At 35.7% G+C, this 72,089-nt stretch overlaps 4 protein-coding genes across 13 annotated transcripts; 1 reads left to right on the forward strand and 3 right to left on the reverse strand.

Annotated features, from left to right (window-relative positions):
• Nucleotides 1-9,036: 9,036 nt before the first annotated feature.
• LOC141695279 (secreted RxLR effector protein 161-like) lies at nucleotides 9,037-9,312 on the reverse strand. Its single transcript, XM_074499538.1, has one exon. It carries the CDS (start codon nucleotides 9,310-9,312, stop codon nucleotides 9,037-9,039), a length of 276 nt encoding a protein of 91 aa, XP_074355639.1.
• Nucleotides 9,313-11,534: 2,222 nt separating this feature from the next.
• LOC141698213 (vacuolar protein sorting-associated protein 35A-like) lies at nucleotides 11,535-26,571 on the reverse strand. Of its 10 annotated transcripts, none has more exons than XR_012564994.1 (12): nucleotides 26,220-26,571; nucleotides 25,781-25,891; nucleotides 24,931-24,979; nucleotides 24,266-24,322; nucleotides 22,837-22,902; nucleotides 22,686-22,742; nucleotides 22,207-22,281; nucleotides 22,072-22,131; nucleotides 21,798-21,992; nucleotides 12,993-13,109; nucleotides 11,949-12,027; nucleotides 11,535-11,870 (listed from the first exon to the last, which is right to left on the reverse strand). XR_012564994.1 is itself a non-coding variant. In XM_074502869.1 (10 exons), exons 4-9 carry the CDS (start codon nucleotides 24,266-24,268, stop codon nucleotides 12,022-12,024), a joined length of 318 nt encoding a protein of 105 aa, XP_074358970.1. In that variant the 5' UTR covers nucleotides 24,269-24,322; nucleotides 24,931-24,979; nucleotides 25,781-25,891; nucleotides 26,220-26,571; the 3' UTR covers nucleotides 11,535-11,870; nucleotides 11,949-12,021. The 10 variants fall into 10 exon arrangements, 2 of the variants coding, with proteins under 2 accessions (XP_074358970.1, XP_074358971.1); XR_012564995.1 differs by having other exon boundaries at nucleotides 22,072-22,134; XR_012564993.1 differs by having other exon boundaries at nucleotides 22,207-22,504.
• Nucleotides 26,572-37,564: 10,993 nt separating this feature from the next.
• On the forward strand, nucleotides 37,565-38,237 carry LOC141695281 (secreted RxLR effector protein 161-like). Its single transcript, XM_074499539.1, has 2 exons — nucleotides 37,565-37,785; nucleotides 37,868-38,237. The coding sequence occupies exons 1-2, from the start codon at nucleotides 37,565-37,567 to the stop codon at nucleotides 38,235-38,237; spliced, it is 591 nt and encodes a 196-aa protein (XP_074355640.1).
• Nucleotides 38,238-39,730: 1,493 nt separating this feature from the next.
• LOC141697320 (E3 ubiquitin-protein ligase DA2L-like) lies at nucleotides 39,731-46,433 on the reverse strand. The gene is made up of 8 exons (XM_074501620.1): nucleotides 45,962-46,433; nucleotides 45,745-45,796; nucleotides 45,602-45,647; nucleotides 45,396-45,477; nucleotides 45,141-45,285; nucleotides 44,838-44,946; nucleotides 42,157-42,223; nucleotides 39,731-40,467 (listed from the first exon to the last, which is right to left on the reverse strand). The coding sequence occupies exons 1-8, from the start codon at nucleotides 46,166-46,168 to the stop codon at nucleotides 39,883-39,885; spliced, it is 1,293 nt and encodes a 430-aa protein (XP_074357721.1). The 5' UTR covers nucleotides 46,169-46,433; the 3' UTR covers nucleotides 39,731-39,882.
• Between the last annotated feature and the right edge of the window lie 25,656 nt (nucleotides 46,434-72,089).

Genomic DNA, 72,089 nt, shown 5'->3' on the forward strand with positions numbered 1-72,089 from the left:
CCTTATAGAAAGGAAGAAAATAGCGAAGCCAAGGACAAATAAAAAGAATATTAAGGGACGCATGTTATGAATGCCACAAATCAGCAAAACACATAATTTATAAAGATCATAAGATCAAAAGACTTACTGTTTGAAGATTGAGATGAACTTGAAGATTGCGAGGACTGAATCTGGTAAACTGTTCTTGATGTTCTTTGAATATTAACTGTTTTGATCCTTCAGCAAATGGACAGTAGTTTGTGAGAATATTCTTGAGAATGTAAGAAAATGATTGGAGATCCCACATATTTATAAGCAGAACAGGAAAGAGAAAAAATTTGACAGGTGGCACAATCTTAACCCTTGGGCTCTAATCTCGATGAATGACACCTGGAGAAAGACGTTTCACTCTTAACGGATAGTAAGGATAATGATGCGGCCACCTACGAGAGGTCGCAGTTGCGACCCTGACCACACCTCGTTGTATTAAATGTGAACTCTGATTCCACATCGTATTTATAACAGCGACTTAGAATCAGGGGTAGTTGTTATGGCCGCTTTTGGCATTGGTCCTAAATAGGATCAATGGGCTTTACATTATAAGACACGTAGAAATGAGCCTAATATGATGGCAGATATGAGCCCAATTAAGAATCATACAAAGCCTCGTGAAAAGGATTCATGTGGATAAAGAGGCGCATATGCGACCCCAGGGACAACATAATCACTAAAATGATCGTTATTGTTATTAATAGCGAGCTTATTTAGGGACGTTCTGTTCCTCTAACAACAACTTGAAGACTCGAATGTAAAACTCTTATGAGGGCGTCTTGCATACATTGAAGCTCAGGAAGACAAAATCTTAAGGGGGCGCGTCACTATTTAATAAATATGAAGGCACCTAGAAGAAGATCTTCTAAGAGGGGTCGTATGAGTGTATTCATGAAGCCACGATGCAGGAAAAGATCCATAGGGATCGCATGCGAGGCCAAAGGTGCCTTCGCATCTATCCATAAGAAGGTATCACCTCGCGTCATGACAGTTTTGAAGCCAATTGAGTTCAAACTATGGTTACCGGGCCTGGACTTTGATGGGCCGAACGAAACCCTAACCCATCTAGAGGTAACTTGTTCTCCAAAAATTACGTGTGGTTTGAACCCTTATAAATATGGTACGTAGGCCTCTTGATTTAGGTTGAGAAACAGTTTGACATTAGAGAGAATGTCGTATTTTCTCTAGTATTCAAGTAATCAATCATCAAGATCAGTCACAACATTCATTCCGTGTTATTCGTGTGCTTAGCAAAATATCCGTATTTTGCTCCATGATTCCAGCAAACCCCAAAATATTGTTATACCAAATTTTCCCTATAACACGTATTATTGGCATACCAATTTTCAAATCAATTTGCAACTGTCCTCTTTTAATACAAAATTATTTCTGCAAAATTACAACAGCTATGATAAGATTGAATTTAAATTTATTAGGGGTATAATCGAGTCGAGCTGAATCGAGCACTGTCAGGCTCGACTCGAGCTCAATTAAACTTATTTGGCATGGAGCTCGAGCTCAAATTTGGCCGAGTTTTAACTTTCAAACTCCAAACTCGTGTCGCAAAAAATTTGATAGGCTTAAGTTCGACTTGAAAGGTCAATTAAATTTTATCAAATATTAACAAAAACTGGAAATATGAGCGGTTTAGCTCGAGTAAGATTCGATTAAATCTATAAAATATAACTAAAAAAAATAAAAAATATATATATATTTATATTAAAAAAATTAAAGATACTAAAAGTTTGATAAGGATCGCGAATTTTACGAGCCGAATAATTTAAAACTCGAGATCGGCTTGGTAAAAATTTTGAATATCAAATTCAAATTTTGAGTAACAAATAATTTGGCTCATATATGTCCTTCCGCGAGAGTCGTCCTTCCGACAACGTAGCTTCTTTTATGCACGTGGTGGAATGCAAATATAATATAGCTACGTTATAAAGTCTCACCTAATATAAAATACATGCATTCATACAAGTTCAAGTATTTAACATCCAACTTACTTTCTGGATACACCTTCCCTGAAGTTTCTGCCTAAACCGAATTTTTTTATAATTTCTTTTTATAAAATCACAAACTTTGAATAAAATTTGGTAAAAGAATTTACTTTAAGCCATGAATAGTGAAAAACTGAAAGTTTTAATAATTATTTTAAAAAATCACAAACTTCGAATAAAAATTTGCAAAAAGAATTACTTTAAGCCATGAATAGTTAAAAACTGAGAATTTTAATAATTTTTTTTATAAAATCACAAACTTAAAATAAAAATTTGTAAAAAATTTACTTCAAGCCATGAAAATTCTGACAAAATTAACCATACATTTATTTAAGGCTCTGTTTTATAAATTATTTAAGAAGCATATAATTTTGGTTCAACCTAAATAATTCAATCATAAATAGATTATTTAAGTAGCAAATCAGACTAGAGAATAAGGAGCCAGGTCTCATTTATTTTCTTGTCAATAGTAGAAAAGGTAAAGCATATATACAGTAAAGTTGATAAAATTTACTGATGTATCTCTACAAAAGGTAAAGCTATCTACCATTCCACTTTCACAATATATTGAAATACTTCTAACTTCTAAGATTTCTTTATAGTTCTATTGGTAACAAAAATTGAGGTAAAATACCAAATTGTTTACGGTATTAATAATAAACATTTCCTGAAAAGATGGAAGTAATAATAATTTGATAATTTCACATTTTATTATTCTGAAAATAAAAAAACATTCTGAAAATAACATTTATCTTCATTTAATTGTCTTTATATCGATCAACTTACCAAAAATATATCTTTATTCGTTGTTCCCTCTTTTATAAAAATCGGCCGATTTTTCAAAAATCGCCGATAAATCGGTTAAAAATATTTGTCCGATTTGGCCGATTTCCGATAAATCGCCGATAAATTATCCGATTTTTTAAAAATCGTCCGATAAATCATAAATCGGTAGCTCAACCGAATAGTTCCGATTTCCGAAATCTGTAACACTGGTTGTTCCATATCTAAATATTGATCCATTTAATATCTCGGTGCTATATAATTAATATATATATTAAAGTCTCACCAAATATCTTCGCATGCAAGATAGACCTGTTTAATGTGGTTAGACTGACATGAATTATTTAGGTCAAGATTGGTGCTACAATATCGGATTAAAATGACAATTTAAAATTAATAAAATTAATACATATATATACATTCATTTTAAACAAAAAATAAATCCGTAATGCAAGTTTAAATCTAATTATTATTCGAATACAAATTTATAATTATAGATTTGATAATGCATATATAATTTTAAACCCCAGTTGATCTGTCCATGCATAAGCCATCATGCATGAATACCAGATCCAACATTTAACTTGAGCTTATCCATAAACAGCTATGAGCTAGCTCTGGACCAGAGGGCCAGCACAATAACTTCAAAATTTATAACTATACAGACACTTGCAAGTTGCAAATAAGGAACCCTAACTCAGAGGTCATACTGAGTAAATGAATATCCAATTATCTGATATGGGATATGGCCGGGTGAGTAAGTGTATTTTTATTGCAAAATTTAAGTATAACATAACATTGATAATAGGATAAGATTTTCATTGTGGCCCATAAAAGAAGCACATACGCAAGGACCGGCACTCTGATCGGTTCGATTTTATCATTTTATTGATTGTATTTGAATATTAGGCTGTTATCAACAAACTTTTTTTCTTAACATGCGCACTTTTTCTAAAATAAACAAGTAAAATGGGACAAATGTGACGGACAAAGGGTTAAACAGGAGTATTTCACTGCTACTTTTTTATAAATTCCCATGGCTAATTGATCCGATGATACAGACATACGTTTAGGTTATGCTGATACAGATTATGTTTAGGTAATACTTTAAAGAGTTTATATAGTACTCTCTGTTGAGAATTGTTTGTATAATTGTAATATAATTCTAGTATATCAGGCACATGAATTGTGTATCTGTATATTAATCATAATATTATCATACAGACTTCTCCATTTATAATAGGAGAATAAGAATATAAGCCATCATACATGTATTTGAAACAGATACATCTCTTAAGTTCTATTAATCTGACCTAATACATTCTCTTATAATAAATATCACCTTCTGGAATATATTCCAATAAACAAAAGAGTTTAGTTTATCCAACATATTCCTCCCTTACACTAACTCTTTTCGATCTTTCATCCCCATCAACCTTTTGTAAGTATCAAGCAAATTTTTGGAAAGTGGTTTGGTGAGCACATCTGCTATCTGATCATGAGTAACAACGTGTCGTAAGTGCACATTCTTTTCCTTTATATGTTCCTGAATAAAATGAAATCGAACATCAATGTGTTTGCTCCTTTCGTGGTGTCCTGGGTTTTTAGCAAGCTCAATTACAGATTTGTTGTCAACTCGAATTTCAGTTGATGCTTGCTGTGGTATTCTTAATTCACTAAACAACCTTCTTAACCATATAGCACGACAAACACAATAGGATGCTGCCACATATTCTGCCTCATAAGTTGACAATGAAACTATAGGTTGCTTCTTAGAATACCAAGTAAAAGTTGTTTCTCCCATAAAAAACAGGTATCCAGACGTGCTTTTACGACCATCAACGTTTCCACACCAGTCATTATCAGAGTATCCCTTTAATTTGTAGTCAGCTGTTCTTGAATAAAACAATCCCAATGATTTTGTTCCTTGAATATATCGCAAAATTCTTTTAATTGCATTCCAATGTGACTGTTTTAGATTTTCCATAAATCTGTTTGCTACTCCAACAATGTATGCAATATCAGGTCCGGTGCATGTAAGATATCTCAAGCTTCCAACCATGCTTTGATATAAATTTGCTTCCACCGAATTTCCTCCCTCAAATTTAGAAAGTTATATTCCCTGTTCCATAGGTGTTGCTACTGGATTGCAATGCTCCATTCTGAATTTCTTCAAAATATTGTTAGCATATGCTTCTTGGGAGATAAAAATGCCTGACTTATCTTGCTTCACTTCAATAGCAAGAAAATATCTCATCAAGCCTAAGTCTGTCATCTCAAATTCTCGTGTCATCTCCTTTTTAAAATCTTTAATCATGTCCTCATTGTTCCCCAAGAAAATAAGATCATTAACATAAAGTGTCACAAGTAAAATATTACCTTGCCTTTCCTTCACATACAAAGCTGATTCATAAGGGCATTGTATAAACCCATTCTTCTTGAAATAGGTGTCTATACGGGTGTTCCATGCTCGAGGTGCCTGTTTTAAACCGTATAATGCCTTATACAATTTTAACACCATTCCTTCTTTTCCAGCTTTTATATATCCAGGAGGTTGACTCACGTATACTTCTTCTTCCAGCATGCCATTCAAAAATGCTGATTTCACGTCCATCTAGTAAATAGGCCACTTGAATTGAGCAGCTTGTGAGATCAGGAGCCTTATTGTCTCCATTCTAGAAACAGGTGCAAAAACTTCATCGTAGTCTATTCCAGCCTTTTGTCTGTAGTCCTTTGCAACTAACCGAACCTTAAATCTTTCTATTCCTCCTTCAGCATTCATTTTCTTCTTATAAACCCATTTAAGATCGATGGGTTTACAACCTTCTGGAGCTTCCACAAGTTCCCATGTCTTGTTCTTTTCTATTGCTTTGATTTCTTCATCCATTGCAGCCTTCCACTTCTTGTCTTTCTCAGCTTGTTCAAAATTTATATTTTCAGTGTCAACCACTAAACACACCAGGTGCACTTCATCTGTTCTTTGATATAAATCCTGCAAAGTTCTCATTTTAGGGTTTTGGGGCTCATCATCATTTATTTCTTCATTTTCTGGTACATCAAAATTTGATGGTGAAATTTTAGAAATTGGAAAAACTTCTGCCTCTTTTTCTTTTTCTCCTTCTTTTCTCCAGTTCCATGCATTATCTTCTTATATTTGCACATCTCGACTTACATCCACCTTCATAGTAACCAGATCAAGAAGTCTATAAGCTTTTATTTTTTCATCATATACGATAAAAATATATTTCCTGCTCTTGTCGTCCAACTTTGTTCTTCTTTGTTCTGGTACATGTGAGTATGCCACACTTCCAAAAACTTTTAAGTGTGATACAGTAGGCTTCTTACCACTCCATAATTCTTGAGGTGTTTGATTTCCCAAGTTTGAATGTGGACAGCGATTTTGAATGTAAACCGCACATTGCACTCCTTCTGCCCAAAGTTCTTTTGGTAGTTCTTTGCTTTTTAACATTGATCGAACCATGTCTAATATTGTCCGATTTTTTCTTTCAGCCACGCCATTCTGCTACGGTGAATATGGGGTTGTTAAGAATCTTATAATGCCTTGCTCTTCACAATATTCTGTGAAATTATTTGATGTATATTTTCCACCTCTATCAGAACGTAATGCCTTGATATGCATTCCTGTCTTTTTTTCCACCAGCACTTTGAATTTCTTAAACACCTTTAATGCCTCAGATTTTTCATTAAAAAAATAAACCCATGTCCTTCGAGAATAATCATCAACAAACGTAAGAAAATACCTCTTGGAGCTATATGACTTGGGTGTGATAGGGCCCCAAATATCTGTATGCACCAATTCAAGAGGCTTTGTAGCACGGTAAATTGCCTTCTTCTGAAAAGAATTTCTTGTTTGCTTTCCCAACACACATTCTTCATAAAAACCTTTTGTAAAATCCATGTTTGGTATTCCATGAACCATTCCTTTGTTTGTCAGCTCTTTCAAACCACCATAGTGTAAGTGTCCCAGATGTTTGTGCCATAAAGTTGCTTTGTCCTCTGTCTTGACCTGCATACATGTCTCCTGTATATTTCTCAAGTTTAGTTTGAACATCCAATTTTGAGACATTTCTATATGAGCCATTGTCCTCCCATTTTTGTCCTTCAAGAACATGACTTTGTCTTCCATGAAAATTGAGTATCCCTTTTCAAGTAATTGTCCAAGGCTTAGAATATTGTTCTTCATGTCTGGAACATAATAGACATCTTCAATTTTTCCTTGTCTTCCTTCATTTCTGGAAAAATATATTTCTCCCTTTCCTTTGACTTTAACCTTTGATGCATCACCAAATGACACAAATCCATAATTTATTTCTTGTAAATCACTAAAAAGATGTTTGAGACCAGTCATGTGGTTGCTAGCACCACTATCAAGATACCAAATCACATCATCTTCTTGAACCATTTCTTTGTTGGCCATTAGCAAAATTCCATTATTTTCCTGCTCCTCCGTTTCAGCTATATTTGCTTTTTCCTCAACTCTTTTGTTAAACCAACAATCTTTGGCAAAGTGACCAAATTTTCCACAATTATAACATTCAATTGATCTATTACCTCTTCCAGGGGTTGATCTTCCACCTCTTCCACGACTACGTCCTTGACCACGCCAACTTTGTTGATTTGTGTGCATCTTTTCTTCAAATTTGTTGCTTCCTTGCCAACGTCCTCTGCCTCGATTGGCATTCTGATTTACGTGTCCACGTCCTCTTCCTCTATTATATTGTGTATACAACACCTTCTCTTTATCTTCAACCAAAACATTAGTTTTTAGTGCTTGTGATTCCATGTCTTCCTTCTTTAACAACCTTTCTGAATATGCTTGCCAAGATCTCATAAGTTGATCCACCGTCATAGTTTCTGTATCATTTGATTCTTCAATGGATATGCCAACCAGTTGCAATTTTTTATTCAAAGATCTTAATATCCTTTCATTGACACGAGCGTCTTCTAATTTTTCTCCATAATTCTTCATTTGGTTTACAACTGAAGAAACCCTTGTGAAATAATATGGAACTGATTCTGTTTCTTTCATATGTAACGATTCAAATTCACCATGTAGGGTTTGTAATCGTACCTTTTTCACTTTGTCAACACCTTTAAAATTATTTTGAAGAATCTCCCAGGCTTCCTTTGCTTTTACTGCAGATGCAACTTTTTCAAACATGGTTTCATCTAAACCCATATGTATGATAGACAAAGCTTGCTGATCTTGTTTCCGAGCCTTTGCTAGATTGTTTTTCTGAGCCTGATTCAAAGCTCCTTCATTCTCTGGTTCCTCATAAACCTTTTCTACAATTTCCCATGCCTCCTGTGAGCCCAACAAAGCTTTCGTACGAATACACCAGTGCCCATAGTTATCTTTGGTAAGCTTTAGAACAGCAAAAGAATTATCCATTTTGTAGGCTCTGATGCCAATCTGTTGAGTAAGTTTGTATAATTGTAATATAATTCTAGTATATCAGGCACATGAATTGTGTATCTGTATATTAATCATAATATTATCATACAGACTTCTCCATTTATAATAGGAGAATAAGAATATAAACCATCATACATGTATTTGAAACAGATACATCTCTTAAGTTCTATGAATCTGACCTAATACATTCTCTTATAATAAATATAACCTTCTGGAATATATTCCAATAAACAAAAGAGTTTAGTTTATCCAAAATCTCTAGGCGCTTACGGAAAAATCCAGAAAAATAGGCCTATGACAAATAACTCTGTAAAAATAGATTCAAGACATATTTCAAACAAATCGCGACCTTCACTTGAACCCTCTCACAAAAATAGATGTACCAAATGCACCATAATAATGCCAGATGTACCAGAAAAAACTCTTCTGGCGCCTCATATATTGCCCTAAAGGGGAAATCAAAAACTCCGAACATTTAGCAAGTTCAAACAATGCTGAAGCTCGCTATATGGAACCGGCTTGGTGAACGTATCAGCTAGGTTATCATACCCACTCTGCTCACCCTGATTCTCTTCTCACTTCTCAGAAAATGATATCTTACATTTATGTGCTTAGTTCGCTCATGATGGACCCGATCCTTAGCTAAACAGATTGCATCGAGACTGTCACAATACACTGTAGCCTGATCATGCTGTAGACCCAAATCACTGACCAAACCTTTCAACCAGATTTCTTCTTTTGCAGCTTATATCAATGCCATGTACTTTGCTTCTATAGTAGACAAAGTCACATAGGTTGCAGAGTAGCTTTCCAAATGATAATTGAACCACCTAAAGTGAAAGTATAACCACTCATAGATCTTCTACCGTCAATATTTCCAGCATAATCAGAGTCTGAAAACCCTGTCACCAAACACTTTGTATCACATCCATAAATGAGGCCAATATCATACATATCTTTTAAGTACCGAAACAACCTCTTCATAGCTTGCCAATGCTCTTTGCTTGGATCACCCATATACATCAAGCTTCCTACTGCACTAGAATAGGGAAATCGAGACATGTATTCCTTCTTCTCAGCAGACTTAGTACATGTAACTGCTTAATTTGTAAGTGGATGGCTCATCAGAGCCAGGATCCACCTCTTCAGCAACATGTAGTGCATATGCCACCATATCTTCAAAATCATATTTCTTTGGAGGCACCTCATAATTAACTCTCCTCAATCAATCAAGAGCCAAACTGTGCTTTCACTACTAGTGATGATGAAACTGATAATTCCGATTCTGACTATGGTTGTTGAAATTCCTGTTATGGTTCACTTTCATCTTGAGTAACTCCCTGCTTCACCCTCCTCTCAACACCACCACTTTCTGAAATAATAGTAGACTTCACAATAGAGTTAAACATATAATTTTCATCATTGACTACATTTTTACTCAGTATAACCCTATTTTCAGATGGAGAACAGATTCTATAACCTTTAACCCCATCCCTAGAGCCTACAAATACTCCCTTTTTAGCTCGTGGCTCCAATTTACCACATTTACATGATAATAAACAGTACAATCAAAACTATTATATCGGAGTAATTAGCAGGCTTACATACCATCTCTCAATAGGAGTTGAGATGAATACCTGTGTGAGGTCCACGATAAATGAGATAACATGTTGTATTATATCGGAGTAATTAGCATGTCTCATTCATACGTTTTGCTATATCATTATGTTGTGGTGTATCCCTAACTCTGTGATGCCTAAAAATCCCTTCATTCTTGCAGAATTTATAAACTTGGACTAGCAAAATTCCTGGCCATTATCAGTTCACAGCCTCTTAATCTTCTTCCCTATTTGATTCTCCATTAGCACCTTCCACTGCTTGAAAATCTTAAAGACTTCACTTTCATGATTTATGACGAACACACAAGTCATTCTTGAGAAATCATCAATCATTGACCCAAAATATATGTGACCCTCTAAAGACTCCATCCGGGAAGAACCTCAACCATCAGAATGGATGTAATTAAGTGGGCCTTTTGTTTTGTGTATTCACTACACCATATCTGGCCAGTAGCAACACCAAAAAAATGTTAAAATGACCAAAAAGTATTACCTAAAGCAAAAAAATTGGCTATGATTACACTTTTTAAAAATTTATGGGTTTTGGATTTGCCCCTGTTACATAGGGGTATAAGGTAACACTTTTTGAAACTTTGGTCACACTGGTAGAAGTGTTACAATAGGCTCCCTATGTTTACACTTTCTGTTTCTATAGTAACACCAGGCACGTGTAACCACGGTTCTATTGCAACACCCATAGACCCTTATTAACACCAAAAAAATGTTATAATAAACTCTTTTGTAACATCATTTTTGCTATTGTAACACAACACTCTAAAACAGTTAAATTCTTTTGGTAACATCTTTATAGCTTATTGTAACACTTCCTTCATAAACACTCTTATATCTACTGTAACACTCTTGTATTTATTGTATCAAGTTTTCCTGTTTTTGCCAGCATAAAAATATCTATTGGTTAAACTTTTTAATTTTGAAATATAATAAAATCTAAATCTACTTGCAACAATAAGATTTGAATATAGACTTGAATATATATTAATTCAACTTGAGAACTGTAGGCAAAAGTACAAGTTTATCCAACATATACAAAGTTCTAAGAAAATCAAAATTAACAAACATTCAAATTCCCTCCAAAAGCCACCAAGCAGTATACAAGAACTGAAATTTCTTTACTTGCTTCACCAAACATGGCATTTTCTTTGATGTTGCTCCACGCCTGAATTTTCATCTTCTTTGTTCTCTTTAGTTGTAACTCTCACTACGCCATAAATGGCCTAATGTAATGCCTTTCTACTGTTACAATAGGACAGAAAAACATTAAAATAGACCTATTGTAACAGTAAGGGTCGTTGCACTTGTGAGCATTACCTCAGGTCCCCTATTGTAACACTTTGGCTATCTATTATAACAGAACTAGAAGTATTACAATAGGCCCCTAATGTAACACTGCATTGCCAATTGTAACGTTTTATAGATGTTATATTAGGTTGAAATTATTTTGCAAATGTGGGTTCTAATGTGGGTCCCACATGTGTGTCCGAGACTCAATGTGGGTGCCACTATATATATTGTAACATTAGTAATATATGTAATGCAATATTATATGTAAACAAATATTACACTAGAACAAGCAAATGTAAGAGTTAATTTTGACATTTTTGAAATATATGGTCTATTTTGAGAACAATCCATAATCAACAAAATATCAAAGTTGCATACATAAGTGTCTCAACTCTGCAAACCAAACTACTAGATAAAAATAAATTCTCCAAACTATCTCCATCGCCAACAAAATCTTTTAAAGTCGGATAAATCAAAATAGTTTTTAATTATAACTATAGTGGGGTTAAGGCTTAAGCCATACACAATCTGCTTGTTCAAGAAACCACTGTATCTGTTTTGCAGGGCTCGTGTGTTACAACTTGTTTATGTAGCTCCTTTTTTCATAAAAGTTTCATGAAAACCATATGGAACTCTGCTTGGTAGCGTAATCACTGCAACTGGCATCTCTGAAAATTTCTTTGCATCAATTATATAAACCTGAAATGCAAGATTTAAAATTAGCCTACAATGCCAGAATAGTAAATGGAAGAAATCTGATCATCACTTTGGATTTACCTGAGATACATTAGCATCTTTATTATGTACATATGTGACAAATTGACCAACTCCTGCTAGGTTCAACCAGTCTTTAAGACTGTTAAAGAGTGATGCATAATCAAAATTAGGTTTCAAGAAATAAATATAAAACCACACTATATATAATACAACTTCCTACTGTATATGCACATAGGCAAAAACAGTAGACAACTTCATAACAATTAACAATAGATAAAAAATCACATATAAGAGTAAACTAGCAGAAACCAAAAACATACAAGGAAATAATATTACCACCATGAAAACAGACTGATGACTCGATCGATGAATTTAACCAAGACAAGATCCAGATCTACTGGAATTGTTGGAGCTACTATGTTTTGCTAAATGAATGTTCAAGCAAGTAACATGCAGTTCTTGCTACTCAGTTTGACTCAGCTCTGAAGAGAATATAAAAGATGCACTTCCTGTGCCCAGGTCTCAACCAAGGGTGAGCAATCCAGAATATAAAAGTTACGGTTCAGTTTTATATCTCTCTTCTTTTCTTAGTTTACAACTAGAAATCCAGGTAAGGAGGGGCAATACTGAACTAAGAGTAAACTAAACGAGCTTAACAGATAATTGATATGACGAGCCTGGAAATGATACTTGTAAGCATCTTGCAAAAGCTTCACAACCTATTTGCACGACGGTCATATAACACGGTGGCTTCATGCTGCATATTGAACAAAAGAACATGTCTGTTGCATATTTATAACAAAAGTCTAAAATATTTTTAATTAGATTTATCTGATTTTATGAAACTTTTATATCCATTCAACACAACATGTCTGGTAAAATGTGTTGGATAGATCCTATATAATGAGTATTAGAAGACAATACTAAAGGTTGTATAGCTAAATCAAAGATAGTACTCCAAACAATAAATTAATTACAATGAGTATGCGCGAAGCTCTTGCAGTTATTTACATTAACCTGAGAAAGTAGAGACTTTGCAAGAAGGCAGCTGACAAACAAAAATCATGATCTTTAATATTGATATGTTCTAAAGGCAAAACCTACCAAAATTTGATCCATATAGTCAAGACGGTCATGGTGGACATGAAGAGTAAATGTCAGCAGAGAAGAGTATAATGTTATAACTCCATCAATAGGCATGTCACCTTGAGCTTCTATGACCTGCATTAATAGAGAAGCTCAGACAAGATATATGGCATACCTAAAATCAAAAAAATAATGTGAAACTGAAATTAGAGACCTTATCCAACTGTGTAAACTAAAAGTTGTACCAATTACCCAGTAAATTTTCCTTATTTCTCCTTTTCAAGAGAGGAAAATCTCATATGGCATTCAAAGTTTTAATGTTGTTACTTGTATGGCCAGTAAAAGATGTATATTGGTTTCAAGGATACCATAGACTTCTACCCCCCCCCCAACTTGCTGAATTTTTTTTACTGTAAGATGTACACATGAATTTACGGACAATTATTGAAAGGAATATGTCCTAAGTCCAATCATGTATTAGGATTTAGGAATAACTTTTATGTAATCTGTTTTGATTTCATTGATATTAATAAAGACTTGTTTTGTTACGGGCTTTATCTATTTAGGTGTTTAAATAAGATATACCATAGTTTAGAGTAAAGCTTTTTATGGATTATGATGAGATCATAATAGTGAGACCTAAAAAGATGATAACTCTAAACTTAAATAGTTCCTGGTCATAGGATTGCTAACTGGTAATTAATAATACGCAAAGATCGGTACATACTATGCTTGCTTCATTATGAAGGATGTCTGTTCTCATAGACATTTGTGTGGTGACACTATAGCTAGTATGTAGGTGCTTATTATAGAATAAGTTCACTGAACATGACTCGCACAGCTGAACAACTGATGGAGTTCACTCACGTGTCAGCGGTTGTTCACATAGTGATAGTTGTACAAGTATCCTTAGACTTGAGGTCACCATAGTAATCTTGTGTACACTGAACTATGCTTTGGTTTAGTTCTTAGTCTCCAGGGACAATTATTAGGGCTCTTCTGGGTATAGGAATTTGTACACGAAGATAGTGTATGATCAATAAAGGATCTACCCCTTCCAGTGAAGGAAGCGAATGTTCAAGGCTGATCCACTTATGCTAGTTCAGGAATCTCTGGCCAGAGTAAATGAAATTAGAAAGGAGTTTCTGATTTGCATAGAACTATGCATAGTAAATGGTAAGCAAAGTGATTGAATTAGATAGGCTTGACACGAGATCCATGCCTTGTATTTAATCGGGACATTGTAGGGTAGAAGGAGTTTATTGTACGGTAACTATTCACTGACAGGTTCTTGGTATTCTAAGCAGTGAATTCATATTATCTGGATAGTCGCGATATGTTGAGAAGCATCACTCACGATGTAGAATAAATGTGATTAATTAATTAATCATATTTAATAAATTAGAGAATTTATATAAATAATGATAAAATAGTTTTATTATTATTTATTTCTACTACCGGCTTAATATTGAACCTACAGGGTCACACCATAAAAAGAGAATGATTTAATGGTGGAGGAATTAATTAATAATGGCTAATAGTTATTTATTTGTGAAATAAATAATTAATTGGCAAATTTAATAATTGATTAAATGAGATTTAATTGATTATAAAATAATTAAGAAAAGTTCTTAATATTATTAATTAAAGGATTTAATTTTTGGAAATTAAATCAAGAGAGAGAATTATTTTTAAAGTGTTTAGAAAAAGGATTAATAATTAAAAGGTGTTTTAATTATTAATGAGAATAATAAATGGGATAATAATATTATTTATAGGAAAATTTCAGCTGAAAATTTTGCCTATAAATACACTATTATAGACCCTATTTTATTCTAACCCCATTGGAACCCGAAAACCCAAAAAGTTTGGAAAACCCAATTCTCTCCACCTCCTTCCTCCTCCTTAACATCGTTTTTTTGGTGGATACCGGTGAAGTGCTTCACACTTGAGTAGCAACTGCTAAGGATCTCTGATCGTTGTCTCCGAATTATTTTAAAAGGTTAGATTCGATCCCTCGAATTTTTTTTCACGATTTATATGCTTTTATTTGGATTTTGTATGTGTAAAAAGTGTTTTTCCACGCCCCACTGCGTTTAAAAATCCAACAATGGTATCAGAGCATAGGTTGTATGCATATAGATCTGTGGTAAAAATTTCAGAATTTTATGTGCTTGTATGAATTAATTATGATTTTTACAAGTTATATCATGGATTAATTTTTTCTGATGAGAAATCGTTTCTCAGAATAATTTTGAATGTTGATCTGGGTTCTACAAGTGTTGTAGATCGTCTGGGTATTTTTTTCATAATTTTATGATATATAGATTTTTTATTATGAATTTTTGAAGTTCTTGTAATTAAATTCGTAATAAAATATAGATATAAATATATATATAATATGTTGTATATATATATTATATCTGTACTCCATCTGCTGTATTCTGTGTTGTTGTCTGTCTACTGCTGCACGGAAGAAGTAACAGAACTGTCAGGCACGTTTTCCAAGGAAGAAAAGAGCGGCTGCAGAAAATTAAAAAAAAAATAGGGGTGTAACGCATTCCGGGAATGTGTTACACACCTGTGGCGCATTTACGGAATTCGTTACACCCTTTAATGGCTGAAAAGGGGTGTAACGCATCACCGGAATGCGTTACAGACCCTGTAACGCGTTCCTGTAGTGCGTTACAGCCCTTCTGTTGATTTTAAAATTGATTTTCTGGGAGTTTCGTAACTCCGTTTTAGGCGTGCAATATACCGTTGGATTCGTTTTTTCGAGACGGATCTAATGGAGTGATCAATTGTAGTTTATATAAAAGTTTTGAACTGTTTATATTTCCATGAAGTGTTTTAAAGCTGTTTTTGATTGTTTTAATTGATTTTAAATGCTTCATGTGATACATAGAGATGTATAATGGTTAGACTAATGTGCTAGATGATGTAACATGCCTACCTTGATGTTTATTCATGTTGATATATGTGATATATGCTTAGTTTATCATGCGATGATAGATTTAGGTGAACTTAAATAAACATAAGGCGTTTGTTAGACAACCTAGTATAGTGAAATTGTTTCATAACCTTAAGAATAATATTATGAATACAATCATGAGATTCTTGTGTTTGTGAAACACGTAATTGAATATGAATTTTCGATATGAGAGAAATGATGATTCTGTCAACAACAGATTTCTATCTGTAAGAAAGGGTTATTAAGTGACGCCTCTTGACAATGCTCCACCCGATCTGGGAATCGTCTGATTATTGATTATTGATTTGAAATATTTAATTTAAAAGGAAGAATCTCTTTATAATATGATTATGATTGTAACGTAATATAATCCCTCTAAAATTAAATAATATCAAGTAGTAATTGGCCAATGACACAACGGGCTTGTGTCGGTCATAGCCTTCCAACATGATAGAAAGTAGTTCTTATTTTTGAATCATTCTCGTTTCGTGCCACAGCCGAGGGCTTTGATTTCGAAATAAGAAATACTTGTCTATTACATAGAGATGTGTACATTGAATAAGAATCTAAAGGTCGTTACGTGCCACAGTCGTGGGCCTTTGGGTACTGATTCAATTGTACGGAATATTGGGTTAGACTTGACTTAGAATATTGAGTTTGTCGTGCCACAGCCGTGACTCAATTATTCAAGAGGCTAAAGTTTGATTAGGGAATAACATAAGATGTAATTGATAAGAGTTGTCTGCCTATTGAACATTACATGGCGTTTCATGCCACAGCCGGGGTTGTGTAATGGAATGTAGGATCCCTATTCCCACTAGCATTATGAATGCTTAATTTTTCACATAGGGGGTTAAATAAATTAGATAAACTAGTGGGAGCTACTTATGAATAAAGACCCGATTCATATAGTGTTTTGAAATGAAATTGAATATTTGCTAAGTGTTGTTATGTGTTTATCATTTACAGATTTACTTTGTACGTTATGTCTTCTGCACTATCACTCAGGAGCATACTAGATGCTTACAAAATGACTGGTCCTAACTATGCTGACTGGCTTCGAAACTTGAGAATTGTTCTCAGGATTGAGAAGCTGGAATACGTAATTGACTCACCTAAGCCTACTGAACCTGCTAGTGATGCACATAATGATGAACATGTTGTGTATCGTAGGTGGATAGATGATGCAAATGTTGCTCAATGCATCATGCTAGCTTCCATGAACATTGAGCTACAGAAGCAACATGAGCATATGGATGCTCACACTATCCTCATGCATCTACAAGAGTTGTATGATGTGGCGGGGAGGACAGCTCGATATGAGATATCGAAGGAGCTGTTCGGTTGTAGGATGTCTGAGGGATCATTTGTGAATGACCATGTACTTAAGATGATCAATTTGATTGAACATCTTGGACAACTTGGTTTTGCCATGGATGGGGAGTTGAGCCAAGACTTGGTCTTGCAATCGCTTCCGAGTTCATTCTCGCAGTTTGTTGTGAACTTTCACATGAATAAGTTGGATGTCAGCCTGCCTGAACTCCACAACATGTTGAAGACTGCGGAATCGAATTTTCCCCCTAAGAAGAGTTTTGTTCTTCTAATTGGTGAAGGTTCCAATCCTAAGAAAAGGAAGAGGAACCCTTCCAAGAAGAAGAAAGTAGGTGAAAAAATGTCGGTTCCACCAAAAGCTGAAGACCCCAAGAGCAAAGTTGTTTGCTTTCACTGTAACAAGGTGGGGCACTGGAAGAGGAACTGCAAGGTTTACCTTGCAGAATGGAAGAAGAAGGGTAGTGAGACTACCGCGTCTGATTCAGGTATGTTCATGATAGAAGTGAATATGTCATTTCTACTTGGGTATTAGATACCGCCTGTGGTTCTCATATCTGCAATTTATTGCAGGGACCAAGGAGAAGTAGGACTCTTGAGGAAGAGGAGGTGATTCTACTGATGGAAATGGAGCAAGAGTTGCTGCTGTAGATGTAGAATCATTTCATTTACATAGGCCTACGGGCAAGACTATTGTTTGAAATAATTGTTATTTTGTTCCCTCGATTGTGAGGAATATTATTCCCATATTAGACTTGGCTGGATTTTCATTTATTATTGAGAATAATGAATGTTCTATTCTTAGAGATAATATTCTTTATGGATGTGGTGCTTTAAATAATGGTCTGTATGTATGTGACATAATTTATTTCAGATTAAACAAACTAATAAAAGAAAATGGATGATGAAAATCTCACTTTATAGTGGCATTGCAGTCTCCATTTAGTAGACATGGAGAGAGGACTGCAAATTTGCTAGGAATGGTACACACAGATGTAAGTGGACCAATGTCTACGCAAGCCATGGGTGGATTTCATACTTCATTACTTTCATGGATAATAGATCTAGATTCAGATATGTGTTTGATGAAACACAAGTCTGAGGCCTTTGAAAAGTTCAAAGAATATAAGTATGAAGTGGAGAAACAAACCAAACATAGTATTATAATTCTTCGATTAGATCGAGGTGGTGAATACTTGAATGGAGTGTTTCTAGATTATCTCAAAGTAAATTGTATAGTCTCTCAGTGGACGCCTCCAGATTGGTATCTGAAAGGAGAAATCGAACTTTGTTAGACATAGTTCGGTCCATGATGAGCTATGCAAATCTTCCAGTATTCCTATGGGGTTATGCATTGGAAACCTCAGCATATTTACTGAATAAGGTGCTTTCCAAATCTGTTCCTCAAACTCCGTATGAGATATGGAAAGAAAGGAAACCGAGTCTTAAACACGTTAAGATTTGGGGATGTCCAGCTTATGTCAAGAAAGTTGACCCAGATAAGCTGGAATATCGATCCGTAAAATGTAGTTTTGTGGGATATCCTAAAGAGACTATAGGGTATTACTTTTACACCGATCATCGGGTGTTTGTCTCCAGACATGTTACCTTCTTGGAAAAGGAGTTTATCCTTGAAGGAAACAGTGGGAGTAAAATTGAACTTGATGAAGTTCAAGAAGCACAAACTACTACAGATCGAGTGGAAACACCTGTTCTGACTGAACAACCTTTTGTGGAACAGCCCATTCATAGGTTAGGGAGAGTGTCTCGCCAACCTGAGAGGTATTATGGCCTTGTCATTGAGAATGACAATGAGTTGTCGATCATTGATAATGACGACCCTGTGACCTATAATGAGGCTATAAGTAGTGTTGACTCAGAGAAATGGCATAGTGCCATGAAATCCAGAATGGAATCTATGTATACGGTATACAAAAGATAGATTATAGCAGATGGCCAGGTGGAGACCTTTAAGGCCAGGCTTTTGGAAAAAGGATTCAAACAAAGGCAATGGATTGACTTTGATGAAACTTTTTACCTGTAGCCCTGTTAAAATTAGTTCGGATTTTGCTTGTGATTGCTGCTTACTACGACTATGAGATCTGGCAATTAGCCAGGTGGTTTTATTTCCAAGAGAAATGAAAACCTAGTGTGTAAGCTGCTGCGAACCATATGTGGTTTAAAGCAAGCTTCTCGAAAGATGGAACATTCGTTTTGATGAGACAATCAAAGAGTTTGATTTTATCAAAAACGAAGATGAACCATGCGTCTAAAAAGGGTTAGTGGGAGCGCGATAACATTTCTTATATTGTATTGAAATAGAGTTGACACACATAACAACATAGCAGACCCACTCACAAAGCTACTTTTTGAAAGTCACTTTGATCGTCATAAAAATGAGATGGGTATTAGATACCAGAGTGATTGGCTTTAGTACAAGTGGGAGATTGAAAGGAATATGTCCTAAGTCCAATCATGTATTAGGATTTAGGAATAACTTTTATGTAATCTGTTTTGATTTCATTGATATTAATAAAGACTTGTTTTGTTACGGGCTTTATCTATTTAAGTGTTTAAATAAGATATACCATAGTTTAGAGTAAAGCTTTTTATGGATTATGATGAGATCATAATAGTGAGACCTAAAAAGATGATAACTCTAAACTTAAATAGTTCCTGGTCATAGGATTACTAACTGGTAATTAATAATCCGCAAAGATCGGTACATACTATGATTGCCTCATTATGAAGGATGTCTGTTCTCATAGACATTTGTGTGGTAACACTATAGCTAGTATGTAGATGCTTATTATAGAATAAGTTCACTGAACATGACTCGCACAGCTGAACAACTGATGGAGTTCACTCACGTGTCAGCGGTTGTTCACATAGTGATAGTTGTACAAGTATCCTTAGAATTGAGGTCATCATAGTAATCTTGTGTACACTGAACTATGCTTTGGTTTAGTTCTTAGTCTCCAGGGACAATTATTAGGGCTCTTCTGGGTATAGGAATTTGTACACGAAGATAGTGTATGATCAATAAAGGATCTACCCATTCCAGTGAAGGAAGCGAATGTTCAAGGCTGATCCACTTATGCTAGTTCAGGAATCTCTGGCCAGAGTAAATGAAATTAGAAAGGAGTTTCTGATTTGCATAGAACTATGCATAGTAAATGGTAAGCAAAGTGATTGAATTAGATAGGCTTGACACGAGATCCATGCCTTGTATTTAATCGGGATATTGTAGGGTAGAAGGAGTTTATTGTACGGTAACTATTCACTGACAGGTTCTTGGTATTCTAAGCAGTGAATTCATATTATCCGGATAGTCGCGATATGTTGAGAAGCATCACTCACGATGTAGAATAAATGTGATTAATTAATTAATCATATTTAATAAATTAGAGAATTTATATAAATAATGATAAAATAGTTTTATTATTATTTATTTCTACTACCGGCTTAATATTGAACCTACAGGGTCACACCATAAAAAGAGAATGATTTAATGGTGGAGGAATTAATTAATAATGGCTAATAATTATTTATTTGTGAAATAAATAATTAATTGGAAAATTTAATAATTGATTAAATGAGATTTAATTGATTATAAAATAATTAAGAAAAGTTCTTAATATTATTAATTAAAGGATTTAATTTTTGGAAATTAAATCAAGAGAGAAAATTATTTCTAAAGTGTTTAGAAAAAGGATTAATAATTAAAAGGTGTTTTAATTATTAATGAGAATAATAAATGGGATAATAATAATATTATTTATGGGAAAATTTCAGCTGAAAATTTTGCCTATAAATACACTATTATAGACCCTATTTTATTCTAACCCCATTGGAACCCGAAAACCCAAAAAGTTTGGAAAACCCAATTCTCTCCACCTCCTTCCTCCTCCTTAACATCGTTTTCTTGGTGGATACCGGTGGAGTGCTTCACACTTGAGGAGCAACTGCTAAGGATCTCTGATCGTTGTCTCCGAATTATTTTAAAAGGTTAGATTCGATCCCTCGAATTTTTTTTCACGATTTATATGTTTTTATTTGGATTTTGTATGTGTAAAAAGTGTTTTTCCACGCCCCGTTGCGTTTAAAAATCCAACAGTTATTCAGTCATGGATATAAATTGTTCTAAAATATTCATCCTCTGCTTTAGGGACATTATTGGAGGCAGAGGGAATGGTTTTCAGGACAACCAAGTAATATTCTAAAAACAATAGTTACACAAGGGTAAGGCTCATCAGTCACAGTCCTGCAATGCACCCTGAAGCAACCATTGGTGCCTTCACATGACACCTTACATCTTCACACACTTCGAGGTGGAAAGGCAACCCTATCATGATGCCCTGTGTCCATCTTTCTCACCAACCTGTACATTTCCTCCCTCTATATATACACAATCATTCCCTCATATCATCCTACCACATTCATATCTTATACACTTGCCTATAAACGCTTCTAACTCATGGATCAAAGAAAGCCAATGAGCCAAGTTCACCATGGAGGATCACCTCAGAATTTACATCAAACTGTCAGGTTCTTGGCAGCTGTATCATTTGGAGCTACATTAGTAGCCTTGGCCAGCTTAACCTTAACCGGGACAGTGCTAGACCTTGTCATTCCCACCCCTGTTCTAGTTTTGTTTAGCCCTATCTTGGTCACAACTGAAATTACGGTATTCTTGGTGACTGCTGGTTTCTTGTTTTCTGTGAAGTCAAAAATGTAACATCATTTCTAGATACCACAAAGTTTCTAATGCACAGAATCTTAAACTACTGAAATTACCTTTCCTATGGCGTTGCTCAGTTTTGCAAAAGCTTCCACTTGGAAGAACTTAGGTAAAACCTACTGAACAAATCATTAGGCTCTGAAATACATACGTAGTTCCTGAATTCCAAGTCAAAAGCACAAGTTACTCACCTCTGAACTTGAAGCGGCATAATTTGAAAGCCTCTCCATTAATCGAGAAAGAATAATTTTGATATCAACGGATGGCTGAAACAAACCAGCCATGCACAAAAATTAGATGGTTCAATAAAGAATTCTTTACAGCCATATATAAGGGTGGAGCTCTGGCAGATAATCAACTAGAGCTCCACCCTTCTCACCGCCAAATTCTCCAGGTGGTCCACTTGAGCCAGCACGATACCCATCCCTGTCACAAAACCTAGGTCGATCCCCCTCAAATCTCGAAGGACCACTACAAAAATCCATCCAACTAATCCAAACCACATTAATCAGGACATAATCCGACATAAAAAAACCAGATTACATAAACTACATTATCCAGTGTTAAAAAATATACAAAAATTAGCAACAAATTTCAATTACTTTCTATTAATCCAAACACACTAAACCTAATTCAATAATTTCAAAACAATCGGACAAAAAAGGCAAACCTGAGATTTCCAATTAGCTTCTGCATCTCTCTTCTGCTCACTTAAAGTCGAATCATCCTACAACGATAATAGATAACAAAATCACAATTTAATTAATAAAATAGAACACAATAACAATATAGATAGCATATGGATTAATTGAAAAGAGTACCCGATAGCATAGTGGAATTGTCGATAAAATCAACGGCCCATCTTAGTACTACTCATCTACATTTCTCTGTATATTATGATAATATGTAATTTAGAGAGAGAGAAATGGGGCGAGAGAATATCACAGTAAAAATTGGGGAAATAAAGATAGAGAAAGGCGGATGTCAATCGATTGTGTTTTTGTTTTGGGGGGGAAAATACCGCCTTATTTTTCACCTCGTAGAACGTGTATAATTTTTAACTTTTTTATTTTAGTTTTTCATATTAATCATTAAAAAATATTTTTATTATATATAAAATTAAAGTAATATCTTATGTATTTGTATTTAAAAAAACTTATTTTTTTATATTATATGTGATATTTATAATCATGAATAATACATAATATAATTTTAAATCTAATTTTATGATGATATTTTCATTTTAATATTTTTAAAAATTAAAAAAGTAACTAATGTAACACCAACTGATGGTGTTACTGTTAGGCAACACCAGCATTTTTGTGTAACACTAGTTTTATAGTTGTTGTATCACTAATTCAGAGGTGTTACAATAGAACAAAAATTTCTAAACTAATGTAACGCTTCTTCTAATACTTGCATTATAGTAGCCCACTTATGGCGTAGTGTCTTTGAAGCTACAAAAAACATGTATAGGCTCTAATTAAATTTACAAAACCAATTATACACAAAATTGTATATAATTGACACAAAGTTATTTAAAATCGCCACTTAATACCGTCATAAAGAACATGTTCAGGTTCTTCCTTTATTTCTGCCACTTAATTGCAGAAGAACCTTGCCTTTGTTTTGGGGTACCACAAGTATATACAAAAGAACAGTTTTGCTTCACCTTTATCTGTTATGCACACTACGTAAAAGAGAACAAGCCTGTATGGTAAAGTATAGATCCTGATCACTTCAGTTTAAACGCTCTATGAAGTTATCTCATTCATCTAACAGAAGTACCACGATAATTTGAAAAATCAACAAGCTTGTAGAGAAACGGTATTATATAGTTAGGTTGTCCGATTAATAAATATAGAAACCTTGGAAATTTTTAAGCAAGTAATAATTACTAAAACACCATATTCGTTTTCCATCTCAAGGTCATCTTTTAATACATAGTCTCCCCACTGTAGTAAGGAGTGATAACACTGCAAATGGAAAACTAATGATCCCGGTCTCTTTATTGTACATTCAATATACTTGGACAGTTAGTAGTGTTGGCATATCTTGCGATTGAACAACTTATATTCATCAGACAATATTTATATGATAGTTTAATTAATGAAATATATGAAGGCTGTTTAATATTTCAATTTCAGTAGTAATCTAAGGATTTTCAGCCATAGAAAGAATAACAAAATGATGGATTAATTGGCTTAACAAGGAGAAACGTATAGCACACATCAGCCACAACTGGCTTACCATGAAAAAAAAGTATCCCCTACCCTCTCCATGACTATCAACATGGCAACTAAGATCCTGAATCAAAAGAAGAAAAATTGATCAAACACTCCTTTAACATAGAAAGTTCTAAAATTCCAATTAATTTATCTCTTCTAGTTGGCGTAAAAAAATTGGAATTACCAGTACTAACACCAAAATCGAAGTTGTTCTACATCAGGCTTATTTTGTTCTTCTGTTTTATAACACTTGTAAGCAGGATACGCATAATCAAGGACCATCATGCAGAATAAGAAAAGATCAGATTATCCAATAAACCCCAGGAGATCAACCAGTTAAGAGAATGGAGGTTCCGTCAACATACACAAGTCCTCTTATTTTGTAAGTAATGCAAAAAACTCCGCTACTGCTAAAACCACTACAAATGACCAAAACTAACATCCCTTGAGGTTAACGTAAAACAGATTAGCTCAAATTAACAAATACAATTCCTCCGTCTCCAAATAAAGATGCACAATCAAAATAGCACCTATTAGTTAATGCCGTAATCAAAATTCAAAAATTCATCTTAACTACATTCTTCCAAAGTCACATTCTGCTTAAGCAGCAACATAAATCGATAATAATAACTCAAAAATCACTACAATCACTGCTCAGCTGGTTCCCTGTTAGGTAAGAGTTGTAACCTGTATATTTGAAATAATGTTGCAATGGGGCAGTCATGTCATGGTGTACCTGAAACCAATCAACCTGTTAAAAGGAAGGCAGTGTATTGTTTTAAAGGTATACCGAGTTAAAATGCTTTAATCCATAATAATGAAGCTATAGTTAAATAGATGTAAAATATACTGATAAATGTAAACCAAGCAGAGCATTGAAATTAATTGAAACATACTCTGTGTTTGTAATGAGAGTTTAAAGCATATACCATAATTTACATTAAGTCTATAAATTCTAAGTTATATACTTTAATCGAAATGCAACTTCTGCATTGGATGTGGGTTGACATGTGAAAATACCAGCCCCAAATATACGACAAGTGCAAAAGAATATTTCGATAAACCTATTAAGTGCTCCAATACCGACAAATATTAATAATAACAATACCTGGAGTTTGTCCATTAAATATTCACGCCATTGAGGACTAATCAAGCATAATTCACATTTAAAATTTAAAAAACACACAAAGGACATGCAAAAATCATACTAACAATACCTGCTTGCAAGAAATAAATTTATATGTAGTGCATCGTATCCCAATTATAGTGAGTTCAGAATTCAGTGTTCCCAAGGATTAAAAGAAATGTTCATTATAATTTTTATAATTTCTAACTTTTTTAGTTGTCCTTATTTACAACAAACTAAATATTCACACACATGATCTCTCATTACCAATTACCAATTAGAGGAATACAGGACATGTACTAAACATCGGCAATGCAAGTTAGCAAATTAATCATCTAAGCTAGTCATTCATGTGTAAACAAAATCAATAAAAATGTACATAGCTACAAACAGCGAGAAGAAGTGTAGAACCTGTAAATTTATCTGGGGATTAAGGTCATCCTGGAAGAGAAAAAAGTAGAAATCGTCTAACGTTACATTATTTCGAGTGTACTTATTCAAGTCATGTCTCCTAGCTAGAACCTGGTGCAATAAAGATGTAAGTTTATGTGTACTAAATACAATAAAATGCACTCAAGGCTAAAAATACACAAGGAAAATATAATATATAATCCAGATTATTAATTTATAAAATGATGAAAAACATGATTGCTTCTGCTACCGCGTACACACACATATATTTATCAAATTATAAATTAAAAAGAAAATATAACATATAATTCTACACAAAAAAACAAAAACACTCAAGTGTATAGTGTGTCTAAATTAATTTATTAGGTAAAAGTTTGTGTCTTAAATCGTAAAGAAACAAATTCGGTAAGAAGAATTGTGGGAAGTACAGTCGACTTACCATGAAGCCGATGAAGTCGACTTACAAAAAGAAGAAACCAAATTGTTGAAAGCTCCAATTGCTCAAAAGCTAATAAATTTGATTGTTGAAAACCCCAATTGAGATTAACCAACCTAAATTCACCTAATCGTTGATATCTCGTTCAGATGTAATTGCAGTGAAGACTCTTTGAAGACCCTACTTAATTAAACCGAATAGAATTATCGTTGATGATTGAGAGAGCTCTGATTCAAGTACTAAAACCCTAATCTCCAAGCTCTGAGACCGACTGAAAACCCTAATTACTAGAACCCTAATCTCCGAGCTCTGACACCGACTGGGAACCCATCTTGAGTGTTTGAGTGTACGAGAGTGTTTATCTGTGAGTGCATATTATCAAGAGTGTATAAGGAAGCGAGTCAAATTTATTATTTTTATTTTAGTAAAAATGAGCGGGTCAAATTTTCTCATTTGGGTCGCCCAAAATTTGGTGAAAATTTGGCAAGATTTGGCCCCTGGTTACAATCCCGCCTAAATATTTAGTGTTATGGTAACACTAATTATAATATTATTGCTAACACTATTTTTGTGTTACAATAGTCATTTCATCATGTCTATGGTAACATCTAGTATCCTCGCCTTCCAGCTGAAACAAAAAAATGAAAAGCTCAGGGCGCGTCCATGACTTAAAGAAAAGAAAGAAAACAGTAAAGACGCGTCAAAAGAAAGACACCCATGAGCATAAGGAAAAGAAGAAAGAAAGCGGAGTGACGGGATTCTATACGAGGACGCGTCGTGGGTGTCTATCGTGAGAAGTCAGCTAAAGTGTATGACACGTCCTAGTATGCTAGCGCGTCCATTTTATTTTTGTTGGAATAAATTAACCTATATCAGTTAAGCTATGCAATAAACAAGCAGTAGGACGTGCCCTGTAGGGTAGACGTGTCCACAAGGACTAAAACACAGAAGAATTCTAATCGATTGTTGGTTAATTTGGGGAAATTTAAGTATAACCCTAGAAACCTGCGATTACAAAATCAAAAGAGCAAAATATAGGGATTCATTATATACATACATATACACATACAAAGAAAAATGAAGAACAGTAAAGTGAAAATGAAGAACACGAACGGTTTTTTGCTTGCTACAGTAGATTTACTCGACGAAATGAAGAAATAAAAGAAGATTCGTGTACCTTGGAACTTGGGGGTTGATTGACTGTAAAAACTCGGAGAATGGCCAGTTGAATCACCGGATTTTTAAGCAAAACTTCTTGCAGCAGCGGAGATGGCGGTTCGAGAGAGAGAAAAAAAGTAAAGTGAGAATTGTGGGTTGGTGAAAAGTATTTATAGGTGAAGGAGGATGATGACATGTATGACAACATGTATGAAAACTGTCGTACAACGGCTAGAAACGGTTCAATTTCCTGAAAATACTCATACAAATCGATGGCCCAAAGAAAAGGACGCGTCTTGATGTTCAAGAGATAACTTGCCAAATTTTACTAAGTGATTCTAAGGATTAAAATTCCAACTTTGTCTTCAACTGCGTATGGAATTTGGGGGTAGTTGTTATACCCAAAATTTGGTATTGGGTCATTCGGGTCAAGAATGGGTCGATTGGAATAGAATTGGGGCAAATAGATGAAGGATTAAGTTATGGGATGCAATGTACTAAGGGAGGACGTGCCCTCTGTATATAGAACGCGTCCATAATGTAGTGGACTGTGTGAGTTGTGTCGTTCGAAGTCAAGGTTACCATGCCAAGGGATGGGGAGGAAATCTCAATGCACCTAGGACGCGTCCAGAGCTCAGGGCGCGCCTTACATGGGTAGAATTGACAAGATAGATTGTCCACATGTTAAGGTTGTAATACAAGGAAAATGTGTGCATTCCACGAGAAGAGGACGCGTCCTGTCCTTGGGAGATGCATACTCTTGGATAGTTGGGTTTGTCCTCACCTAGGACAAGGCAAACAGGGATATCTTGAGGACAAGGCAGGCATGGAAAGAGAAATAGAGATTATTTTCACTAATATATTTGTTGCAGGTACTCTTTAAAAAATTCCCTTCTTGAGTCGGTCAAGGAGGGGGATGTCCGTGAAAAGCTTGAAGGCCTCCAGGGGTATGCCTAATGATTGAAGGCCTCCTCCTGTATTCAACGGGTGTCCTCGTTGGGGATACGGGGTTAATACTGGTGTGTGCTTTGGGAGCTCTGTTCTTGTATTCAACAGGTGTCTTCGTTGGAGAACTTTGGAGTCATCATGCACTTTGCACCCAAGAGCTTGGGATCACCTGTCCTGTTATCTGGTGGGTTATCCCAATTCAAGGGATAGGACGCGTCCGACATTTGGAGTGAACTGTGGCTATACCTGCATTCGTAACTCAAGGGAAATAGCTATAGCGGAGTGTTATCCTTGCGCAGGGAGATGCACTATCTGTGAAGTCCTATGATTACAGACGAGCCTTGGGCCTTCGCGGTTGGGCCTCATAGTTGGACATTCCTAAAGCTAGAGGAAGATGGATTCTGGGAGGACTTATAGTGGGCCTAGGAATGAGAAGTCTAAGCCCATTAGATTTTTTGTTCCCCAAGAACTACGTCAGGCTTGATCCCTATATAAAGGGTACGTAGGCACATTGAGAGGGGTAAGAAGTTGAGTGCTGATAAGGAGCCACCACTTACCATAATCAATCTCAGCCACCAATTAACGCACAACCACCACAAACTGCTTGATTGTCCGGTAAAGAACTATCGTCACAGATCTTGATTCCGGCGAGAAACCTCAAACTTTGTTGTTACCAGATTCCTCCGTCAACAGACGCTACTTCGGGTTATCAGGTACTTGTTTTCTTGATGCTTTTTCAGGATATCATCATATATCTATTAATATAGAAAATATTCTTAAGACATAATTGACCCTCCGAAGAGACTTATGCTTAGTTCAAAATGACATTCGACCTGTAGAATGCTGAGGCCACGTTCTAGAGGGTGTTCAACAAAGTTTTAACTACGAAAATCACAAATTTTAACTACGAAAATCAACGGCCATCATAGTTCTCGTTTGAGCAAAAGCGTTATACATATATATGAATTTAAAAATACTAATAAAATAATATTTTTAAATATAACTAATCATTATGGCTAATACCACTCTTTCTTACCAATTCAAAAAAATAATAATTATGATTATAACTATTTTAACTTCTCCCATTGAATATGCTCTTAACCAAAAATTCATATAATCAAACGACTACTCAGAAAATTTCAAGAAAGTTGTTAAAATATTTGATTAAATAGAAAGTGATTGTCAAAGCGTATCGAGGAAGTCTCTCAAATTTTACTGAGGAAGACTTGCACAGCTTCTTAAGAAAGAAACTTAATCAGGAAGACTTGTAAAGCTTATCGAGGAAGACTTGTAAAGCTTATCGAGGAAGTTTTGTAATACTTAATGAAGAAGATTTGAATAGCTTACTTAGTAAGACTTGTAAACCAACTACTATAAATAGCTCATTTAGTTAATGAAATGAGATACAACTTTCTCTCCATATCTTCTATTCTCCTATACTTCCTCTACATTAAACATAACTAATATTTTCAGTCAAGGTTTATAACACATTATTAGCACGAGTCTCTGCCAAATGAAGCTTTATTCTCGAAAGAGCTACGACTTATTCTGACCCACGAGTCTCTATCAACTAAAACTATTTCATAAAAGAGGTACGATTTCCTTTACTCATTTTATTCTAATTATTATTACCTATTTATTTATGTTACTGATTGAAATCTATAAAGATGGCTATGTCGTCAAATAATATTATAAAGATGGTTTTGCCGTCAAGTAATACTACTATAAAGATGGCGTTGCCGTCAAGTAATAATCAAAAGTTTTCTAGCCGGCTATGCCGTCGTAACTTTTGTATAATGTTATTATTTCAACTTGTCTGTTTAAATATTATGTTACATATTATATCTTATTTAAAATCTATTCAGAATGGAGAATCTTGCAAAATTAGAGTTTGTTACCTTGGATGTTTCGGGGAATAATTATTTATCATGGGTCCTTGATGCGGAATTACACCTTAGTGCTAATGGCCTAAAAGATACTATTGACCCAGAAAAAATCCCAACTGTTGAACAAAATGCAAAAGAAATTATCTTTCTTAGGTATCACATCCACGAAGATCTAAAATCTGAATACCTCACTATCAAAAATCCACTCACCCTTTGGAATAATCTCAAGGATAGATTTGATCACCGAAAACTTGTTTACTTGCCATATGCCCGATATGACTGGATTAATTCGAGGTTACGGGATTTCAAATCTGTAGCTGAATATAATTCTGCTCTTTTCAAGATAAGCTCAAAATTAATTTTTATGTGGTGAAAATATTATTGATGCTGAAATAATTAAAAAGACCATCTCAACCTTTCACCCCAACACTATGATCCTGGCTCAACAATATAGGGAGCGGAATTTTCAAAAATATGGCGAGCTGATATCTCTCTTCTTGTGGCTGAAAAGAATAATGAGTTGCTACTGAAAAATCATCAGATACGTTCCACAGGATCTACCCAGTTACCTGAAGTACATAACACGTCATTTCTGAAGAATGAACGAGGGAAAGGGCATAGAGGAGAACGAGGTTATGGACGAAACCGTGGACTTGGAAATTTCCGTGGTAGGTTACAAAATTAATATTATTCTGGCCACCTGAAGTGGCAACGTGATGTTTACAACTCTGGCCACCAGAAATGGCAACGTGAAGTGCCAAATAAAAGAAAGGCACCCCAAGAAGGAGAGAACCGAGGCATCTGTCATAGGTGCGGATCTGAGGGGAACTGACAACGTACTTGTCGCATACCCAAACATCTTGTTGACCTCTACGAGTCATCCAAAAGGAATAATGGAAAGAGAGTAGAAACCAACTTTGCTAATTAAAATCTAGTTAATGAACCAATCAATAAGGCCTCAAATGAAATAGACACTGGTGCTAATCTTTATCATGGTTTAGATGACTAGACTTCATATGTATTGTCTTGATTTACTTATTTCCTTTGTGTTTTACTTATTTCCATTATGTACTCATTTTATGTACTTGTTTCATGTTGTTGTTCTACGTACTCAGTATGTTTTTAATAAAGATGTTTTTTGTTTATATATGTATAGAGATGGAAGATATATGCATTGTTGACTGTGCAACCAGACACGCTATTTTACAGAGTCAGAAATACTTCTCATAATTGACTAAAACCAACTCATATGTCTGGACGGTATCGGGTATATCAAATATAATAGAAGGTTTTGGGAAAGCTAGTTTTCTTTTACCAAATAAGACACACATACACATACAAGAGGCTCTATACTCTAGCAAATAAACTAGAAACCTACTGAGTTTTAAAGATATCCGTCTTAATGGGTTTCACGTTGAAACTACTAATGAGAATGAAAAATAATACATTCTCATCACCTCAAACACCGTAGACAATAAAAGGGTCTTAGAAAAATTTCACTCGGTTTCTTCAGGATTATATGTTACGAGTATACGAGTTCTTGAATCTCATAGTGTCAACATCTCCAAAATCATAGACCCAAAACTACTTTCCCTTTGGCACGAAAGACTCGGTCATCCAGGAGTATATATGATGCGTCGTATCGTTGAAAATTCTGTGGGACATCCTCTTAAAACTCAAAAGATAATATCCCAAAATGAACTTCATTGTTCAACATGTTCCTTAGGAAAACTGATTGTCCGACTATCCCCGGTTAAGCTTCAAACTGAGTCCCCAAAATTCTTAGAAAGAATTCAAGGTGACATTTGTGGTCCTATTCATCCATCTTCTGGCCCATATAGGTACTTTATGGTTTTAATTGATGCGTCAACTCGATGGTCTCATGTATGTCTACTTACAACCCGAAATACAGTCTTTTCCAAATTACTTGCCCAAATAATTAAACTCCGAGCTCAATTTCCTGACCATCACATTAAATCAATCCGACTAGATAATACTGCTGAATTTACATCTGTAACTTTTAATGATTATTGTATGTCAGTAGGAATCTCAGTCGAACACCCGGTAGCTCACGTACATACACAAAATGGTTTAGCAGAATCATTAATTAAAAGACTTCAACTTATTGCCCGTCCCTTACTCCTAATAGCAAAGTTACCTATATCTGTTTGGGGTCATGCAATACTCCATGCTGAAAATATAATTAGAATAAGGCCTTCTGCTTACCACAAACAATCCCCTCAAGAATTGGTTCTTGGTCAAGTACCTAATATATCTCATTTAAAAGTATTTGGTTGTGCTGTGTATGTTCCTATATCACCACCTCAAAAACTAAAATGGGATCTCAAAGAAGAATTGGTATATATGTTGGTTTTGATTCTCCATCTATTATAAGGTATCTGGAACCATTAACTGGTGATGTTTTTACTGCTCGGTATGCTGATTGTCATTTTGATGAATATATGTTCCCTATATTAGGGAGAGATAAAATTTTGCATAAATTAAGTTCGAAAATATCATGGAATGCCTTAGGATTAAATGCTATTGATCCGTGTACTAAACAATGTGAATTTGAGGTTCAAAGAATTATACATATGCAAAATATTGCTAATCAAATGCCAGATGCATTTAATGATTCTAGAAATATTGTGAAATCATATATACCTGTTGTTAATGCTCCGGCCAGGATTGAAATCCCTCGCAATATATCAATTTTAGCAGAATTGATTGGTGATTCAAAGCCACGCCAAAAGCGTGGTAGACCTATTGGTGCAAAAGATATTGTACCACGAAAACAAAAATTGATTGGAGTTGCCCCAAAGTGGCAAAAGTTTCAGAAAATACCCCAGAAGTGGTATTGCCTCCTGAAGAGATTGAAGCCCCTGAAGTGGCTGTAACAAAACTCCCAGACGTGGGATTGCCTCCAGAAGAGAATGTTGCCCCAGAAGTGGCAAATGCTTCCACAGAAGCAAAGGTACCTGAAAATTATGAGATCTCAATGAATTATGTCCATAACGCGAAATTACTGGATCGTGGGAGTATTGAGATTGATGATGTACATGCTTTTTCCGTGGCATCTGATATTATTATAAACTCCGATCCTGAACCATAAAGTGTGGAAGAGTGTCGACACCGAGATGATTGACCAAAATGGAAAATTGTGATTCAAGAAGAATTGCAATCCTTGCGCAAGAGAAATGTATTTGGACTTGCAGTCCAAACACCAGCTGGTGTAGTACCCGTCGGGAATAGATGGGTATTTGTACGAAAACGAAATGAGAAAAATGAAATTGTGGGATAGAAAGCACGGCTTGTAGCCCAGGGATTCTCTCAAAGACCTGGTTTTGATTACCAGGAAACATACTCTCCTGTGATGGATGGAGTTACTTTTCGTTTTCTAATGGGTACGACTTGTATGGAAAAATTGGAAACACGTTTGATGAACGTTGTGACAGCATACCTATATGGATCACTTGATAGTGATATTTATATGAAAATTCCCGAAGGATTAAATATTGAGGACACTAAGCCTCGATATTTATATCCTGTTAAATTACAACGATCATTGTATGGTTTGAAACAATCTGGTCGTATGTGGTACAACAGGATTAGTGAATACTTATTGAATGATGGATATGTTAATAATCAAGTGTTTCCTTGTATTTTCATTCAACGATCATCAACTGGTTTTGTTATTATTGTTGTATATGTGGATGATTTGAATATTATCGGTACTACTGAAGATATTACTAATGCTGCTAACTATTTAAAAAATGAGTTTGAAATGAAATATCTTGGAAGGACAAGATTTTGTTTAGGTATATAGGTGGAGCACTTATCTTCAGGAATATTTGTTCATCAATCAAAGTTACCTATATCTGTTTGGGGTCATGCAATACTCCATGCTGCAAATATAATTAGAATAAGGCCTTCTGCTTACCACAAACAATCCCCTCAAGAATTGGTTCTTGGTCAAGTACCTAATATATCTCATTTAAAAGTATTTGGTTGTGCTGTGTATGTTCCTATATCACCACCTCAAAGAACTATAATGGGATCTCAAAGAAGAATTGGTATATATGTTGGTTTTGATTCTCCGTCTATTATAAGGTATCTGGAACCATTAACTGGTGATGTTTTTACTGCTCGGTATGCTGATTGTCGTTTTGATGAATCTATGTTCCCTACATTAGGGAGAGATAAAATTTTGCATAAATTAAGTTCGAAAATATCATGGAATGCCTTAGGATTAAATGCTATTGATCCGTGTACTAAACAATGTGAATATGAGGTTCAAAGAATTATACATATGCAAAATATTGCTAATCAAATGCCAGATGCATTTAATGATTCTAGAAATATTGTGAAAACATATATACCTGCTGTTAATCCTCCGGTCAGGATTGAAATCCCTGGCAATATATCAATTTTAGCGGAATTGATTGGTGATTCAAAGCCACGCCAAAAGCGTGGTAGACCTATTGGTGCAAAAGATATTGTACCACGAAAACGAAAATTGATTGGAATTGCCCCAAAGTGGCAAAAGTTTCCCCCAGAAGTGGTATTGCCTCCTGAAGAGGCTCAAGCCCCTGAAGTGGCTGTAACAAAACTCCCAGACGTGGGATTGCCTCCAGAAGAGAATGTTGCCCCAGAAGTGGCACATGCCCCAGAAGTGGCAAATGTTTCCACAGAAGCAAAGGTACTTGAAAATTATGAGATCTCAATGAATTATGTCCATAACGCGAAATTACTGGATCGTGGGAGTATTGAGATTGATGATGTGTATGCTTTTTTCGTGGCATCTGATATTATTATAAACTCTGATCCTGAACCACAAAGTGTGGAAGAGTGTCGACACCGAGATGATTGACCAAAATGGAAAATTGTGATTCAAGAAGAATTGCAATCCTTGCGCAAGAGAAATGTACTTGGACTTGCAGTCCAAACACCCGCTGGTGTAGTACCGGTCGAAAATAGATGGGTATTTGTACGAAAACGAAATGAGAAAAATGAAATTGTGAGATATAAAGCTCGGCTTGTAGCCCAGGGATTCTCTCAAAGACCTGGTTTTGATTACCAGGAAACATACTCTCCTGTGATGGATGGAGTTACTTTTCGTTTTCTAATGGGCATGACTTGTATGGAAAAACTGGAAACACGTTTGATAGACGTTGTGACACCATACCTATATGAATCACTTGATAGTGATATTTATATGAAAATTCACGAAGGATTAAATATTGAGGACACTAAGCCTCGACATTTATATCCTGTTAAATTACAACAATCATTGTATGGTTTGAAATAATCTGGTCGTATTTGGTACAACAGGATTAATGAATACTTATTGCATGATGGATATGTTAATAATCAAGTGTTTCCTTGCATTTTCATTCAACGATCATCAACTGGTTTTGTTATTATTGTTGTATATATGGATGATTTGAATATTATCGGTACTACTGAAGATATTACTAATGCTGCTAACTATTTAAAAAATGAGTTTGAAATGAAAGATCTTGGAAGGACAAGATTTTGTTTAGGTATACAGGTGGAGCACTTATCTTCAGGAATATTTGTTCATCAATCAAAGTTACCTATATCTGTTTGGGGTCATGCAATACTCCATGCTGCAAATATAATTAGAATAAGGCCTTCTGCTTACCACAAACAATCCCCTCAAGAATTGGTTCTTGGTCAAGTACCTAATATATCTTATTTAAAAGTATTTGGTTGTGCTGTGTATGTTCCTAAATCACCACCTCAAAGAACTAAAATGGGATCTCAAAGAAGAATTGGTATATATGTTGGTTTTGATTCTCCGTCTATTATAAGGTATCTGGAACCATTAACTGGTGATGTTTTTACTGCTCGGTATGCTGATTGTCGTTTTGATGAATCTATGTTCCCTACATTAGGGTGAGATAAAATTTTGCATAAATTAAGTTCGAAAATATCATGGAATGCCTTAGGATTAAATGATATTGATCCGTGTACTAAACAATGTGAATCTAAGGTTCAAAGAATTATACATATGCAAAATATTGCTAATCAAATGCCAGATGCATTTAATGATTCTATAAATATTGTGAAATCATATATACCTGCTGTTAATCCTCCGGTCAGGATTGAAATCCCTGGCAATATATCAATTTTAGCGGAATTGATTGGTGATTCAAAGCCACGCCAAAAGCGTGGTTGACCTATTGGTGCAAAAGATATTGTACCACGAAAACGAAAATTGATTGGAATTGCCCCAAAGTGGCAAAAGTTTCAGAAAATACCCCAAAAGTGGTATTGCCTCCTGAAGAGGTTCAAGCCCCTGAAGTGGCTGTAATAAAACTCCCAGATGTGGGATTGCCTCCAGAAGAGAATGTTGCCCCAGAAGTGGCACATGCCCCAGAAGTGGCAAATGCTTCCACAGAAGCAAAGGTACCTGAAAATTATGAGATCTCAATGAATTATGTCCATAACGCGAAATTACTGGATCGTGGGAGTATTGAGATTGATGATGTATATGCTTTTTCTGTGGCATCTGATATTATTATAAACTCCGATCCTGAACCACAAAATGTGGAAGAGTGTCGACACCGAGATGATTGACCAAAATGGAAAATTGTGATTCAAGAAGAATTGCAATCCTTGCGCAAGAGAAATATATTTGGACTTGCAGTCCAAACACCAGCTGGTGTAGTACCCGTCGGGAATAGATGGGTATTTATACGAAAATGAAATGAGAAAAATAAAATTGTGAGATATAAAGCCCGGCTTGTAGCCCAGGGATTCTCTCAAAGACCTGGTTTTGATTACCAGGAAACATACTCTCCTATGATGGATGGAGTTACTTTTCGTTTTCTAATGGGTATGACTTGTATGGAAAAACCGGAAACACGTTTGATGGATGTTGTGACAGCATACCTTTATGGATCACTTGATAGTGATATTTATATGAAAATTCCCGAAGGATTAAATATTGAGGATACTAAGCCTCGACATTTATATCCTGTTAAATTACAACGATCATTGTACGGTTTGAAACAATCTGGTCGTATGTGGTACAACAGGATTAGTGAATACTTATTGAATGATGGATATGTTAATAATCAAGTGTTTCCTTGCATTTTCATTCAACGATCATCAACTGGTTTTGTTATTATTGTTGTATATGTGGATAATTTGAATATTATCGGTACTACTGAAGATATTACTAATGCTGCTAACTATTTGAAAAATGAGTTTGAAATGAAAGATCTTGGAAGGACAAAATTTTGTTTAGGTATACAGGTGGAGCACTTATCTTCAGGAATATTTGTTCATCAATCAAACTACACCGAAAAGATTCTTGATCGGTTCTACATGGACAAAGCTCATTCACTAACCACACCAATGGTTGTTCGATCACTCGAGGTTGAAAAGGATCATTTCCGTCCTAGAAAACAAGATGAAGAGGCTCTTGGACCTGAAGTTCCATATCTCAGTGCAATTGGCGCTCTCATGTATCTTACAAACAACACACGACCTGATATTGCATTTGCAGTGAACCTGTTGGCAGGATTTAGTTCTGACTCTACTAAAAGGCATTGGGATGGAATCAAACATATATTCAGGATATCTTCGAGGGACAGTCGATCTTGGACTATTTTTCCCAAACAATTCAAGATCACGACTAGTTGGATATGCAGATGCTGGATACATGTCAGATCCTCACTTTGGGCGATCACAAACAGGTTACCTATTTACATATTGTGATACTGCTAGCTCTTGGAAGTCTACAAAACAGATTATGGCTGCAACTTCATCAAACCACGCAAAGTTACTAGCAATTCATGAAGCAAGCAGAGAATGTATTTGGCTAAGGTCGGTCATTCAACATATTCGAGAATCATGTGGATTATCAAGTATTTCAGACAGTCCTACAGTTTTATTCGAGGATAACTCGGCCTGCATCAAACAACTTAAGGAAGGATATATTAAAGGGGATCGAACAAAACACATATTGTCAAAAAATTTCTACACTCATGAACTTTAAGAAAATGGTGATATTGATGTACAACATGTTCGCTCATGCGATAATCTGGCGGATATACTTACAAAGTCACTACCTACATAGATATTTTAGAAGCTGAGAAATAATATGGGTATGCGGAGTTTAAAAAGTTTACTACCTCAAAATGTCAAAATGTGATACATTTTATTCAGGGGGAGGTTGTACTCTTTTTCCTTCGTCAAGGTTTTTATCCCACTGGTTTTTTCCTTGCAAGGTTTTAACGAGGCAGTCAATCTTTGCAATAACTCGCATTTGACAATCAAGGGGGAGTGTTAAAATATTTGAATAAATATAAATTGATTGTCAAAGCGTATCGAGGAAGTCTCTCAAATCTTACTGAGGAAGACTTGCATAACTTCTTAAGAAAGAAACTTAATCAGGAAGATTTGTAAAACTTATCGAGGAAGACTTGTAAAGCTTATCGAAGAAGTTTTGTAATACTTAATGAAGAAGATTTGAATAGCTTACTTAGTAAGACTTGTAAATCAACTAATATAAATAGCTCATTTAGCTAATGAAATGAGATACAACTTTCTCTACATATCTTCCATTCTCGTATACTTTCTCTACAATAAACATAACTAATATTTTCCGTTAAGATTTATAACAAAAGTAGATTAATCGAACTGGCTGCGGTGAATCAAAAATAGTTGGTCAATTCTACAACTCGACGGGCTTTAGATAAGACCCCTTACTTCCATGGGCTTTAATCAGGCACAAAACCACCGAGGTCTGAAATATTTAGACAAATACTTTAATTTTCGGCCCAATATTTCAATCTTTTCTATTTATCCATATGTTAACAAATTAAAATGTTTCTTATCTATTATTTTTTATTCCTTCCCAGTTTACTTATCCACTTTACTTTTGTACTCATATTTTATAATGCACTGTAATTAATTTTTTCAACTTTTTATTCTGAATAAAATTTATGATTTTTACTTTTATTTAAAAAAACAATTTAAGAATATAATTAACGGAGTGCAGCCTAAAACCTAAAGCAAAAAGTAAAATAAAACAAGAACATTGAGATAATACCATTAGCAAAGTCACAGCACCACTTGCCCAGTTTTAGCTAAAAAAAAATACCCATCCTTTATAATTGGTTAACTAAATTGGGTTGTATGATAATATGTAAAATTTGTTGATAATAAGGTATTGTACTTTGATGATATTGACTATATTTATTAGCTATATTTTAAAAAAATTATGCTATTATAAATAGAATACATTACTTCAATATGATAACAAGTACAGATTTCTTACAGGTGGTTCAACAAATAAGGGAATCACCAATCTATATTTTTTTATTTATAGTATGTATTAATAATTTTTAGCTAAAGGTGATTGGAGATACTCTTATATTCATTTTATTCTCTATACATTTATTTTAATTTTAATTTTGAATTGATATATATTCATTAATATTATAATTTTCAAAAAAATAAATAAATGCCTAATGGATATTATTAAGCTGATAAAAAAACCTATCTTCTATTTTTATTAACAACTGTAAAGAAGAAAAGCCATGGAAACCAATCTTGTATTTTCACTAGATTCATCCGTCTGTCTATTCCAGGTAACATCTGTATATGAAGAAGGTAACAACTGGGTGACCACAGATTTGCTACTGCCACACAGTTCCTGGTTCATTAGTCCTAGCTCTGGCTTCTGCTAATGAAACAGCCATTGCTAACATCATTTGCTCCTCAAAGCTCTCAGGAACAATGGATCCCCCTGCACTAGTTTGGAAACCACTCGTGTCAGCTTCATCTTGTGGAGACGTTGAAATTCTATCGACTTCTGCATGATTTGACCCATCGTAACTGGTCCCAACTTCAGCAACCTCGGATCTGCTGCCATCAACCACCCATTCCCCCTCGTCTCTGATATCCGGTAACCCCTCTATGGAGCCGCCTGAGATTGGATAGCTTATATTCACTTGCTCTTCTGTGCTGGAAAACCTGCTAGATCCGGGAAGCATGCTGTATGCTGACACATTTCCATTGTAGCTACTAGCGGAATCTCCTCCTATTTGCTGACGCTCTGCCAAAGCAGCAATTGCACAAGCTAAGCCACCAGACGGGGAACATGATGACACTGATGTTTCAACTGGCGGTACCAAGGCTGCAGGGGCACACTGATCTTCTGATACGTACTGCTCTAGTGGAGCAGCAGCACTGTAAGTAGGATTGTGGTTTATGCCATCCTCCTGACATAATAACTTGCTGTGAGTAAAAAGAGATAAAGTAATAGGAATTAATAGAAGATACAGGGTGAACTGTCCACTCCAGTACCAAATGAATAAGATGTTTTTTTAACAGAATATAGTGCAAACAGCAAGCACTACATCCAAACAGAAAAAGAAGTTGCAAAATCTTTTGACCTAGCAAACTGCGAACTTTTAATGTAGCCCTATATTTCCTAGTTTTCTACCTCCAGACTCCAGTAGCAAAATTCGAAATTAATTTTAGATGCATTATCAATGCTTTCGAACAGAACTTGTAAAGGATGTGGCAACTGGAAACTGATTTTAAGTTTTTCTTTATGAAATTATGACTATAACTTACCTAGCATTTAGTTTTTGCAATAACTATAGCAACATGATTTGTATGTTTCTCAATGTTAAGCATACCAATTCTAGGTTATGCAATGGTAAGAACTCTGACAACATATCAACTTGGATCACATCCAAGGGTTCCATATCAAACTAGATGAGATTCTAGGGGATCTCCACACCTCCATGGCTCCATCCAAATTTCGATCCAGTTCTAAGATCATAGAAGTGTAACCACAGAGCAAGGGTGTCTCTGTAAAACTTCAAGACAATGCCATGAAAAACCTGTATTCACTTTCTAGTTGATTTTGGGGAATTATGAAATATCACCTCCCACAAAGTATTAACGTAATGCCGAAATATACTAAAAAATGACTCATATATAGTCCCCGAAATGACGATTCTTTATATTTAGAGTAGATAAGATGATAGTCCAGTTATTTTGATCCCTTAGCCTTAAACTTGAACCCTGAATAGTTGATTCACCTACACAACAATCATTATCATCCCTCCCAGAAATGATATTTCGAGACTTGGATGTGAAGAAATTGCTTACATAATTGACACACACATACAGAATACACATAGCACAAGATTTAGGTAACCAATCAGTAGGGCAAATCCCCCCGCTAAGAGACATTCTCTTACTAAGCGACATTCCAAGTATATAACCGCTTGAAGGATAAAGTTCATTAAGTCATATTCAAGTAAGTTCGAATCCCGACTGTTGCTTTATCCTTATAAATATTTCCAATTTTCTTGATATGTTTTTCCTTCTTACAGATAATTGGAGCACATTGGGCTACATAACTAAGAAACTGTTTTCTGTTCAAAACATAAATAAATAAGCAATTTTAGAAAGAAAAAAAAAAGGTGTTTGGTCCTATTTTCTGGAAACAATTTTTAAAAAACAGAAATAGAAAAGAAACAGAAAACACGAAATACTGTTTTTATAAAAGATAAAATTGTTCTATAGATTTCAAACTCTCTCTAGAGAACTCTTCAAGCCAGCTCTACACTATTAGGGTAATTCCACTACTTTGCATCGTCTAAAGCAAAACAGTGTTCTCTAAATATTGTTTTAAGAAAATATTCATCAAACACCTCTTCATTTTAAAAACAACTCTTTGTTTTTATTATAAAAATATAAATTTGAAAATAGTGACAAACAAAATCAAACACCACCTTCTGTTTGAAGGGACAGTATATGCAGGACTAATATTTTAATACAAAGCATTTTTTTTAATTTATTTTGCTAAATAATATAAAGCATAATTTACGCACAAAAACCTTTTTCTTTATTACACAGCTTATTAGCATTAGAGAGAATAGTAGCACAAGAACCTGAATGGACAGCCAAATTGCTTCCATGACCATTACGTCCTCGAGGTCAAGGTCAAACTCATCCTCCCTGCATCACAAGTCGAAATAAGATTACAGTCTTTACTGTTGCTTATATACCATGATAATAGTATCTCAGAAACTTAATTAGCATTGTCGAAAAATTTAAAGGATTAGCAACTAATTCAAAATGAAATCAGATTATCTATAATGCAGGAATGTGCAAGTCAGGTTACTATGAATTTCTTTTTCCTTCTATCATGAAATTGGTATGGTCATTGTGAAACTCAGATGCCTTGTTGTCTGGAAAGCAGGGATACTCTATTTAGGTGAAGAATCACGCGGGGTGAGCGTATGGTGCAGGGGTGCGGCCCATTGCGGCGAGGTGCGTACAGGGTGCACCAGGTGGCGTACCCACGAATTCACTGACCCGATTTGCGGGGGTGCGGAGAGGGGTGCGGGAAGGGTAGAAAACGTAATTTCCCCTCACCGTGCACTCCTGTACCTGCACCCGTGCTTCCCATCTTGTTAAGCATAATTGCTTTGCAATTCTCAAATGCATCTCAATAGTCCATACCGCGTCTACCTTATACTAAAAAAGAGTGCAAGCTATATATGTGGCACTCTTTCATTAAATTGGACACATGTCTTTCTCTCCTTGAAAGTAGTAACCTTCCACTAACTTAACATATTAAAAAAAATTCCACTAATTTTCTCTCATTAATTATCTTTTCTTTCTTCTCAAATTCTTTCTTCTCCTCATCCTTTCTTTACGTTCCATTAAAAATAATAGCTTTTTCTCCTCCTTAATTATCTTTTCTTTCTCCACTAATTCTCTCCTCTCTTCATTTCCTTTTTATGTTACATTAATAACCATAAGTCCGTAACTTTCTTTGATTTCTCATCGTCCAAATTATTTTTCAGCATTATTCGTAAATTTTCCCTTGACGTATTTGGAAAAAATATAATATACGTCTATTAAGACAAATAAATTAATTATGTCAAATTATAAATAATATCATTCAGTGTATAATTATGTATATCGTATTTCACAAATATATAAAATCATTAATATATATTATGTATATTAAATTTTAAATATTATATAAAAAAATACAAATATTACATAACCGGGCATGTGCCAGCAAACTAAACTAGTTTCCCACTGATTTAGGGAACCACTGGAATAATGTAAAGTCACAGGCTCCAGGAATAATTTCAATTTTGCTGAGTGAGGAATAACTTCATAGTCCTGGTTTTGGTATCATTTTTAAATAGCTTTTCTGGTAAAGAAAAAACTCACCTTCCATGCCCTTTGTAGAAAGAGAAGCGCCAATTTTAGTAAAATGAAGAGTAAACATTCTTACTTCAGCAAAAAGCACAATCAAACTGCCAAAACCCATTTGCACTGAGATTTAAAGAATTTTTCTTATATTTCCACTCTACTTCACCTAATGCCTCCTACTATACAACAAATTGCAACTATAAAGATACTGGCTACTAGCTTAAACTATATTCTACTGGATAGCTTCTCGATGCAATTAACCAATACACATAGCGAACAGAATAAAGAGAACTTAAACAGCAATTAAGGCATAAAAATAAAAGGCGCACAAGAGGAAATATTGCATGAAGATTCTTCATCTTATTGACATACATATATGTGTTCTTTTAAAAAATAGCTTCTTTTTATTAAATAGGCCATGGTCTAAATCCAGCACATGATTGATGCTCGACTTCCCAGTTGTATTAGTCATCAGGGTCCTCGTAAATTGCCCCATAATATATCAAGCTGGTTAAAGGTTTAAAAAATGGTCTCTCACAGTGGTCATCAAATTATTAAAATTAAAAAAAAAATACAAGCCGTTAAACCCAAAGCATAGACTGTCAAACACAGCGGACTTCAGAGCAGATGTGGCAACCAAAAAAATATTACGTTTGGAATTGAATTGTTTTGGAGGTAAAATTCTTAAATCCCAACACCCACTATGTCTGACTCATCATCCATGGATTTCTCCCAGTAGTTGTCTATCTACTTTTGTTGTAATCTTAAATATAACAAATTGGGCAAGCAAGTCTGGCCTATGTAATAGTTCTGTACTCTGCAATCCTGAGGTATGATGTGTATGTAAAAGCAACATCCCGTTAATAATTTTCACATTTACGTACTAAAACCATTGTTGTTATTGCGAATACTGATATGGTCTGTTTCAGTCTAATGTACCTTCTATTCTCCTTGTCAATTTTAAACTTAAAACAACTGACCTGTAGGTCCCACCCATGTCACTGCCACGTGTAAGGACACCAGATGGTTACCGATTTTATCGACTATAAAATACTTTGGATTTAACTCTGTGTGCCTCTTGAAAATGTTAATGAGCACTTTGAGACTGTTTTCCAACCTGACTCACATGATATGTAAGGGAAAACAAATGAGGGAAATGATCATTTGACCCTTTACAATTCATAACCTCAAAAAAATATCGTATGCCCGTAGTATGAACTATGATGTCAACATTCTATCAAATGGATCTGAATGCATTTAACTGTTACATACATCTTTAGGGAAAGAATTTAAGTAGATTGGAAAATGTCGCGGTTAGGCCTTCATATTTTATATCAATTTTTTTAAGTATGAGGTACCTAGACATGAGCCCTGCACTTTAGCCCTTAAGATAGCATACCTGTTTTGCCTAAGGCGTAGAGGCTGTCTGATTGATAGATTTGGAGATGCGTGTTGAGAGGAAACTCTTTCCTCACCTTCTACAGCACATTCTAAAGCAGATGATGGCTCTGTATAGCAAACAGAAGTAGAAAATCAACCATCACAAATGTGAAACCAAATGTGAAACTGTGCAAGGATAAGTACAAGATATGTATATATGCACAAGGACAAATGAACGACGGCTCTGTAGAGAAAACAGGAGTAGAAAAAAACCCATAAAAAACGTGCAATTATCATTTTGGTGAGGAATCGAACACTATACCTGCGTCTGCGCTATACTCGACCTCGCCTGACCTGACAATGCTGCTTGATGAACTTACATCCTGTCGTTTTTGCATCCTCTCCTCATCATCTTGTAATTCCTGTTGCCGCATCCTAATCTTTGCTTCGATAACCCGTTGTTCTTCCTAATAGACAGTTGACGCAATTATGTGCAAATCAATTCCAAAAGAATCCATATACCCCACCTACATCTTTCTGAAGAAAGGGCAAATAATAAAACAAACCCTTATCTTACAATTTGCTCAATGCCTTTCTCCTCTTTCGTCTTGACGCCCCTATACTCCACAGCATAATTTGAGGTCTTACAAAAGGGGCACCTTTTATTGTCAAGGAATAGAATATATTCTAGTCCAACCACACAAGATAACAACAGAACTAACTATAAGCATACAACTACAAAAAAAAATCCAAAATACAACGATTAAGGTTCATCAAGGATACTGTGTAGGACGAGCTGAATTGGGAGTTTTCATCTGCAAGAAGCACTCTGATACAAATTCATACACAACAAAACAGAAAGCTTTAAAAATCAACAACATACATCATACCAACAACAAATAATACACAAAATCAACAGCATATACCAGTGCATATGCCCTTCATGCAACATCTCGAACGATTAAGACTCGGATAATACTGAAAGCAAATCAAATACCCGAAAACAAAGTCAAAATTCAAAACCCACAAAAAATCCATCATAAATCACAAAATCAAACTTAAATAAACCACCATCATCCCTGAATTACATCATTAAGATCAAAAAACATAAAAAACATAATTATACATAAAAAAGAAACATACCAAGAAACAAATGGGGCATTCTTCAAGATCAAAGTTGGAAGAAACAGAAGGATCATCAAGACCAGGATAACAAGGAGCAAGCTTAGAGTCAAGAATAAGTTTCCTAAGCTTCTTATGATCTACATCTTTGTGTTGATACAAACCTTGTGGCTTTGTGTACTTATCATCCACAACTTGTCTTCTTCTTCCCACCAATTTATTACCCATTTTAACTAAATTCCTCAGACCAAACAAACCCTAATTCAAGAAACAACAAGAACTCCAACAATCAAGATTTACAAGATTTAAGAATCATTGTAAGAAGAGAAGTTTGAGATGTAAGAGATTGAAGACAAAGGGGTTGGAATCTTGGAGGAAAGCGGTTTGGAGAAGTAAACTATCTAGAGTTTGTCCACACGTGTAGAGTGTCTGAATATATAAGTTTCTTGTAAGAATCAGACTATTTGGATGGGTTTTATTATTTGTTTGTTTCGGCGCCGGTTACCATATATTATAGTCCTTTTTATGTTCTGGACTTGTACAAATCTCAAATGTGACTCATGGGTTATTGGGTAGATTAGTTGAACTTCTTTCCCAAATCACAAATTCCTAAATGCAGTAAATTTTTATTTCATGCGGTAATTTGAAATTACAATAATATCATTAACTTATTTTCTGTGCATCACTGATAATTTAGCTTTTTTAATGGATTCACAAATTGACTAACATATATTAATGACGCCATATTATATTAAAGAGGAACAATGACAACAAATATGTTAAAATGAATTACTCTATTTATCATACTTTTTTCAAATTTTTAGCATTTAGTTTATATTTAATTTAAAAAAATATATGTACCAAAAATAAGAAAATATGTAATAACATATCAACTTCAAAAGAAATATTTTATGTCTATGTAAAATTTAAATGAATTATTCTTATTAAAAAATGATATTAAATATAATAATTTTATATTCATATTTGTTAACTCTTTTACAAGCAAGATTGTAAATATCGAAACTCATACCGACTTGATTTTGTTCTAACAAAATGATTATTCAAAACTTGAAAAATACTCGCAATGAGTACTTGGAAGTAAAAACTAAATTTAAACCCAGAGTAAAAGTCAACTCTTGTGCGTAGTCAGAGTCAAATTGAGTTTAAACTAGTTTTTTTATAAAAGCGGAAATCAGATTGGACTAAATTTCAAAAACGAGTAAAAAGAAGTAACTTATTTTTAGAATACTGCTTAAAAGTATAAAAAATTATGTACAAAGAAAATATTAATATCAATTTCAAATTAAATAACCTTAATTTTAATATGTACAAACTTTTCAACTAAATATTACTCTTTCCGTACCTTTTTTGGTCACATTTAATCTATGTGCAGTCAAATTGACTAAAATTTATTAATACTTTATAATTGAATAAAATAAAAAAAAAATATTTAATCTACTTTAATACATAATTTTCAATTTTTTAAATAATATAAGGGTAATATTGAATATTTAACTAAAATATAATTGGTTTGACTGATAAAAAACGTGACAACTAAAAATGATGATACAATATAAAACAAATTTAAAATTAGGTGACGTCAATAATTTATTAAAGTAAATTTGGAATTTAGTTATTAACCCTTAAGCAGCATCATTTCTTCTGATCATAAGTATATTTAAAGTATATTTAATATACAGTCATAATGCATTCAATTCCTTTTCAAAGCATATAATAGACAAAAGGATTTTATGGTAATTTCTCATTACTGCGTAAAGTAAAATTTTACTGCATTTAGCAGTTATTGTGTGGATTAGTTGAACTTTTTCTTTAAAATAATCGGGGGTGCGGGTGTTTAAGAGGTCGACTTTTGATATGTGTGTGATTAATTATTATTATTTTTAATAAATTATGATATAAATTGATTGATCAAATATATTTTAGATAGTATATGATTTTTCTTTAAAATTTAAATTTAAACATGTGATAAGCGTGAACTCACCATCAATGATCGTCTATTGTAACCTTCCTGAATTTGACGGATAACTTGTTACATATGATTTCAATCCATGTTGTATACAATGATTGGCATACTTAGGTGACCATAGCATATTTTAAAATTCAATCCGCTAGTTGAATATGTGATTGTTTGGAAAATATTAAAATAAATAATTTATAAATTAAAATGAATAAATAACTTATAAGTAAGAAATATATTAGTGCTTGTAAGTTAGATAAGTATTTATATAATTTGACTTATAAGCCAGATTTTTTTTACTTAAACGAAATAAAATGCCCGCAAGAATTGACTCAGTTGATTAAATAGAGGAAAAGCTATTCTCTTAGTCACATGTTCGAATCCCCGGGAGGAGAATTTATGATTATGACTCATGAGTCAGAGCTTGTCGTTTAAATGCGGTTTACCTTGGTTCACGTGGGTTACGGGCTATTGCGTGAGCCCGTAGAGTTTACCCACTGTGCACCCGAAGGTTAACGGTTGCGGGTTATCTATGATAAAAAATAAATAGATAAATAATTTTTAAATATAATTATCTTAATTCATAAATTTTAAATTAGAAAGATATGTAAAAACATAATTTTTAAAACTCAAAGTTCAAATCAAAATAAGTTGAAAAAAAAATAAGTCGTTGCTAATATTCAACTTATCAGTTTATAAATTACAAATTCGACTTATCACTGAGTTGTCAAATAATCTTTAATAAGTATTTACGGACTTATAAATGATAACTTATATTAGATTGTATCAGCCAAATAGGCCCATAGGCTACGACTCTACATACATAGATTCAATTTTTTTGGTATAAAACTTTTACTACTTATTTATGTTCTTGCCTGCATTGCGTGTAATTTTCTTTTTAATTGTCATATTTATATTTTTAGCAATCAAATTAACTAATTTTTGACCAAATACTATAAATTACTTTTATATTATTTTTAAAAACTAAAAAGTATGTATTAAAGTAAATTTAAAGCTGATTTCAATTAATAAACTATTAATAAATTTCAATCAAATTTTGATTAATTAACGGGTCAAAAGTAAAGTATGACAACTACAAAAGAAACGGAAAGAGTAATTCTCTGAGGCTCTGTTTGGGATTGCTGTTAAAAATTGTTGTGCTGTTAGAAAAAGTACTGCTGGAAAAAATGCTGTTATAAAAATCAGATGACTGTTTGGTAATTTTTTGATTCATATATGTTTTGATGCAAAAAATTAAAAATAATGATGCTTTTGGTAAGGTTTGATGGTGAAATCAGCATCTTTTTCCCGCAACAGCTGAAAATCAGCTTTTTCTAAAAGCAAGGGGGACTTGTTTTCTCTAACAACAGCTTTTAAGCCAAAAGCACTTTTCAGAAAAACAGCTTTTAAATTTTACCAAACAGTTTTTTAACTGCTTTTCAGCGAAAAACTGCTGTTGCTGTCTGCAACAGCAATACCAAACAAACCATGAATCTCGCGTAATGCTGATGCTGATATTTTTATATATAAAGAAAAAAGAAATTAATTTTAACTTCCAGAAAATCTTGTATTTATTAGTTATGCTGTTAAGTCGGGCCTAATTGCCTATGTCCAATTTTAGAATATCAATTATATCCCGTCAAATACAAAAATGGAAAGATATGTGCCAATTCTAGTAGCAAATGACGCAAAGTTAACAAAACTTGAGCAAAATTTAAAGGATAGAGCAAAAGGCTAGGAAAGAATCAAAAACGACGACCGTGTCTATAATTACGTCACAGCGTGTTTTATGGGCAAAGTTTTTTTTTCTGAAAAAAGATAACCTTTCATTGATATTATCAAAATTTGAAATACATATTCTCATATGGATAGAGTTTGTAAGTGTTTTTATTTATTCACGAAAGATTTTTATATCATCTAAATAAAATCTACGCTCAATCAATTTATGAATTGTAATATTTATCTATACTATTATATTGGTCATATGGTCACTGAGCCGTTAAATATTTCAGATCAAATTGATGAGAATCGTTAGATTAAATTATAAAAATTGTGATAGAAGAAGGTGTAAGGTTCGAATTTAACAAACAATATATTAAAATAAAAATTTATAATATATAATATAAAATCAACCATGCATCGCACAGGTTATATACTAGTAAATTATTAAAAACATAAAAAAAATATAATTGACAGGGTATAAAATAAATATTAATTACGTCATTAATGTTGCATTAATTGCATCTAGGACTGCAATGCCCATTAAAGAAGGCCATATGTATGACATTCAGATCAAAAAGGTTAACACATTGTTCAGGCCCTTCAAGAAATCTCATAGGATAAGAAATCAACTTACTGCATTATAGGACTCCAAAGTCCATTCTAATTCTGAGACTTGACCACCAAGTCTCCTAAACCTAACCTAATTCGAATGCATCTCATGCCTATATAAGGGGTCTCACCTCACAAATCAGAATTACGTTTTTTGACTTGTTCCTTGGCAAACAGCAAGGTACGTAGGCATCTTGTTAAGGCAGATCGAGTCACGAGACACAAGAGCAGTCAAATCGAGCCTCGAAGTTCACGAACCCAAGCAATAAATACACTCACGTTTTTTACCCACAACATTTAGCGCCGTCTTTGGGAAAGCATAACAACAACCATGGTGAGAATACGGAGCGGAAGCAGTGCCCCTGAAGGAACACCAGCTGGGACAACCCAACCAATTTCATCAGTGGTGGAGATACCCCTGCATTCAACCGATGCCACCACCCAAGGAGGAATCCAGATAGGGGCAACTGAGCCTCATCCACAATGAACGAATCCCCCGGGTCCTCAAGGGACGAGTTCCCAATTTCAGCAACTACATGCACCTGTGAAATCCTCGACCCGTTGGATATGAGTATTCCACTATTTTGACCACTAACCCCCCTTATGGGATGCCCCTATACCCCGAAGTTGGAGGAAGTGGACATGCAAATCGGAGGGAAGCGCAAGGGCAGACGCCCCCTATATACGCGGTTTGGCTCCTATTCCAGAGGATCAAGAATTCTATGGGCCCTATACTGAGAGAGACTCCGAATCTTCGGATGATGATATGGCTCCAAGGAAGAGGCGTGCAGGTAAAGAACCAATGCTTGATGCTAACCAACGCCCCAGAAGCACCCGAGGGACGAATCCCCAAGAAGTGCAGGAGAGGATCAGGGCCCATTAAGCTGAGATCCAAAGACTGAAGCGCGGCCTGGAGGCGCACCTGACCCCGAGACCCCCACTACCTCTGAGGAGGAGGAATCTTTCTCCAATTATAGACCTGGATGGTCCGCTACAACGAAGGACTGTTATCCCAAGGGCTGATCCAAGTGATCTTCTGCCCCTAGGAGATCCTGATGATCCGAATCCACCATTCACTGAAGAGATAATGAATGCCCACATCTCAAGAAAATTTAAGATGCCCAACATCAAAGCTTATGATGGCACTGAAGATCCCGCTAATCATGTTAGAACATTCTCTAATGCACTATTGTTGCAGCCCGTGAACGACGCTATTAAGTATCGAGACTTTCATCAAACCCTGTCGGGAATGGCTCAAAGATGGTATAGTCGTTTGCCTCCGAATTCTATTGGGTCCTTCAGAGATCTAAGTCAAGATTTTATCAAGTAATTCATCAGTGGGAGAGTGCATGAGAAAAGTTCAGCATCCCTCATGAGCATTGTGCAGGGAGCCAAAAAGTCCTTGAGAGACTATCTGAACCATTTCACCAAGGAAGCTTTGAAGATCCCGGACCTTGATAATAAGGTAGCTATGATAGCACTGCAGCAGGGAACTAGGGCGAGTTCTTCAAGATATCGTTGGCCAAACGCCCCCCTGAAAGCATGTTACAGCTTCAAGACAGGGCCGGGAAGTACATCAAAGTGGAGGAAACTATGAGAAAGACGGTAGTGTATAATGAGCCTGCTGGTGGCTAGAAGCGAAAGACTAATATGGAATATATTGCTAAGGACAAGTATCCTAGAACTGAGCAAAACACTGATTCAACCCCGAAGAAGGGAGGACCTAGACAAAAGTACACTAAATATGCTAAGTCGAACGCGTCTAGAAGTCGGATCTTGATGGAAATCGAGAAAGATAGAGATGTTCGTTGGCCTAAGCCCCTGAAGGCTGATCCTACCAAGCTGGATAAGAGCAAATATTGCAGGTTTCACAAGGATGATGGTCATGACATCGATGAGTGTAGACAATTGAAAGATGAAATAGAGTTCCTCATTCGAAAAGGAAGGCTGAGCAAATATACTAGAGATGGAGGAGATAAGAATAATAGTGGAAGAAGGAACTTTGATGATCGCAAAAGGGATCAGGATGATCAGGGGCGAAATCCCCAACCCAGGGGACCAGTGATAAACGTAATTTTTGGAGGACCACAACCCCGAGGGCCAGTGATAAATACGATCTTTGGAGGACCAACTGCTGCTGGTTCATCTAAAAATTCGAGGAAATCATATACCAGAGAAGTTATGCATATTGTCGGAGAAGCCCCAAAGAGGGCCAGGACAGGAGTAACAAAGACATTCGATGCTTTTGATTTAGAGGGTATCAAATTTCCTCATGACGATCCTCTGGTCATAACACCGATAATAGGGAACAGCCCGGTGAAGAGAGTCCTTGTACACAATGGAGCTTCGGTAGACATCTTGCTCTATGATACCTTTATAAGGATGGGTTACAATGATTCTCAATTAACCCCAACTGATATTCCAATATATGGTTTTGCTGGAGTGGAATGCCCCGTGGAGGGAATAATTAAGTTGCCTCTGACTATAGGTCAAGAACCAAGACAAGCAACACAGATGTTGGACTTTGTAGTGGTAAAGGCTGGATCAACTTACAATGCAATCATGGGAAGAACGGGTAAACATGCTTTCAAGGAAGTCCCTTCTTCTTACCATTCAGTGATGAAGTTTCCCACCCGGAATGGGATTGGAGAAGAGAGAGGAGATCAAAAGATGGCAAGGAGCTCTCTTAGGGCTGATGGAGTTGAGGGGCAGTTTTTTCCTATTGAAGATCTGGATATCCGCGAGAATGACGAGAAAAGAGGGAAGCCAGCAAAAGACTTGATTCCGATTCCTTTGGCTTCCGAGAATCCTCAGAATTTAAATTTCATTGGAGCGTCACTAGAGGAGCCCCTTAGAGGAAAGTTGGTGAAATTTTTACAAGAGAATAGCGATGTATTTTCATGGTCAGCAGCTGATATTCCTGGAATAGACTCGAAACTGATTACTCACAAGCTGAACATAGATCTTAATTGAAAGACTGTGTAGTAAAAGAAAAGGAGTTTTGCTCCAGAGAGGCAGGAAGATATCAAGTAAGAAGTAGATAAGCTATTAGATGTTGGTTTTATTAAAGAGATACAGTTTCCGGAATGGTTAGCAAATCCTGTAATGGTAAAGAAGGTTAATGGAAAGTGGAGAATGTGCGTTGATTTCACTGATCTGAATGACGCATGCCCGAAGGATTATTTCCCGCTACCAAGAATAGATACATTGATAGATGTGACCGATGGTCATGAGATGCTGAGTTTTATGGATGGATTCAGTGGATACAATCAGATTAAGATGCATAAGGATGACATTCTGAAGGTATCATTCATCACTGACTTTGGTGTTTTTTTATCTTGTTATGGCATTTGGCCTTAAGAATGCAGGAGCTACCTATCAAAGGTTGGTAAATAAGATTTTCAAGATGCTAAATCCTGCAAAGTGTGCTTTCGGAGTGGGATCTGGAAAGTTTTTGGGATTGATGGTCTCCACTAGAGGAATCGAGGCTAATCCCGATAAAATAAAAGCTATCCTGGATATGGAATAACCGTGTTCCATAAAGGACGTTCAGAAACTCACTAGAAGAGTTGCGGCACTAGGACAATTCATCTCTAAGTCCGGAGATAAGTGCTTGTCATTCTTAAAAATCCCTGAAGAAGGTAAAAGATTTCATATGCACTGAGGAAAGTCAGGAGGCGTTTGAAGGATTGAAGAAGTATATGGTTCAAGCCCCGTTATTGTCCAAACCAGCTCTGAATGAAGTTTTGTAATTATATTTGGCCGTTTCAGAAAATGCCTTGAGCGCTGTATTGGTTAAGGAGGAACTTAAAGTCCAAAGACCCGTATATTATGTTAGTAAGATCATGCATGGAGCTGAGTTGAATTATTCGACTATTGAAAAGTTTGATTTAGCTCTAGTGATGGCTTCAAGGAAGTTGCGTCCTTACTTCCAAGCTCATAAAATTGAAGAGCTAACGAATCAGCCCTTAAGAAACATCATTCACAGTCCCAAAGCTAGTGGAAGACTGATTAAATAGGCAATTGAATTAGGAGAATTCGACATCAAGTACAAGCCGCGAATGATAATAAAAGCCCAGACATTGGCTGACTTCGTGGTGGAGTGTACCATACCCAACCAAGAAGTCGGGGGTAGGAAGACACTATACCTCAAGACACGGAAGGTAACAAAGAAGAGGCCGTTGAAGAAAAGGAATATCGGGTTCTTTATTTTGATGGAGCATCAAAAATAAATTCGAATGGAGCGGGGCTTGTTTTACAAAGCCTAGATGGGTTCTTGATTGAATATGCCATGAAGTTAGACTTCCCAACCACAAATAATGAAGCAGAGTATGAAGCTCTGATAGCTGGCCTCAGCCTAGCAAGAACATTGAGGGTCAAGAACTTAAAAGTCTGTGGGGATTCGAAACTTGTCATATCTTAGGTCAAGGGAGAGTTCGAGGCAAGAGATGAAATAATGGCTAAGTATGTCCGCCTGGTAAGGGCTATGATGACTCAATTCGATGAATGCCATGTTGAGCACATTCCAAGAGGGGAAAATGCTAAGGAAGATGCATTATCTAAGTTCGCTTCATCTGAGATAGAGAAAAGTTCAGGGAGTGTATACTTCCATGTTTTGAAAACACGAAGCATTGATGTTAAGCTTGTAGCCCCTATAGGGCTGGGAATGTCACGGATAAATCCCATTAAAGCCCATATTCTAACCGGCTGGTTACCGAGTGATGTGATTGAAGCACGAAAATTGGTTGTGCAAGCACTGAGATACACCTTGATTGATGGGATTTTGTATAAAAGATCTTATGTAGTTCCTTACTTAAGATGTCTCCGACCTGATGAGGCACGTTTGTCTCTTGAAGAAGTACACGAAGGTATTTGTGGGCAACACTTGGGGGGGCAGAGCACTGGTATATAAGATAACCCGTTTAGGCTTTTATTGGCCAGAGATGATGGTCGATGCCAAAGACTATGTGAAGAGGTGTGATTGTTGTCAGAAACATGCACCAGTTGTTCGATAGCCTCCTGAGATGCTGACTTCCATCAATTCTCCCATCCCTTTTTCCATGTGGGGAATTGATATACTTGGGCCTTTTCCCATGGCCACAGCTCAAAGGAAGTTCATGATTGTAGCTATAGATTATTTCACTAAGTGGATTGAAGCTAAACCTTTAACCAAGATCACAACTAAGCAGGTTGCACAATTCCTGTGGGAAAAATATCATGTGCAGATTTGGAATTCCCCGTATCCTGGTCACCGATAATGGAACACAGTTTAACAATGAAGAGTTCAGGAAGTATTGCGAGGATAATGAGATCAAGTTGCGGTTTACCTCCGTAGCTCATCCGCAAGCCAATGGGCAAGCGGAAGTGGCAAATTGAATAATTTTAGATGGGCTGATTAAAGGATCGATAAATCCAGGACTAATTGGGTGGATGAAATACTTTGGGCTTATTGGACTACTTGTAGAGTTACAACCAGAGCAACACCCTTTATGTTGGTATATGGAGCAGAGGCGGTTGTTCCTGTAAAAATATCACACTCGTCTCCCAGAATCCAAGCATACAATGTTGAAGAAAATAAGGAAGGGCAAAGGCTATCCCTGGACCTAATTGATGAAGTACGAGATGCGGCGTATGCAAAGATTGTGGAATATCAGAAAAAAGCCTCTTTTTACTGCAACCTAAGGGTGAAAGAGAGATTCTTCAAGCAAGGAGATTTGGTCCTCAGGAAGGTGGAAGCATCTAGAGTAGGGAAGAAAGGAAAACTCGCCACAAACTGAGAAGGGCCGTACAGGGGTAAGAGCGTTCAAGGAAGAGGATCTTACAAGTTGGAGACCATGAATGGGGAGGAAGTACCTTGGACTTGGCATGCTCAAAACCTGAAAGTTTACTACCTATAGCTTGTGCTTACTATGGTAGTGACAAGGTTCAAAAGCACCTTGAAGCTTTGCTTGCTTAGGATTTTATATATTAGTATTAGTAGGATTTATATTCTAGTTCATGACTATTAAGGGTTGAACCCATTCTATAAAAGGTTTTGAAAAACCAGGATACATATTCTTAAAGTTGGAATTATTTCAAACTTTGGAAAGACAAGTTATGATAACAATTGGTTTACTTAGCAATATTCATGCTTTGATAAACAAAATATTCTCTATAATAGGGATACCATTAGTAACATTAATAAGTCTATTATATCCATCTATTTTCAGTCTTGTTTCTATTATTCAATGCATGATTCTTAGAGCTGTGTGGTTCAAATTGCTAATCCATCAAAAATCATATAAAGCAAGGGAAATAACATAAATAAAACCCCGAAGGGTAACAAAGTTAATTTCAAGAAGTATTTTACAAAATGAAGGAAATACAAAAGCTAAGCACTTGGTTTAGGAGGCCCAGACTCTTAGGAGCCACTCTCTGAAGTCTCCTCAGACATTTCCTGAGTTGGCCCTTCAAAAGTTTCCGCGGAAGTCTCCTCAGAAATAGCCTCAGATGCCTTTGGAGGTGCTGGTCTTGGAGGCTCTTCCACTCTGGCCTTCTTCACATTAGGCTCGGCCTCTTCCTCGGAGGAGGATTCCTCTTCTCCGGAGCTGGACTCGGGCTCTTTTCTTTTCTGACCTTGGCTCACGACTGGAGCATTGGATGAAGAAGCTCTGTGATTAGGAGAAGGGACTGATCGTTCTTCTTTGCGAATAAGGTCCACGACCCTATCTGTTACTCCCCCAACCTTGGGATCTTAAGAGGGCAAGGGAAGGATTCTGCCTCGAGCATTTCCGGGTACTCAGCCTGAATGGCTTCAACCGCAACATCCCAGCCTTCTTTGTAACTCATGGGGTGAGTAAGGGCGTCATGCTCCTCTATCAAGTCTTTGAACTCCTGCATATCCATCCAGGCATCGAACCTTTTTTCTTTTTCGTCGCTTAAAACAACGATTTTGGCTCGAGCAGTCTCTAAGTCAGAAGTCGAGGAGGCAAGTTGGGCCTTGAGGCTCTCGACCTGTTAATTGGCCTCCTCAAGCTTCTTGGCGGTGTCGTCATAAGCCACCTTCCAAGCCTTAGCTTGATAAAGCGCCCCTTGAAAATGGACATTTGCCTGAAAGAAAGGAAAGGAAAGAAATAAAAAAGTTTCAGCTAATAAAAGTAATGAAATAAAAAAAAGGGAAAAACGAAAACAAGTTATCGTCGCCATGGCCTGAGCGCCAAACAGCTCATTGGCTTCCAAGTCCTATTAAAGAACAAAATCTTGATAGTATACCGAAGAAATAGAATGAAGCAACCATTCTTTGGCGTGCTTCGTATTTCCGACAATCGTGTCTTTTCCCCGAATTCCCCATGCCGGCTGGAAGAAGGCCCCTGGCTTTTATTTTGTGCGCATGGGTTGGCTAGGGCCTTCCTCATCCCCTTATCGCGCCTGAAGTAGAAACTCAGGAAAGCGATCGCCTAGGCGCGGGTTCTTGAAGATTTCCCTGCCCTCTTCATCCCCGTGGTTTCCAAGTCCTTGGGCTTAGTCGCCTCTACAATCTTTTCAGCCACTGCATGAAGGGTTAAAATTCAGTTGAAACCTGAACAGGACCAAGCTAAATATGCAAAAGAAGAAATATAAAGTTAGAAATTACTTTTCATAGGGATGGGAGAAAGGCCGCGCTCGACCAGAACCGTCTCCTTGATAAGTTCCCAGGAGTGAGATGTCCCGTTATCCTGGGTAAGGAGATAAAATATCGTCGTCTCTTTTTTAGACAACACAATGTTGTTGGGGCTCCCATCAACCATTTTCCCGAAGGACGAACGGAAGAGTGTGCTTCAATCGCCACCTTCCCAAACCAAGTACAAAAACTCTTTTTTCCACCCCACATTGTTATCTGGGATGGACTTCGCATTGATTATATGGGGCATTATAGGGCATTGATTCAGACTAACCCAATCTGGATTCTTATCAGGGCTATTTTTAAACTGGAAAATCTTTCTGAATACAACAAACGTTGGGGGCACATTGTGCTTAGCACATTTGTAATAACCCCAATTTTTGAGAAATTTTGAAACCCTTATGAATAGTGTTTTTGCTGAATGAGAAAACTTTTCATGCCACACTATGTAGGGGTTCTGATATGGATATTCTGAGATTTTATTAGTACTTTATATGGGATATAAGTGTATGTAAAGATCGTCAGAATCCAATTCCGAACACTTTGATTTTTCCCGGAAATCCACTAGATACGGAAAGAATTGAGAAAAAGGTAACAGGGTAAAAAGGATTTAAATTAAAGGATTATAAGAGAGGATCATAAAAAGGAATATAATGTATTGAGAAAGGTTAAGGGAACCTAAGTAATAAGATCCCGGGTATGATCCTTCAAACGATCAACGAGAAAGAGAGTTAAGCGAACCGTAAAACAAATAAACGTCCAAGGGGCAAGCACATGCAAGTAACATGAGAAGGAAGCTTCTAATATAAGCTAAAACATGTGGTTAGAAGCAAGGTGACATCATCACACCACAAGAATGAGACATGTGGCAAAGTAGTGATGCAAGCAATGACATAAGCAAGTGAAAACAAGATATTTAGCCAATAATTAACCACAACCATGCATTCTTTGCACAAATATCAAGGCAAGACAAGCAAGCAAAATCTCTCCCCCATTTCTTTCTTCTTCCATTCGGCCTTTTCAAGAAATAAAGAAATAGATTTTCAAAACTCAAGTTCTAGGCCATGGAAAATTACAAGGTTTGTTTCCTTGGATCCTATATTTCATAACTTAGTTATACCATGAGTTTAAGATCAAGATTCCATGGTTTGCATAGCTAATCCACTCATCAAAGATGATGATGAATAGTAGTGAATAGTAACTTACTTTGATTTTCTTGATTTTCATGAAAGCTTAAGGTTGATTAAGCATAGATCAAGGTTCCTAGAGGCTTGTTAGTGACTACCCACTCTCCAAGGAAGGTATAAACTCTTGAACCCTTAGTTTTAAGTTTGGTTTGTTTGGATGATAATAGTGCTTAGATGAATGGGTTTAGTTTGATGTTGATGGATGTTGGATTGTTGTTGAATTGGTGATGATTTGGTGTAGTTTAAACTTTGGAAATCGTTAGGTTATAGCCGTCGTAATGCCCGATTTTCTATAAACTGTTTTGTGATTAATTGTTGGACCCGAACACCCACTTCTATAAACTAACCACTTCCATGCTTAGATAGGTTATGTTTCAAGCTTCGTTTTGATATGTGGTTTGCTTGAATCCGATGTACGGTTTAGGAGAAACGACCGTTTTACGTAACGGTGTTTCGCGAACGAACCTTTACCCCTCGCCTTACTTTGAAACCTTGGTTAAGGCCCTTAAATGACTAATTGGAGCATGAAACATTTATGTAGAGTGTGTTAGGCAGTTGATAAGACACTCGCGAAAGAATCGCCTTAAAACTCATAATGGGTAAATTATTAAAAATGGTGGAGCCGAGGGTACTCGAGCGACTTAAGTAAATCGTTAAGCGCAAAACGAGCGTTAGAGTCTGAGTCGGTTAGAGTATAGATTTACAAGTGACTTTGGTTTAATTCTAACTTACTTGTTGCTTATAGGTTACCAGACTCGTCCCGAGCCATTCGTAACCCCCAGTCGCTCAGGCAAGTTTTCTACCCGTTATACTGTTGCTGTGATGTAAATATATGTATATTCATTATCTTGTGATATTGCATGATTGTTATTAGCAAATTTTGCGATATATTGGAGCATGCTAATATGGTATATATGCATGTCTATTTCGTAATCTGGTTATCTATCTGTTGATTTCAATGCTTATAGTTTCATAATACCTATGCTAGAAATAAGCAAGTAGTTGCGTATACCCTTAGTATAGGGGATAAAAGGTGAACATATTTCTAAACCGGGAGTCGATGTTCCCGAGTATATTATATATATATATATATATATATATATATATATGGATATAGTTTTTAAAACTATTAATCGAATAAGGTTTATTCGATAACTTTAACTTTATTTTATTATTGAATATTATTTTGAATATTCATTCGAGGACTTATGACTCCTTTTACTTTATTAATGAATATTATTTTGAATATTATTCGAAGGCGTATGACTCCTTTTATTTATTTATCTGAATATTATTTGAATATTCATTCGAGGTATTATGACTCAGCTTATTTTATTTATTGAATATTATTTGAATATTCATTTGAGGATCTATGACTCCGATTATTTGCTGAGATATATTCTTTATTTTATTAAAGAATAAGGTGTCGATAATCAAACTTATTTTTGATTATTCAAATAAAGATATTACTTTCGTATAAGTATATCTTTGATTATTTGCTATTCATTTCAAGTATAAGTTTTAATACTTCTACTTCAATTATTTTATAAAGATTATTTTTTTATGGGAATATTATTTAAATAATAATATTCAGACATTTTCTAAATATTCTGGGGACTGATTTACTTCATTAAATCAGTTTTACTCCAAACACTCTTTAAAGTGTTTTCGAGTCTTTAAAATGATTTTCAAAAGTTAGAGCGGATCCCAAAACTATTTTTATATTTAAGATCTTCCTTTTAAAAGGGGATTTAAATACTCGCTCAAAACCTGGGGGATCCGGCTCGGTGGTGTGTTTTATATTCGCAACAAGGTTGCTGTCTTGGTAAAAGAGTTTTTGATTACTTACCCAATATTCGGGAAGTAAAATTCTTGGAACAAGTTAATCCATTAACAGGCATCGCCTGGGAAATATCGGTGAGTTTTCCTTTCCAACTAGGTACGACTTCTTGGTGGAGCCGTATCAACAAGTTTCTACTTGGGGAAAGGGGGAAACGAGCTTTACGTTTCAGAGTCATGGATTTCATCTGAACTAGGAGTGGCGTAAGTGGTCGAGTAGCGCCGGCCCAGCCTTATTATATTGGCCCAAATGGCCTGGAAGTTCCGCTAAGGCGGTCCATTCCTTAGGAGTTCAGTGTTCGGTTGACAAGTAAATCCGACAGGTTCTCCTCTACATGTAGAAAATGGTGGGGTTGCACTACTACGACTGATCATCGTAAGTGGTCTTCCTGGCGCGGTAAACTCCCGTAATGAGTTCATCATCCAATTGGATATTTCTGCAACACTACCCAGAGCACTTCGATAGAAAGGCTACGGTTGGGCGATTGTTGAGTGTTGGCAGGGTCAAGTTTTCAAAATGATGTTTGCATCAAATGAAGTATCTCGTAACTTCATTTTATTTTGATGATATTTTAAAGATTTAATCTATTCAAATCTGGTCTTGTAGTCTCATCTATGTGATGAACTTTTGAACTAATTATAACTTGAACGGTGGTAGTTCAAGTAGTATTTAGAAAAGATATAAGTATATTGGAGTATCTTGTAACTTTATCTTTTAAACTTATATCTAGTAAATGATTATCTTACAAATGACAAAGACTTTCAGAAAAACATTGAGACAAGGTTAGATATATGAGATCACCTTGCAACGATATTTTTTATACAGTTATACACTGGGACTTTGTGTATATTATGCATGGAAGAGGACTTCCAATATTTTGAAAAGTATATATGTATATATATATACTGAATATTTTGCGACTTCATCGCATTAAGATATCAACTTGGTTCATTTCTTTTGACCAAGACTTTCATGAGTACTAAGAGAAGGCTCATATACTATTAATCATTATACATATTATTTTGGTGGGCTTGCTGCTCACCCTTGCTTTCTTCTTTCATCACACAACATCAGATAGACAAGATGAACCGGACCAAGCTCCCGATTCGCAAGAGGTTAGGAGATGTTCCGCAGTTTTCTAGAAGCACTGATGCCGCCATAGCTGAGGTAGGAACTACCAATAGGCTAGGCTTTCAACTTTTGATGTATCAGATTATGTATATTTATGAATTGTAATAATGGCAAAGAAATGTAAATTTATTCAGAAACCTGTTTAAGGTGTATTGGCATATAATTGTGGAATAAAATGACTTGTGGTTATTTTTGGATGTTCATCTCTGAGACTATAACGTGTGGTGTGTGTGTTTATTGTGGGGTCACAGTACAGAGTAGTTGAGTAATTATTAAGATTGGGTGTTATTAAGGGAAATGGAACTCGTGACAACCCGGATCCCCGACCCCGGATTTGGGGGTGTTACAGAAATGGTATCAGAGCCAAGCGTTATAAACCTCAGAGATGATGGGACGTTAAGATAATAAGTTCACTAAGATAATAAGAACTCTTGCCAAGTTCATAGTCGGACTACCTAACGTAGTACTGACAGTTAAAACCCTTATGGGAACCCTTATAAATGTAGCCATAGAAGCGTAGTTCGTTATCGTATATGGCAGCGGGACTCCGAACCCTGAAGTTGAGGAACATCAACGCGATAATGTTTTATTACTAATTGGAGATCAGATTGTGGATCCAATAGAGCGTCCTAACACAGGACCGGATGATGTTGATATTGAGGATGTAGCGGTTGAGGATGTTGTCCTAGAAGGGATAGTTGCTGAGGAGGATCCCATGGAGGATCCTGACGAGATTGGGTAAAGGACCACTGATGAATTGATGACCCTGGTTGGGTCGACTACCAGAGGTAGGATTGGCCGGTCACTACCAGAGGTTCGTTCAAGTTTGTAAAGATAGTAGCCCCTTTAACGCGGCTTACTCATAAGACTGAGAAGTTCGAATAGGCAGAGAAATGCGAGAACAGCTTTTAAGAACTGAAGCAAAGGTTGGTGACGGCCCCTATGTTGGCGTTGCCGGAGGGAAAAAGGAGATTTTGTGATTTGTAAGTGACGCTTCGCATAAGGAATTAGGGTGCTTCTTATATAGCACAGCAAGATAATCGCGTCTGCGTCAAGACAATTAAGGGAATTTAAAATTCGATATCCCCACCTATGAGCTTAGGCTCGTGGCAATAGTTTTTCCCTAAAGATTGGAGGCACTACTTGTATGGAGAGAAGTGCGAGAATTACCTAAGCCATAAGTGCTCTAGTACATTCTTACATAGAAAGAGCTCAACATACGCCAGAGGAGGCGGTTAGAGCTAATCAAGAATTATGATTGGGAGATTCTTTATCATTCGGGGAAAGCCAATATGGTGGCTGATGCCCTTAGTAAAAAGGAGAGACTCAAGATGATAATGTCTTTGGGAGAATTGATAAGAGATTTTGAGAGAATGGAAATAGTAGTGAATGTAACCGGAGCCGGTACCGAAAAGCTGTTTGAGATTACAATAGAGACCGAATTATTGGAAAAGAGCATATTATGCCAGAAAAAGGTGATGAATGAAGGCAGAGAGCCAACAAATAAATATGAGATTAATACCGAGAAAGATGATAAGGGAATAATGAGGTATTCCTATAGAATTTGGGTTCCGAAAGTTCAAGAGCGTAAGGATGAGAACTTAGATGAGAGCCATAGTTTGAGGAATAAGATTTAGAGCAAACCCTGAACGTGATAGTCAGGGAGGTCGCCATCAAGATAGAAGGAACCCATGACATAATGGAGTGGAAGATGAGGATTTTAAATTAAAAGATGACCCTAATTATGGGGAGTAGGATGAAACATTTCATACTAAGGAAACAGAAAGTCGAGTAAGGAAAGGAGACCCGAGACGGTACTCTTATACGGCAATTCATGGACCTGTCTAGACAGAACTTAGACTATTATCCCCAACCACCACCTTGAGGAAACAATGTGGTGTGAAATTCTTTCAGGACCTCTAAGTCGCTAAGCTCTCAGAGTTCCAAGGAACAGGTTGACCAGTCGAGGCAAGAGCCTGGCTAAAGGAAATATAGGAATCATTTGAGATTCTAAATGATTGACGAATCTCAAAAGACTGTTTTGTCACTTACCCTCCTAAGAGAGAGACCACCCGCTGGTGAAAGACCAAGAAAGGCACGGAGCCAGAGGTTAGAATAAACTGATTTAAGTTCAGTCAATTGTTTTCGGGAAAGTAATTCCCAAAGATAAGGAGATAGTGTAAAAGCTTTGGAGCTAGAACAAAGGCAGACGAGTATGATAAATTATGAATCTAAGTTGTAAAAGTTGTCAAGATTCGTTCTGAGGACACGAATCCAGAATGACGGGATGTTTGAAATCAATGTTTATGTTGTGTTGGTCCATGAAATAACGATAAGAGAAAGGAAAATAAAAAGAAACTGAAGTGGAAAGGAATATAAAGGCAATAGAGTTTGAGGAATGATAAAGGAATTGGGTATGAGGAAACCCTAAAGACTCATAGCAATAGAAATAGAAAAAGTATGTAATCGTCAGGATGAGGGTGATTCACCATGAGTTAAAATTGTTGGGTGAAGGCATAAGAGATACATATATTTTATCCCCTGTAAGTTGGGAGGATTTGAGGAAAACTTGAGATAGTTCGAAGGTTAAATATGAGACGCGGATAGACTGAGGAGACAAGGAAGTAAGAAATTAGGAAAATTGGATGAAGGAAGTGACCTTCAAGAATGTGAAGTGTAAGACCGGTGGCTTGATACCCAGAAAGGGAGACGCCAGGTATGAGAGATATCCCAACATTGAGGTGACTGTTGAGAAACAATAAAAGAAAATAAGGAATTATTAAGAAGAAGTTCACGTTGAACACGACCAATATCTTCCAGAACATCCATGTTATCATTACCAAATCAAGAAACAAAAGTGGATGACCATTGTTATCTTTTGGAGGCCATATGGATTGACCTCAATTTGAATAAGGATGCTATTATGAAGTTAGGTATAGACTATCGAGGTGGGAATGATGAATATGATAATCTATCAGGGATATATGACTTTATTTATCCATGGAAGGATGCTTGTACCTTTTTAAAGGTGGAATTAAGGATAGAACATCGGTAACTTAAAACGAATCCTAGGGGAATGCCTAAAGGTTGGCATTTCACCCTTAATAGGGATAGTATGAGTTTTGACAGTATGAATTGGAAAGGATTAAGGTAATAACAACCTTTAAGAATCAATGGAGAAATTTTTTCAGAAGTATATAGACAATGATTCTGGTATTAATAAATGGTATCTTGATATGCCCTGTATCTAGGGAATACAGGAGGAACGATTCAAGGATAACCTTAGAGGTTTTACAAGGAGAAAGGTAATATTCAAAATTCTCAAGAATAGAAATGTTGATAAAGGAAATATGACGTAATTATAATGATGCCAAGTGAGGCACGTGTTAAACCACGAGAAGGTATGGATCGAACCAGTAATGGTCGAAATTATTCAGGGAAATTAGGACTTAAGATAAAAGATGTTCTAAGTATGATTAAAAGTCAGTCGTGACAGTGATTAACCTCTAAAGACTGAGGCAATAACTTATGGAAAAATGGTGATAATTTTTTTATTTTTACTCATCAGACTTTAAAGAAAACATCTTCACATAAGCTGCGATTGAAATGAGATAGAAAATTATTTGGAGGTGGTTAAAATGACATTGACTGTAAGGAAATTTTACTATCAGGAAAGGCCAAAGAGGTGGCCGACACTTTAAAGGTAAAAAGATAATTATCGGCGCTCGTGCCAGGAGAATACAATGATAATGGTTAAAGCCGTGAAGATTGTATTATGATTTGAAAGATTGACATTCCTTCTGATGACTGTGCAATACCCAACCGTAATAGTAGTTGGTAAAGGTTTAATTTGTGTAATCGCCATGAACGGGCTATCTATCTTAGAAGGTCCTATCTTGAGATAAGCCAGGACCATGTTTCAAAAAGGACCAAACAAACCTTTGAGTTAAGTCTTCTATTGAAGGCATATGATTAAGAATGGTATTAACCTGCTATCGGTGCTTTGATTGAAACTCTTCTGCAATTTTATATGCTTCATGTCATGTATGTATGTCAGGATCAGGAGTGTACTCCATGAATCATGAATGGTGATTATGTTACCTCCTTAGAAGGATTTGATACGACATGTATGGACTCCGTATGGTTAGCTATTAAGACTTCATGGAAAATGAATGACGATAGTAGGTCAGTGGTGGACCATAGTAAGGCAGCAATGATTCTGCGAGTATTGAGCTGATTACAACCGTGAGAGTTGTATTGGAATGGGTGTTGAGATTGAGTACCACTAATCGGGTCGTGGTAGTGTATAAGTTATCATTGATAGACTAATTAAGTAGAGTATCTACCTAGTGAATAATTATTCTTTCTTATCAATAGAGAGTCGTATTATTATACGAGGAAGGTTGCGGTGCAAGCATAGAATTCTAGTAATGATGATGTCTAGAATGAGATCCCAGATTCGATTTTCGATGTCGAGGGAGTTTCAAAGGTGATTGTGTATAAGCCCGAGGAAGAGCATGGGTCCATAGAATGATGGACGGAATAGAAATATTTAGGCATGGGAAATACGATGCTATAATACTGATGTTGATATAAATACATATATGTTTTGTTCTTCTATGACAAACCTCTATAGTTCAGAGGTAGATTCCAAGCCAGATATTTTATGGCAATAAAATTTTTTATGAATATACAATTCTCTTCAATTTGTTCTTTTCTCTTCTTTTCATTTCATGTAAGCTGAGAAGAACAACCCTTCCAGAAGGGGAGGTATTGCCGAATGACTATCTATCTGTGTGATAGAAGCCGAGTAGGATACCAGCTATTGTTTAATTGCTTGTCAAAGTACTAAAGGCTGGCCACCTTCTGTACTAACTATGCGATATAACAAGTGTTCATGATCATAGTGATCTCTCAACAAATTCCTTTACTTCTACATGATTAATCAAACTTTGGAAAATAGAAACAACTGAAAAAGGAGTAATAAAGTGGTGGTAGTATGCGGAATGGGAACACATTCGTGATACTAAGGTTGACGTGGTTATTAAAAGGTTATAGAACGCTAACGAGCAAAATTATAACCAGTATAATATTAGGAACGGAAGGTAGTAGCGATTACGAACTGGAAGAGAATGGGTATTGAGAAGCAGAAGCTCTAATGCTAAAAGCAATAATGATAGTCTGTGCAATAGACTTGAAAGAATTTGGAATGATCACTTAATTCGGATTGAGTTATCTTACGACAATAGATCATATGTCATTATCGAGATGTCGCCTTATGAGATCCTTGAGGGAAGACAATGTCGATCTCCCTTATGTTAGGATGAATTTGTAGAGCGCAAGATGCTCGGACCCGCAGTAGTCCAAAGGACCAAGGATTTAATAGATTTAATCAGAGGACGGCTGGTAGTAGCCCAAGATGGACATAAGAAGTATGTTGATTTGACACGAAAGGACAAAGAATAGGAAGTAGGGGACCTAGTGTTGTTATAGGTATTCCCTTGGAAAGGAAGGATGAGGTTCGGAAAGAAAGGGAAGCTAAGTCCACGAATTGTTGGACCCTTGGATATATTAAGACATATTGGGAAGATAGCATATGAGCTAGCCCTACCCCCGAATATGTAGCAAGTTCATAACGTGTTCCACGTATCAATGTTAAGAAAATGTAATTCGGATGCCAGATAAATAGGGGCATATGAGTGCATAGACATGCAACCAGACGTAACCTATATGGAGCAACCAGGAAGGGTTATAGATCGAAAAGGGACAAGTGCTTAGGAGAAGGGTTATCAAACTAGTCAGAGTTTGGTGGTAGAACCACAATGTGGGAAAATTTACTCGAGAGTTAGAAAGTGCAATGCTAAGAGAGTATCCCTATTCATTTTCTATTTGATTCCGGGACGGAATCCTTTTAAGGAGGGGAGACTGTAATAACCCCAATTTTTGAGAAATTTTGAAACCCTTATGAATAGTGTTTTTGCTGAATGAGAAAACTTTTCATGCCACACTATGTAGGGGTTCTGATATGGATATTCTGAGATTTTATTAGTACTTTATATGGGATATAAGTGTATGTAAAGATCGTCAGAATCCAATTCCGAACACTTTGATTTTTCCCGGAAATCCACTAGATACGGAAAGAATTGAGAAAAAGGTAACAGGATAAAAAGGATTTAAATTAAAGGATTATAAGAGAGGATCATAAAAAGGAATATAATGTATTGAGAAAGGTTAAGGGAACCTAAGTAATAAGATCCCGGGTATGATCCTTCAAACGATCAACGAGAAAGAGAGTTAAGCGAACCGTAAAACAAATAAACGTCCAAGGGGCAAGCACATGCAAGTAACATGAGAAGGAAGCTTCTAATATAAGCTAAAACATGTGGTTAGAAGCAAGGTGACATCATCACACCACAAGAATGAGACATGTGGCAAAGTAGTGATGCAAGCAATGACATAAGCAAGTGAAAACAAGATATTTAGCCAATAATTAACCACAACCATGCATTCTTTGCACAAATATCAAGGCAAGACAAGCAAGCAAAATCTCTCCCCCATTTCTTTCTTCTTCCATTCGGCCTTTTCAAGAAATAAAGAAATAGATTTTCAAAACTCAAGTTCTAGGCCATGGAAAATTACAAGGTTTGTTTCCTTGGATCCTATATTTCATAACTTAGTTATACCATGAGTTTAAGATCAAGATTCCATGGTTTGCATAGCTAATCCACTCATCAAAGATGATGATGAATAGTAGTGAATAGTAACTTACTTTGATTTTCTTGATTTTCATGAAAGCTTAAGGTTGATTAAGCATAGATCAAGGTTCCTAGAGGCTTGTTAGTGACTACCCACTCTCCAAGGAAGGTATAAACTCTTGAACCCTTAGTTTTAAGTTTGGTTTGTTTGGATGATAATAGTGCTTAGATGAATGGGTTTAGTTTGATGTTGATGGATGTTGGATTGTTGTTGAATTGGTGATGATTTGGTGTAGTTTAAACTTTGGAAATCGTTAGGTTATAGCCGTCGTAATGCCCGATTTTCTATAAACTGTTTTGTGATTAATTGTTGGACCCGAACACCCACTTATATAAACTAACCACTTCCATGCTTAGATAGGTTATGTTTCAAGCTTCGTTTTGATATGTGGTTTGCTTGAATCCGATGTACGGTTTAGGAGAAACGACCGTTTTACGTAACGGTGTTTCGCGAACGAACCTTTACCCCTCGCCTTACTTTGAAACCTTGGTTAAGGCCCTTAAATGACTAATTGGAGCATGAAACATTTATGTAGAGTGTGTTAGGCAGTTGATAAGACACTCGCGAAAGAATCGCCTTAAAACTCGTAATGGGTAAATTATTAAAAATGGTGGAGCCGAGGGTACTCGAGCGACTTAAGTAAATCGTTAAGCGCAAAACGAGCGTTAGAGTCTGAGTCGGTTAGAGTATAGATTTACAAGTGACTTTGGTTTAATTCTAACTTACTTGTTGCTTATAGGTTACCAGACTCGTCCCGAGCCATTCGTAACCCCCAGTCGCTCAGGCAAGTTTTCTACCCGTTATACTGTTGCTGTGATGTAAATATATGTATATTCATTATCTTGTGATATTGCATGATTGTTATTAGCAAATTTTGCGATATATTGGAGCATGCTAATATGGTATATATGCATGTCTGTTTCGTAATCTGGTTATCTATCTGTTGATTTCAATGCTTATAGTTGCATAATACCTATGCTAGAAATAAGCAAGTAGTTGCGTATACCCTTAGTATAGGGGATAAAAGGTGAACATATTTCTAAACCGGGAGTCGATGTTCCCGAGTATATTATATATATATATATATATATTTATATATATATATATGGATATAGTTTTTAAAACTATTAATCGAATAAGGTTTATTCGATAACTTTAACTTTATTTTATTATTGAATATTATTTTGAATATTCATTCGAGGACTTATGACTCCTTTTACTTTATTAATGAATATTATTTTGAATATTATTCGAAGGCGTATGACTCCTTTTATTTATTTATCTGAATATTATTTGAATATTCATTCGAGGTATTATGACTCAGCTTATTTTATTTATTGAATATTATTTGAATATTCATTTGAGGATCTATGACTCCGATTATTTGCTGAGATATATTCTTTATTTTATTAAAGAATAAGGTGTCGATAATCAAACTTATTTTTGATTATTCAAATAAAGATATTACTTTCGTATAAGTATATCTTTGATTATTTGCTATTTATTTCAAGTATAAGTTTTAATACTTCTACTTCAATTATTTTATAAAGATTATTTTTTTATGGGAATATTATTTAAATAATAATATTCAGACATTTTCTAAATATTCTGGGGACTGATTTACTTCATTAAATCAGTTTTACTCCAAACACTCTTTAAAGTGTTTTCGAGTCTTTAAAATGATTTTCAAAAGTTAGAGCGGATCCCAAAACTATTTTTATATTTAAGATCTTCCTTTTAAAAGGGGATTTAAATACTCGCTCAAAACCTGGGGGATCCGGCTCGGTGGTGTGTTTTATATTCGCAACAAGGTTGCTGTCTTGGTAAAAGAGTTTTTGATTACTTACCCAATATTCGGGAAGTAAAATTCTTGGAACAAGTTAATCCATTAACAGGCATCGCCTGGGAAATATCGGTGAGTTTTCCTTTCCAACTAGGTACGACTTCTTGGTGGAGCCGTATCAACAAGTTTCTACTTGGGGAAAGGGGGGAAACGAGCTTTACGTTTCAGAGTCATGGATTTCATCTGAACTAGGAGTGGCGTAAGTGGTCGAGTAGCGCCGGCCCAGCCTTATTATATTGGCCCAAATGGCCTGGAAGTTGCGCTAAGGCGGTCCATTCCTTAGGAGTTCAGTGTTCGGTTGACAAGTAAATCCGACAGGTTCTCCTCTACATGTAGAAAATGGTGGGGTTGCACTACTACGACTGATCATCGTAAGTGGTCTTCCTGGCGCGGTAAACTCCCGTAATGAGTTCATCATCCAATTGGATATTTCTGCAACACTACCCAGAGCACTTCGATAGAAAGGCTACGGTTGGGCGATTGTTGAGTGTTGGCAGGGTCAAGTTTTCAAAATGATGTTTGCATCAAATGAAGTATCTCGTAACTTCATTTTATTTTGATGATATTTTAAAGATTTAATCTATTCAAATCTGGTCTTGTAGTCTCATCTATGTGATGAACTTTTGAACTAATTATAACTTGAACGGTGGTAGTTCAAGTAGTATTTAGAAAAGATATAAGTATATTGGAGTATCTTGTAACTTTATCTTTTAAACTTATATCTAGTAAATGATTATCTTACAAATGACAAAGACTTTCAGAAAAACATTGAGACAAGGTTAGATATATGAGATCACCTTGCAACGATATTTTTTATACAGTTATACACTGGGACTTTGTGTATATTATGCATGGAAGAGGACTTCCAATATTTTGAAAAGTATATATGTATATATATATATATACTGAATATTTTGCGACTTCATCGCATTAAGATATCAACTTGGTTCATTTCTTTTGACCAAGACTTTCATGAGTACTAAGAGAAGGCTCATATACTATTAATCATTATACATATTATTTTGGTGGGCTTGCTGCTCACCCTTGCTTTCTTCTTTCATCACACAACATCAGATAGACAAGATGAACCGGACCAAGCTCCCGATTCGCAAGAGGTTAGGAGACGTTCCGCAGTTTTCTAGAAGCACTGATGCCGCCATAGCTGAGGTAGGAACTACCAATAGGCTAGGCTTTCAACTTTTGATGTATCAGATTATGTATATTTATGAATTGTAATAATGGCAAAGAAATGTAAATTTATTCAGAAACCTGTTTAAGGTGTATTGGCATATAATTGTGGAATAAAATGACTTGTGGTTATTTTTGGATGTTCATCTCTGAGACTATAACGTGTGGTGTGTGTGTTTATTGTGGGGTCACAGTACAGAGTAGTTGAGTAATTATTAAGATTGGGTGTTATTAAGGGAAATGGAACTCGTGACAA

The sequence above is a fragment of the Apium graveolens genome, chromosome 11 (genome assembly GCF_009905375.1).
Source record: "Apium graveolens cultivar Ventura chromosome 11, ASM990537v1, whole genome shotgun sequence".
Classification (NCBI taxonomy): domain Eukaryota; kingdom Viridiplantae; phylum Streptophyta; class Magnoliopsida; order Apiales; family Apiaceae; genus Apium; species Apium graveolens.

Bases quoted from the DNA above. Each gene is read 5' to 3' on its own strand.
- LOC141695279 (XM_074499538.1), bottom strand. From the start codon at position 9,312: ATGTCTCGATTTCCCTATTCTAGTGCAGTAGGAAGCTTGATGTATATG.
- LOC141698213 (XM_074502869.1), bottom strand. The intron at 22,132-22,206 runs GTGAGTAACTTG...TTTGTTCAGTAG, and splicing joins ATGCCGCTTCAAGTTCAGAG to GTTTTACCTAAGTTCTTCCA. The intron at 13,110-22,071 runs GTAATTTCAGTA...CTATTAATGCAG, and splicing joins TGAGCAACGCCATAGGAAAG to GTCATAGAAGCTCAAGGTGA.
- LOC141695281 (XM_074499539.1), top strand. From the start codon at position 37,565: ATGGACAAAGCTCATTCACTAACCACACCAATGGTTGTTCGATCACTC. The intron at 37,786-37,867 runs GCATTGGGATGG...AAACAATTCAAG, and splicing joins AGTTCTGACTCTACTAAAAG to ATCACGACTAGTTGGATATG.
- LOC141697320 (XM_074501620.1), bottom strand. From the start codon at position 46,168: ATGGGTAATAAATTGGTGGGAAGAAGAAGACAAGTTGTGGATGATAAG. The intron at 45,797-45,961 runs GTATGTTTCTTT...ATTTGCTTTCAG, and splicing joins AATGCCCCATTTGTTTCTTG to TATTATCCGAGTCTTAATCG. The intron at 45,648-45,744 runs GTATATGCTGTT...AATTTGTATCAG, and splicing joins CATGAAGGGCATATGCACTG to AGTGCTTCTTGCAGATGAAA.